At 37.1% G+C, this 68,147-nt stretch overlaps 1 protein-coding gene across 1 annotated transcript; it reads left to right on the top strand.

The window, feature by feature from the left end:
* Window positions 1-17,426: 17,426 nt before the first annotated feature.
* LOC149795033 (glycine N-acyltransferase-like protein Keg1) lies at window positions 17,427-57,877 on the top strand. Its single transcript, XM_089964701.1, has 5 exons — window positions 17,427-18,067; window positions 32,112-32,225; window positions 37,248-37,362; window positions 48,855-48,978; window positions 50,880-57,877. Exons 1-5 carry the CDS (start codon window positions 17,987-17,989, stop codon window positions 51,445-51,447), a joined length of 1,002 nt encoding a protein of 333 aa, XP_089820827.1. The 5' UTR covers window positions 17,427-17,986; the 3' UTR covers window positions 51,448-57,877.
* The last annotated feature ends 10,270 nt before the right edge of the window (window positions 57,878-68,147 follow it).

Raw genomic sequence — 68,147 nt, 5'->3', positions numbered from 1 at the left:
CATAGATTGCACCATATACATTTGGAAGATTTTTTATGAAGTACGTTATTTCTGATGTTATTAATTATTGGTCCATTATAGTTGACACTCAACACAATATACTAACATGAATGCCTGAAACCAAAAAAGCAATAAATGCTTTGCAGTGAAATTTGAAGGGATCATATTATTAAATATTATAAAATTATTTTGAATTATTATAGATTTATAAGATTCTCCACCTGCACATTTAAGAATAGACTGAAATACAGAATTTACTAATGTAAGCCAAAGATTTTACAAGGGGACAAGATAAACGAAACATTCATGAAGATAACGCATGTTCAATATATTTCACAATTTAAAATTGTTTGGCATTAGAAACGCACTTACAGTTGTCAGTGATGAATACTGTCTGAAACGATGCCAAAATAAAATTTCACAATATATCATCCCTGATTGCCTTCAACGTTCATTATGTAACATGAAAATAGAAGTGATACCAGACAGCCTGAAAAAATAATTTTGACATAAGTGAATGAGCAGGTTTATATTTACACTTTGACTTGAAATCCTTAAAAAAAATTGTCCAACAATGATTTCTACAAGAAGCAAATTGTTGTTATTGTGAAAGTTGCATATTTATTCATTAGTCTGTCAGTTTCTAATGTTAAAGCTGTGGCACTTTTTACCGAAGTGATTAAACGATAAATTGGTCAGAGATAAAAAAAAACATGTTCATTAAACAACCGCTCTTGATAAACAACCAGTCTCAATAAACGATCATTCTTGATTAGCAACCACTCTCAATCAACAATCACAGCACATACTGCAAGCAAAGCTATATCTTAGAGCACCTGCTTGCTGGAATTTGACTTTGTGAGGTGAAGAAGGGGTAGAGGGAGAGCATTTTATTATTTGCACATATTGAGAGCACCATACGCACATGTGGAGTTTACTATTTAATTCAGGGGTGGGGAAGAGGAATTGTTCAACTAAAGATATATATTTTCATTTACATCAAGAAATTGTTGCTTTGTTGATTTTTTCTTTTTAATGAATATGTCCTTTTTCCACAGTAAATCTTGACAAGGCCTTTTTTCAAGCTTTTTGAGGGCTGAAAATTCTTCCATGTTTGATACTCCCTCATAGTAATGCACGTACATAGAGATTATTTTCTATGCCGAAAAAAAGTTCAACAAGATTTTGAACTGCATCACCATCCAGTCTATGATGAGTGCAAAGAATAACAGGGTTTGGCAACCTATTTTACATAGCGAGCCACTTTTCTTCTGGATTAATTGCAAAATGAATGAGCCACCAGCAAAATGGTGAAAATCAAGATTTTTGGATGCCCTTCGTGTGACACACAAAATCTCTTTATGTGGCATGTGTGCCATAGGTTGCCTACCACCGAGTTATAATGACATTTGCATCATCTTTAAATCCCCCACTGAACTGTTTAGAGTAGAATGCATCTTGTTAAGAGCACATTCCACTGTCCAGTGTGCTTTTTGAAGACAGAAACTTGGTATAAATTTAATTTGATATTAGTGTGGATGTGATGATGTGTTTGTGTTTTGGGTGATATTTGACAATGCTATATGAACCAACTATTTTTTGTTTGAAAGTTGATTAAAATAATTATCACAACATATTTTATTTTCTCTTACTTGAATTTTGAATTGCCAATAATTTTCTTAAATGGCTAACATTTGCAGACAACTTGTACACCATACAACATAGCTTTTTCGGGTCATGAACTACCATCACAAAACACTTTTGATTCCCCCACACCCACACCCGAATATAAGGTTGGCAAGGTCATTGGCATAGGCCAATTTGTAATTGCTGTAGATGTATATAATATAAGATATAACAGTGATGAGGAAAGAAACAATATAAAAATAAGGGAAATATTTAGAGCTGGAATTAGACATTATAGATGCAACACATAATTGCACACGTGTTTATGGTTTCACACTGATCAGAGACGTCTATTGCAAGTTTCAGCTGAGAACATTAAACCGGTGAGTAACAATTATTTAGACATTTTATAACTTGCAGGCACTTTTAACCAAATATGTTAAAGTTTGATTCAGAGAGAGAAGACCAACAAGAATCATCAATAGCCACGGGCAAAATTCCGTTTTCGCCTCCTGCTCTGAAATTCTGCAATAAAATTTCCACATTTCCTATGAAGATCTTGCAATGATGACACACAATCATCTATTATTCATTGTCCCCACCTTTCTTTAAGGTCAATATCACAACTCTATATGTTATATTTTCATCACACATTTCTTTCTGCTCGATAACTTTCAAGCCATTTGAGATTAGGGAATGAAATTGTTATCATCATTACAAGGTGTGTTGCCTTGCACATTATATATCATCTCATTAAATTCAAAACAACAACTTAATAATATTTTATGTTTTCTGTTCCACTTTCCATTCCAGTTTATAACTTGTGAGCTGTTTGACATTAAGAGATGAAAAATTATATGCTTGCATTGCATATTATCATTCAAGGTGTGTTATGTAGTATGTTGGTGGTTCTACCTTCAAGGTCAGATTCACAGGTAAATATTTTTTGTTTTCCATCGCACTTTCCTTTCTATAAGAGCTGTTTGAAATTAAGAGAGTTGTAAACATGATATACTTGTACAAAATCATTAGCAGGTGTGTCATTTGCCACACTGAGTGTCCTATTATCAAAGAAAAGGTAACTGGTCCATAACTTTTGTTCTGCGGCATTCTTTCTTTCCAATTCAATATCCGTGGAACAATTTGAGATTGTGATATAAAACTTGCTATATTTGTAATGTACTGCATTTGTGCTCATATGTCCAAGGTCATCATACATTGTATATTGTCTTGAAAAGATGTGATACGTTCCACGTTTTGGGTTCTGTCTTGAATGTCAAGGTCACGTGCGTATTTCTTGGTTGCTTTTGCTTCTGTTTGATATCTTACAAGCTTTCCTCTCTAGGCTCTGGTATGTAGAAACACCGTCCTGCATGTCCTAAGAGACAATTATTAATAGAGGTAACTTTTCCCCAGGAATGCATCCCATAATGATGTTCAGGACGATAAAGTTTTGATTTTTGTAAAGTCCAGCTTATATTTTTTTTAAAAGCCAATGAGCATTGTGATTTAAGGATATTACCCTTTTTTATAGTTGAAATATGTCCTCTGTTTCCCAGACAAATCGGTCCTTATATCTATACAGGCACTGATACTAATGTATACACTCCAGGTGTGTCCTCTTTTCTGGAAGTTAACGATATGGTAGCCCAATCCTATTTTGCCTTTATCTTCATTTTGTATGACTTTTTGGGGAGGATGTCTAAGCTTACTCGGCACTATATAGCAAAGATTGTGCAGATATGCCATTAAACTACACACACACACACACACTATATATATATATATATATATATATATATATATATATATATATATATATATATATATATATATATATATACATACATACATACATACATACATACATACATACACATGTACTGCCATGGGAACGGCTTTTCCATTTTTGCGTGTTCCCTTTCTTTTTTGTGGTCGCCATTGTCCCCCCACACACACATTTGAGTAACATGGGTTCCCTGACTTCTTGAATACGTTCTCTCACTTCTTTATTTAGCATTACACAATTACATACATACATACATACATACATACATACATACATACATACATACATACATACATACATACATACACACACACATACATACATACATACGTACGTACATACAAGGTTCAGGGATGAAATATGGTACAGAGGCATCTCATCTCACAGTGAATGTTTTATCTTCAAGGTGTGGATCATTGATTAAATTCTTCCTCCACTTTTCTGCACTAGTACAGAGACATGAAATTTCATTCCGTACCATGTCCGCCTAGCAAATAAGCAACTTTGACAAAAAGGGTCATAGCCAGATTTCATCACTGAGTATGTACGAGGAGTTGACATCAGTAGGTTGGGAACAAAGAAATCAATTAATTTGCTTGTTATGTCACTAAGGAGCCTTGTTTGTTGCTGCCATTTCTCCGTGCACCTTCCTTCCGCTGTGCTACCATTATTTCACTATCTACATTTTTCCATTTATTTTGGTCATTAATGTTTATCATATTATAATTTCATGTAGTGCATACATCACTGCCTATATATACGAAGTGTCAATTTGTAATTTAAAAGGGAATAAAACAATCAGCAATTTACACGTTGCTACAGCTAACATTTTTTATGTCCTTTGCCAACATTTATGTGAACGTGAATAACTTTGAAAATTTCATCTGAAAAAAAGAAGTTCCATGTGGTGTCCGTGGGCAATTGCCCTCCTCCCCACCTCACACAGCCATTGACAGGGGAGTTTTATCCATGCCACCTCAATAAACAAACAGGACTGATAGTTTAACATATGTACATGTGTATACAGTGTAATGGCAGAGTTGTGCTTAATGGCACAGGTGAAAAAGGACTAAACACTAAAAGTGTTTTGGTCTCAACATGGATACACAGTCGGTTATAAACAGTCCCATTGAATTGTATTACGCTATTTGATGGGGTGGGGGAGTTGGAGACGAATGGTCTAAGGCACTCGCCTTTACAGATTATTCACACATCCTACCTGTCCCCATGAGTTCAAGTCTCAGCTCGACAAAAGGGGATATGTTAGTCCTGCAATGTAAGACATAGCACATGTTGTTTTGTTTAAATGCCATCACCCCCAAAAACTAAAAATATCGGGTGATGTTGTCTTATGACTATGTTGTAGGACTAGGGGTATGTGAGAAAGCTTACCAGTCTCATTCCATGGATGGGTGGTTCTTCACTTTGTCTTTCCCTGGCTCTTCGTCAACCAAATATACTGAGGTTAGTAAAATTCAAATATTATCTGGTTAGACAGTGATATCACTCTAAATCCACTGTAAATTGGTTTAATTAAATATCCTCTTTGTTTTAAGACTAACTGAAAGTATAGATCTCATCTAAGACTTGCATACAATTAATCCTACACTAGGAGAATGAATTGCTTGAGGAATCATCCAAGGAGGTAAGAAGGCGATGATTGTTTTAGATGGGCCCATACCCAAACGTCCACTCCTTGGAGGTAACAAAAAATTTTATACAAATTTGACTTTATCCACAATATATATTATAGTCCTCGCGGTTACTGGAAAGGACAGGCGGCTGTTGAAAAATTAGCAACCGCGATAAAAGTGACCCATGGGGCTGCTCGAACATGGTTGGCTAGACAAGGGTTGGTGGCAAATTTACCTACCGATGCCAAGAAAAAATTCACGTGGTTGTTTTGATGTCAAGACACCTTACAAGGTTCATGAGGTTGATCTTTTATATGATCCACATCATTCTGTAGGCAGATGCACATACAAGTATGCATTCATCGTTGTAGAAACTGCAGACAGGGACAACGAAACTGAGCCATTAACGTTTAAAGATTCAGGAAGTGTCACTGATGCACTTATACATAGTTATGCACATGGATCGATAACGTTGTTGTTGTTGTTGTGGGGTTTAATGCCTTTTTTCAGCACATGATAGGCTATACATGGTGGCCAGTATTAATGGTGGAGGAAGAACCCGGAAATAACCACCAACCCACGAGAAGCTACTGGCAAGTTTTCTCACATACCCACATTGGCCGAATCCTAGACTCAAACCCACGCAGGCAGAGGTGAGATGACAGTGTTCCATAACGGAGAGCGCCTTAGACCACTCAGGGGATCGATAACGTGGTATATATATATATATATATATATATATATATATATATATATATATATATATATATATATATATATATATATACAGTGGAGCCTCGTTAATCCGGACATATTCGTTCCCAGCAAATATGTCCGGATTAACGAGTTTTCCGGATAATTGAATTATGCACATTTTTTATTTTACGATATCATCACACCTTATATATGTACATGTATATGCTAGCTTTAAATGTAATGTACTGTATATTCAATAATGGTTGAAATAAATTAATGAATACATCTATTAATTTGTGCTTATTTCACATTATTATAACATGTGCTTGTACGTACATATACAGTAAATAGAAGTTTAGACAATTAACACATCGAACACATCACACTATGTTCATGTACATGTATGTACTGTACATACATTTATTATGTCAATTTCCTGAAGAAGTCTGTAACCTTTGTTTGCCTGGATTCTTTGAAGCCCTATACTGTCCACAGCTTAAAAATGTCAACTGTATTTGCACAGCAAACAATAAACTGTGATTGTTACATACAATTGGAAACAACAAAGAGACTTAATGACACTTTTAATTTATTTACCATATGTTATGTCAAAAAGCGTGGACGATTTGATCCCAGTGTGTTTATTTAATTATTAACACCCCCGTCGGCGACTAGCTAAAACAGACATTGTTTATACAATCGCTGGTTACAATATGGTCACGCTACTTAGTTATTGGTGGTGGCCATAGATTCTCAAGGGCTTCACTACTGTGTTTTATGTATTATTTTTTGATTGTATTTTCAGATACGATTTTTCGAATTTTCTTATTTTTGGACAGATTATTTCCGGATTATCGAGACAAGTTTTAATGTAATTTTACACTTTGGTCCCCGATTTTGATTTCCGGATCCGGAACGCGGATTTCTTGATTAACGGAGCAAATTAACGTTTAGGAATTCCGTTCCCGTTGAATTATGTCCGGATAGCGAGATTTCCGGATAAACGGAGTCCGGATTAACGAGGCTCCACTGTATATATAATTAGTGTTCTTGACTATAAATTGTAATGATTGTCAATAAAGAAGATATTTAATAGCCAATTTTTGTACTCGGGTAAAAAAAATATTTTTATTTTAAGATATCAATAGTGCCTATATATTGCATAGGACCCCTTCACTAATTGTTTCCGTATGTATGTATGTATGTACGATCATTGATACCTGTTTACCTGTTTGGGTTCATTTATGCTGGATATGTTGATCAGGTGGGTTTTTGGAAGAATTAAGTTTATTTCCCATTGGATGGGTCGATCAGGTAGCTCTTTTACGATGTGGGGTATTTGCAAAATGTCACGTTTTGAGTAGGAGACATCTGCATTTAGGACTGTGCTTCTATACGAGGAGAGAACTGAGCAATTGATTTCATTCATATTTTTGATTCTTATTTCATATGTTCTTGTGTTAATGTTAGTCTGCAAATGTATTTAATGTTGTGTTCAGATAATCAGAGATTAGACATTTATTTGGATAATTCATTGGAGTTATAAAATGCTTATTGGACAACAATAATATTCTGAGACTATTGTAAATTATTCAAAGCGGTTCTGGACAATGCCATAGTGATACGTCAGCACTGTTGGCAGTCCAGTACATTCAAGAATCTGAAATTAATTCGGAACAGTCAATTCTTCTGAACTTAAATAGAAGTTTTCAGGATTATTTTGGATCCAGTTTATAATACTGGAAGGTCCTCTAAATTTTGTATTTTATAACTTTGATAATTAAATTACTAGTTAAGTTTTACAAAACTTGGTGGTTTTCCTTCTTGCTGTTATATAGTTTACGACCATAGAGTCATAACAACGGCTACTGTTCTTACACGTCGATCAGTTAAAGAACTTCTCGCATATGTTGCTATGTTGTTGGCAAACCATATATTATAGGTTTGTGTTGGACAAATTAAGATAATGGTTACCAAACTATTGTGGAACGATGTCAGTGGACACTTGTGGAACGATTATTTGAACATCAGCACTCGCAAGACTTAATAATGAGTCTCTAACCCAGAGTGCTCGACCTCATGAATGGATAACACGACTGCCATTAGTCACAAATGCATTATATAATGAAATCACACGAAGAACTGGTTTAAAACCAGATGATGTGATGCGATAAAAGATTGTAACCGTTACTTATAAAGTAGTTCGCCATGGTTACCACCACGTAGAAATAACTTTGGTTGGTATTTGTATCCACAATGGGAGGTAGAATCCGGGCAACGTTGCGTGACTGACCCAGTTAGGTCCATTCATGTATTTGCAGTCTTGGATTGGATTGATAAAAGACTGTCACCTTTACTTATAAAATGGTTCACCACGGTTACAACCATGTAGAAATAACGTTGGTCAGTATTTTTATCCACAAGGGGGGAGGGATTTAGAAGACAGGCAATGTTGCGTTACTGACCCAGTATGGTCCATTGATGTATTTGCAGTCTTGGATCAGATTGAATTTCCAAGACTTCCAACACGTTATCATTTTGTTCCCTGTGGTCCAGCAATGGAAGGTAAAACAGTGGATCTCGGCAACCAGACAGCATTTGTAAGTTAGTATATACCTCGATCCGCGGAACGGCTAGTATGGGGAAATATGCTCTTCAAATTGCACACATCTATCCTGATTCTACACTGTTGCATTTTTCAAACGTTTCGAGGCGGTTTTTAGTTCCGTTGTCGATTCATCTTTGAAATCCTACTTATCTTTGCGGTTCGGGATTATATGAGCATCGCTGTGAATGCACGGTGTCGATATCTTAAACCTATTATTGTCACGGTTAATCGAGATAATTAAACGTGATTGAACAACAATATCATCTTTAACTCCCAAGGTACCAGAACATTCAAACACCGATACGAAAGTTGTCTAGTGTCTTTTCCGGGTTTGTATGCGTATAGAATGATTGACACATAATTCGAATGTCACGAATGTGCTTGTCAAACTTAAATTCGTGTGCTTGCAAATGTTGTCCTTTGGTGTCCGCCTCTATAACAATGAAATGTGTGATACGACGACGTTCTTGTTCTTTTTTTTCTTCTTCTCACGAACATACTCAGTAAATGATTGTGAAGGGATTTCATAATACATAATAATACAAGTAAGGCAGCTTTTCTTGCACCGCTTCCTACTCGTATATTACGTTCACGCGCGAATTGTTTCAGTTGTTGTACAGTTACAACCGATTATGGATTTTCCGGAAGGCAGTTGTTGCACACTATAGGTCCTAATATCACAAGTATGTTGGCTTTTCGCATACGGCTCGACATTGTATTCCACGCTGCTGCGTGCTTGTCTTAGTTAAATCACATTCCGCACTAACAACTGCCTCGCTTGGAGCTCAACATTAAGAAGTTAGTGTTACACACACACAAGCACGCACACACAGCGAGTCCGAACCCTTATATAAGGGAAAAACTTACTCTAACTGCAAATTAATTCACTACATTCCTTTAATTGTTTTATTCTTCCATGACACTGCAATTCTAGTTATTATCTCCATTTACTTATTTTTCTCTTTCCCCAATTTACTTAATTTATTGATATGTTCAAGATGTATGTTACAATAGTCACATGGCATATTTTTGGCTCTTAGACAAAATCAGTATGACACACTCAACGAAACAGCTATTGAATCTTTTCTGTAACTTTGCGCACACTCCACTGCTTTGAGAAAATAATGCCACGATTAGATATTTCCACACACTAAGAAGTTAGTGTTACACACATACACACACGCACATACAGCGAGTTCGAACCCTTATATAAGGGAAAAACTTACTCTAACTGCAAATTAATTCACAACATTCCATTAATTGTTTTATTCTTCCATGACAATGCAGTTCTAGTTATTATATCCATTTACTTATGTTTATCTTTCCGCAATTTATTTAATTTATTGATATATTCGAGATGTATGTTACAACAGTCATATGGCATATTTTTGGCTCTTAGACAAAATCAATATGACACATTCAATGAAACAGCGATTAAATCTTTTCTGTAACTGTGTACACACTCCACTGATTTGAGAAAATAATGCCACGGTTATATATTTCCATACACTCTTTCCAAATACTACAGGCCATTTATATATCTATATGTGAATGTTTCGCCATTTATATACCCACTTATTCTTTGATATAAAAGTTTTGTATTCCACGTCCGCGCCGGTAGCCTAAGTGGTTAGAGCGTCCGCCTCGGATGCTGGAGTTCGGAGTTCGAAACCCGTCTGAGTCATACAAAAGACTTATAATATTAGTACTAGCAGCTGCCTCGCTTGGCGCTCAGCATTAATATATTAGTGCTAGGACTGGTCGGCCTGATGTCAGGACACTGTGACTGGATGGGACATGATGGTGCATGTCTGCAGAATGATGCCCCAGTGCTAGACATCACAATAAACTGCCACACTGCCGACATCGTAGATATATGACTAAAGATTGTTTAAAGCTACGTTAAAATCTCTCTCTCTTTCTCTCTCTCTCACCCCCCACCCACCCACACACATACACACACACACACAAACATTTTATGCGAGTGTCTACCATACTATTGTAAGAATAGTGATTTTGTCGGTTGCTGATGTAAGTCATCGCCTTCTATATCCAATGACTTTGTGGTCATATATATATATATATATATATATATATATATATATATATATATATATATATATATATATATATATATATATATATATATATATATATATATATATAACCTCTATTCTCGCACTGCTGGAGTATATTCCTGTCGCTCGTATATCTAAAACCTCTGTACCTCTGTTTACACACTACTGGAGTATAATCTTTCTCCTACTTACTGCGGTGGTTAGTTCTAAATTGATAATTGCACCACCTGTCGGTCATTTATAGCAGTAGTTATTTTTAATAGAGGTGTTTAATCCAAACTAATAACAAATTCTTTCAACAATTTTCCTTTTCTCTAAATGTATAAGAAAATAATTAATTAGTAGAAAAAATATTTTTGTTCCTTTTACCCACCATCCAAAATACACGCCTCCTACATCTCATACAGAAAGCAAAATCACGTCCCGTTTTGGCTGAATAAGGTCATGCACTTGATTGTTTACACTCGTACAAGCAAAGTCACATGACTGACCTTGTCTGCGTGTCGCTAATCGCCAAAAACTTGTGGAGACTAGGGTCGGTTTATGAAAACGTTGACGTGAAAACCTTGACGTGGTGTATAATTATATATATAGAAATAATTGATGATACGTGTGTATATATATATATATATATATATATATATATATATATATATATATATATATATATATATATATCAAACATAAATCCTGCTGATGATTGAAAATTATGACAAAAGTGATCGACTCCGTGTGCTTAAAAGTCGAGTACTGAGGAGTGAACGTGATTTCAGATGTCGGCACTATTTCTTCGAAAATAACTGAATATATAATTTATCGACTAATACTTGTAAATAATTAATATCATAAAAGTGTTAATTTTAATTCTGGCAACGAGCGGCAATGTGGTGTGTTATTACTGACTTGGTGTACAGTTCATGTCCTATTTGTGCCCCCCCCCCCCCGTACATTGTTTGCCGTGAAAATATGAGAATCTTGTTTTATATTGCAGTACACATAGCATATTGTACTTGACGGTGATTGTTGTAAAAGTGGCATTATTTTAAATTTTAAATATTTCCTGAATAAAGCAAACAAGTACGACAATTTACATTAGCGGTCAAAATATTCTCTTTTATTGGTGATTTGTTTCTTGTTTAGTACCGCGAGAATACGGTACGTCAGTACACAGTAAACGTTGCACTAACAAAAGTGAGTGTGTGTTGCTTCAAAATGTAGTTCTGTACATATTCCAGCTATTCACAATCCTATTTGGAAATTGATAATTTACCTATTTTCTTGTTTGAGCATCATTTTTTTGCATTCATACTGATTCAATAAATAAAAGACACGCTTATAATTTAAACATGAAAGTTGGTTTAAATTTAGAAAGTAGAGTACTACAAACACAGCATGTTTAGCTACACTGCTGTCCGGCATTTCTGCGCACCTAAGGTTTTCGTTTCCAATATTGAAGCAAAACGCATACCGAATTCGAGTGATTGACAAAAATAAAATACAGCAATGCTTACCATTTGAAAAGATGAAATTGTCACCAGAATATTCTGTTCAAAATAATATTAATTTGGATACAGAGGATACCACCCCCCTGTTTTCCTGACTCGCGATATGTCGGCCTATTCTGCGCACAGCTATGAAAAGATGTAATATTTATATATCGTGCTATAGAAATGAAATGTTTTACTTTGGCCTGTCTTTGTCAGCAGTTCAGTCGAGTAATTAGGTCAGGTTTATAGCTTAGTTTTACAAAATTCAACGTACAAATGCCAATAAATGGCAAGATATATTAAGGTAACTAAACCGATCTTGTAAAAATGTTAGGAAAGTTCAACATTTTATGAAAAATAAGCTATTACGTGGAAGAGAAACAACAATGAATAGGATGTAATGTGTTTGCAACGTCTTGTTGATGGGAAAAATTACTACAGAATTTAGAAACAGATGGTGAATTTGTTGAGATTTTATGTTCTAGCGGCAAGTAGACACGTTGGGTAGCAGATAATTTTGTACGTGTGGGACAACTTCTTGAAAAATTGGAAACATGGATTAAAATGCAGTTTTTTTAAGGTACACATTCGCATCTTTTATATAATGTATTTATTTGTATGATTCTAAAAGATGCATACTGAATCGAATTTTCCGGGTTACAGGTTCAAGAAGGTCATGGAGTGGGTCTTCAGGTTGCCATTTGGAAATCACATTTTTATGTGCATTTCGAGTCTAAATGTGGGATATTTTTGTACACTTTATGAATATCACTTTCCTTAATTAAAGTACGATCGTTCTTTCTTGATACAAGATGGATTTTTGTACCAAAATAACACGTGATCCAATGTTTACAGAAATGACGTATCATTGCGCAGAATTACCCGACGCGCAGAATTGGCCGACATAGCGATATTTGAACACTGAACACGCAGTCTTTCGTTCGCCGGCGAGTACGTGGAAACGAGTGGGCAACAAAGACCAAGTGAAATGACGGTTTGATAAGAGGTAATCGAACCAATTAAATTTATTTATAGTTGATCTAAGTCATTATTATGTTTTAATTAACGTTACTATCGACCATAAAAATTGTTTTCATTATCAATTTCACTCGTTCCACATTACGTCGGTCGATTTGTTTGTAAATGGGCGCATGAAACAGTCGAGAATCCGCAGATGTGTTTTTCTTTTTCAGAGAGAAAACTTCAGACATTTGGTTTCAATATTTTTACCAAAATTCTTATATAACTTGATTATTTAGGCTTAAAACAAAACTAAACAAACAATGCATTCAATACATTACAACAGGTGTGTTCCTCCTAACCCAGAAATTTACCATACAATATTGACAGGCTACTTCAACTTTGTATCTTTGGTATTGTGAACACTAAATAAATCCCATGGAAAGTGTAAACATGTCATTACTATTACCTTGTAGGTTGCTACGTGTAAGTTCATGTTCAATGGTTTCGTCCAGCTCAAATTCTTTTTCTCTCTCTCACTTCACAGGTAACGACATAACTTTGTAAGTTATGCATGAGAGAGAGGAAGAGAGAAGAGGGGGTGCGTGGAGGGAAAGCAGAGGGATTTCGATGACATTTTGTATTTGTTTTATCCAGTTTAGAATGGATACAGCAATGACTGAAACAGCCAGCAATAACTCGGTAGACATCACTCAGTCAAGAAACCCTGGATCACAGCTGAGGTTCTGAACTTGTGTGACAAGAGGAGGGAACTGAAACAGAAAAGGAACGATACAAAAGGTGCAGAGCAGTACAAGGCAGTCAACCGGGAAGTCAAGGAAAGCTTAAACAAAGCAAAAAGAAATGGATAGAAGAAATGTCCAAAGACAGTGAGGGAAACTTGAAAAGGAACAACAACAGGAAAGCATACCAACTGGTCCATGTTCTAACAAGCACAAAACAACGGCGGGTTACCTCCTTACAGGACAAAGCCGGAAACTGCCTCACAGAAGAAAAAGATATTTGGAAAAGATGGACAGATTACTGCGCAGAACTTTACAACCACCGAGCCACAATAGATCCAGAGGTACTGAACGTCCCTGCAGCAACTAACAACGACAACCACCCTATCATACGCGAAGAAGTAAAAGCCGCAGTGAGATCACTGGAAAAGTGTAAGTCAGCAGGAGTGGACAACATCCCAGCAGAACTAATCCAAGCTGGGGTCGAAGCAATGATTAGCGCCCTCACGAACATCTGCAACAAGATCTGGCAAACAGGAGTGCCATACTCGCCATGGAACCAATCACTGATCATCACCCTCCCCAAGAAAGGCAACTTTCAACAGTGTCAAACCACCGTACAATCAGTCTTATTAGCCATCCAAGCAAAGTCATGTTAAGGATACTGCTGAACAGACTAAAACCACAGGCTGAAAAGATCATTGCCGAGGAGCAGGCAGGCATCCAGAGCAAGGCGCATCACAATAAAGCAGATCTTCAACCTCAGGATATTGTGTGAGAAGTACCTCCACCACCAGCATGTGCTGTACCACGTCTTCGTGGATTTGAAGAAGGCATTTGACAGGGTAGGGCATGCAGCCTTGTGGGCCACCATGAGACTGTACAATATCAATGCCAACTTCATCACAGTAATAGAGCACCTCTATGACAAGCCACCAGTGCAGTGTACTTCAATGGCAGCATAGGGGCCTGGTTCAGAACGACAGCCAGAGTCAGACAAGGCTGTCTGCCCTCTCCCACACTATTCAACATCTTTCTGGAGAGAATTATGGCAGACGCGCCTGATAAGCATACCGGGACAGTCGGCATCGGAAGCAGAACAATTACCAACCTACGTTTTGCTGATGTCATTGATGGACTAGCAGGAAATGAGCAAGAATTAGCTAGCTTAGTAGAGAGCCTTGACAAAACCTGTGCAGCCTATGGCATGGAAATTAGTGCAGAGAAGACCAAAATGATCAACAACATCAAGGGCATCAGCACTGACATCAGGGTCTAAGGTACAAAGCTAGAAACAGTCCATAGCTTCAAGTATTTGAGGGTAACTGTAACAGATGAAGGATCGAAGCCTGAAATACTCTCCAGGATTGCAAAGACAACAGAAGAGCTGACAAAACTGAAGCCCACCTGGAAGGTCAAGAACAGTGCACTCAGCTCAAAAGTCAGACTGATGCACTCACTGGTGATCTCCATATTTCCCTATGCCTACGAATCATGGACCATAAAAGAGGACTTAGAGAAAAGGATACAGGCTACAGAGATTAGATGTTTCCGAAAGATCCTCGGCGTCACATACAAAGACCATATCACCAATGAAGAAATACGGCAGAGGATAAGACAACCCATTGGGCCTCACGATGACTTCCTGATCATAGTGAAAAAAACGGAAACTGCAGTGGCATGGGCATGTCTCACGATCATCAGGACTTGCCAAGACAATCCTACAAGGCATTGTACAAGGAAGAAGAAAGAGAGGCAGGCAAAGAAAGAGGTGGGAATATAACATTCGAAAGTGGACAGGCTTGACACTGAGCGAATCAATGAGGAAGACTGAAAATCGAGAGGAATGGAGGAAGCTGGTTGTTATGTCTTGTGCGGTGCCCCAACGGTCTTCCAGACTACGGGAATGATGATGATGATGATGATGATGATTTAGAAAACAGAGATTATTTTATTTTTTATTATTGTTGTTTCTTATTTCAATAATAAATAATTTCAGTCACTGGTCAAAGGAGTATGGAAGACCGTTGGAACCATATTTATATACACCTCTAGTTAAGATATCATATTTTTGGTACCACACCATGAAATATATCCGGTATTAACGTAGAAGAAGAAAATGTCATATATATATATATATATATATATATATATATATATATATATATATATATATATATATATACACTTACGTGTGTATGTGTGCGTGCATGTGTGTGTGTTACATTTTAGTATATCACTTAATGTGATTCTGATTGGTTCAAATAAGTCCATAACATTCTTTCACATTCTGCTTACGGATTGGCTGCGACCGTTAGAATTGTCCTTACCCTGCCTTCTGGAACGTTTTGCTTTTTTTCTTTTATTATCAAGATTTGGTTGGCCTCTTTCCAACACGACTGTCCTAAGGGCTCCGAGAAACAAGTTCACGTCTGTTGGAATATGGCCAATTCAACCCAAAGGGGTTCGTTAAAAACAAACAAACAAACAAAAAAAAAAAAAACAAGAAAAACAAAAACAAACAAAACAAAAGGTATCCAGCCTATGACAAGCGTATTTAAAATGTTAACTTACATGAGTAAATAAGCACTTTCGTTTAGAGATGTCGTTCTGCCAACTGAGAGAAAATTATCCAGCTACATGAAGTTAACGCAGTAAAATATCTCTGCCTAGCAAATGTTTGATGAGATGCAATTCTGACTCGAAACAAAATTTGTGCATGTCTACTGTTCGGTTCCAAATCAATAATGTTGTTGTTGTAGGGTTTAACGCCATTTTTCAACACAAGATATGTTATACACGGCGTCCAGTATCAATGGTGGAGGAAGAACCCGGGAAAATCCCAGAAAGAACCACCGAACCACGAGAAGCTACTGGCAAGCTTTCTCACATACCCACATTGACCGAACCTAAGACTCGAACCCACGCAGACAGAGGTGAGATGGCAGTGTTCCGTAACGGTGACCACTCGGCCACTCAGTGCCCTCCAAATCAATAATGTAAAAATTCTGTCGCAAATACATTACAGTATCTGTGTAATTTTTGCATCCTTAAGCATCCCTTCACATGAATATCTTAATTTGAAGGAGAAAAAAAAATCTTTTGAATCGTTACCTAACCACGCACACCGCTCCGATGACCTAGTGTTAGAGCGTCCGCCTAGGATGGGGGATATCGTGGGTTCGATCCCCGGTCGTATCATACCAAAGACTTACAAAAATGGTACTAACAGGTGCCTCGCTTGGCGCTCAGCATTAAGAGGCTAGTGTTGGGACTGGTCAGCCTGGTGTCAGGATATTGTGACTGGGTGGGACATCATGCTACATGCCTGCGGTATGATGCCCCAGTGCAAGACATCACTATAAACTGCCACACTGCAGACGTAGCGATATGACTTAAAAATTGTTAAAGCTACGTTAAAATCCAAACCACACACACACACACACACCTAACCGCGCACGGATAAATCTAGTAGAAGTGATGCATGATAATTACAGTGACGTATGAGAGCTTCGCGAAGGGTGGGGTGCAGTTACTTGGAATGAAACTTTTTTGTCTGTATCAGTTTCATAATGTGTGTGTGCACACTCGTTATTTTAATTTTCCCAGCCATACACAATAGCAACCACCCACGCTGACATTGCACAAGTTTTTTTCGTACATCGACTATGTAACTTTCCGATTACGTGGCAGACTAACAAGTGTAGTTTCAAGACGTGTGTAGCTATGCGGAGTGATGGAAGTGTGTTTCAAGTATCAATACCTATTTTCTCGCAGCACTTCAGAGGGTGTATTTACCCGACTACGTTACGACGATAAGCTATTTTTCACGGCATACAACACGTCTCGCGGTGTTTACTTGCAGTGGTAAAATCTATTCTACCATTAGTGGGGTATTTAAATAGCAGACACTTGCATTGCTTGTTAAATGATCGAGGGTAATGGATGAGCACGTTAACATGTTGTTAATGTTTGTTTCATTCATACATTATTACATAGTGCTAGATACATTCAACTTCTTTTCTTGCATTAAGTTATATATTCTTCTGGCAATATCAACGTCCTCCCCTTTAAGTATTAATCGACTCGACTTTCTGGGTCAACTCGGGATCATTCTTCGAGGCCTGTCCATGGCACGTCACGTGATATACGTATGCAGTTATATACCTTGTCGCATGCAGATATAACTGGATAACAAGTGAACCGGAATTGTCAGTACATGTCCAATCGAAAACATTAGTTGATTTTAATGGTTGATAAGGTCGATCATTGAACCAAGGTTGCTGTTTACTGGTGGGTGATAGGAGTCCGCTAATTGGAATATATAGTAGTTTCAGTTTGTATGTGTACAGAAAGAAAGGGAAAATGATATACAAGGTACTAAAAGAAGAGGAGGTTACGTGTCTGAAAAAGGATCTAAAAGAACAACTACCCGGAACAGCGAAGGTACTTATCTTTTTATATTTATATACTCTGCGACTCAGATTGGCATATTGGTGTTATATACAGTTTCTGATATATTTAGCTTATTGTACCAAAACATCTTTCACGAGGCAGAATAAATGAAAACGATACAATAAGGTGAATGCATATGTTTCTTTTCTGTAAAATTATTTATAAATGCCATATTTAAAATAATAATTTGTGTTATATATTAGTATCGACAATTATAGAAAAAACAAATTTTTTTTTCATTGTATATCTATGGTACAGAAAAAAATTAAGGCGTGTTTATATTTACACAAGACGTGTACCTCCAGACGAATTTTGGTCTAACCGAGAAATATACCATGAATTTATGAATGGCAGTGAAACCATAAAGGTGATATATGACAGCCACGATTCCAACAAAACGTTTGGTCCATGAAATTTAAATTTAAACCATTACGCTGAGGAATCGAGAATAAGTAAATATATATCAAAGTCCGACTCACTACCCTAGATATGCAGGTGTTGGGATATTCAAAGTCGGTGTTCTTACTTGGCAGAAACCTTAGCCCTATAATGAATGTAAGACGCCTCACATAATATTTAGTTTTTTGGGTGTGATCCAAAACCAGGTGAGGCGTCTTAATTGTAGGATTCGCAGACAAAAGGGCACCCATCCCCGACTTATTTTCGGGGTGGGGAACACGTTTTACGGATGAAGACCAAAACATGTTTAGAGGTGAAATCGTTCCAGTGTGCGGGCGCCCATGAGAAGGAAGCCAAGATGATAAAAAAAATGCTCATTCTCTCAACTTCCTCGTGCTGACATCATTCTGCGTCAAGCGCTTGATCAGTACTATTTGTTTCCAGTCCGTAAATTTGACACTCTTCAAAGTAATCCTTGATGTTTTATTTCATCCTATTGAATATAACGATGCCATTTTAATATTCATGTGAACCTTGCCTGACCTCGGTCATTAAATCACTAAATAGACTCACGCCTTTGTTGATTGTATTTGACTGAACGATCTTTCTTTGATCCGACGATGCGAAAACTAGCGACCGCATGTTAAGAAATCCATACTGTAAATGAAGGAAAGTTTTATTTACCAAATAAGCCAATATGTGATACATTTTTTTTGGTTAATTGATACTTATCTGTCTTTTATTACACTTGTAATCATATTTGCCTTCCAGAACACAATTCATCACACCCATTTAGGTCGAGGGATATTTTTTTTATTATATAGAAACAAATGCAGTTCAGTTGTAATTTTTAAGCGCCTGTAAACACTTGAAACCAGTTGTGATTCCAATTTGGGATTTTGAGATGGGAGAAAATTATTCACATTAAAGTACTGCAGGTTATGAACATCCCTTCCCCCCCCCCTCGGATATCCAAAGATGAATTTTTAAATTAAAAAAAAACACGAAGAAATAAACGAAAGAACAGTACTGTAAACTTTATATTTGCATACTTGGTTTGTGATTACAGAATTTACCGTTCTCTCATATATTCGTATTTTCATGGCCATAAATGTGGGGTGGGGTGGGGGTGGGGTGATGAAAAGGTTTAAATAAAAAATTACGGCCCATCAAATTTATAGAATCCTGACATTTATTTTTCCAATTTATTTGTAGACACGTGTTTTATTTTTAATTTAATAACATAGTAGTAACTATCAGCAATCGTGGAACTGAGCCAAACGTCGCATGACTTGTCACCGAGATTGTTACATTTCATTAAATAAAAAAAATTAAGTTAAATCTAATAAAAGAGCAGCCTATATTTTGGAAGTATTGTCAATGGATTAAACATTTATCAACATTCGCTGTTATGTGTGCAGTCATATTTGGCACTCTACCAAGTCTCCATTTACTCACGAAAGTTACATATTTGTGAAATATATTTATTCAAATTTTTAATATACTTTTGGAATCAAACATTTACTTGTCTTGCAAGAGGCCATCTTTGTTTAGATTTAAAGACATGCAAAAAGACAGCTAGAAATAGACACGTGTCAGACACGACGACAATGACGAAAGTAGAAACGACGGTGTGGGTTTGTGAATGATTTCACTGTTTATTTATTTATTTATTTATTTATTATTAAGACTATTCTTGCCAACCTACAAACCAGTCGGAAACTTCTTCTTCCATTTTCTTCTGTCGTTTGCTTCTCTTCCTAGCTTTTCCCATGTGTTCCAGCCCATTTCTTTCCTCTGGTTCTTCGCCAACTTCTGCCAGGTCAACTTTACGTATTCCTCGTTTCCTTTACCCTTCTGGTTTCGATACGATAGCAGTATATACGACAGCGGTAGTGATTAGATTGTTTTTGTGTTTTTTTTATCAGGACAATCATGCTGCTGGTGCTAATAATTCCACATTTCAAAAGACTAACCATTTGACCCTTAGTTTCTGTTATTACTCCAAGGGTTAACCTTAATACTTATGAAAGTATGATAACCGCGCCGTGAAAATGAAAATTTTCGAAAATATTTTCACTTTTCGGGGCATTAGTTCAGGACTAGTTATTCAACACAATCCGATTAGTTTTGGAAGTTAGTAGATTTAAATTTAAATTGTTTTATGGATGCTATTTGATTACAACGTAATGTGTTGTTTTTTTTTTTAAAAACACGGCTCGAACGATGCTCGCACTATGCTTTTGAAAACAAAATACTTACTCCAGAAATTAAAAATACGCACGATATTCTATTTCTATATTCTCAGATAATAAGTGTAGCCCATGCAAAGAACGATTTTTTAAATATTATTTTTTAATAATAATAATAATAATAATAACAATAATAATAGACCAGTCCAGTGGCGTCGCTAGGGGGGTGCGGGGGGTGCGGACCGCACCGGGTGACTCCATCTCAGAGGGGTGACACCAAAATGAAAAATTGCAAATTTTACAGAGCACACACTGCTCGGTCTAGTCGGATTTCATAGGCGGATAACCGATCATAGTTAAATACATGACTAGCGGGCACAGCAGTGGCGCCGCTAGGGGGATGCGGGGGGTGCGGACTGCACCGGGTGACACCATCAGAGGGAGTGACACCAAAATGACATTACTAAGGATTCTGTATGGTCTGTTACGGAAGGAGGACCATGGGGGTGACACCATGAGCTACCGCACCGGGTGACACCAACCCGAGTGACGCCACTGGACCAGTTAATACATATGTACAATACATAAAATACATACTGGTAAAAATCTAATAAGATAGTTCATTTCAACGATCAATGTGAGATGAGCCACGCCTACATGCACGAAAATAAAAGGTGTCTAAAATTCGAATTTGAAGAGATTATGACATTTTCTTAATAATACCCTGTCGCTTATGTTCTTAGCATTGTAATGGATAAACATGCCCGAAGAACAAAGGCCTATATGAATGTAACACTCGTTCAGATGCATCATTGTAATGTGTGCGTGTGTGATGTGGATTTTAAACATAGCTTTAGCACTGTTCCAGTCATATCGCTACGATGTCTGCAGTGTTGCAGTTTATAGTGATGTTGAGCACTGATGCATCGTGCCGCAGACCTGTAGCATGATGTCCCCACAGTCATATTATCCTGACACCAGTCCTACCAGTCCTAACACTAGCCTCTTAATGCTGAGCGCCTGTTACTTAATTTCGGTTTGCAGCACTGATCAGCGCCCGATTTATCTGTCGTTTTCAAAAACGATTTTGGTGTGAAATAAAATCACTACTTAAAAAAATATTACTTTATTTAATCACGATCTTTATTCTTCTTATAAATGTGTACGGTTCCTCTTAAAATATTACAGGTATACAATACTGTATGGGTGACAAATATAAACAGGTCATGTAAGGTCAGTCGTTGACAGCTTCCATGATCCATGTAGAAAGAAATAATATAAAAAGGTAATGTGTGTGTGTGTGTGTGTGTGTGTGTGTGATTTATATTTTTAACGTAGCCTTAAACAATTTTCAGTCATATTGCTACGATTTCTGTAGTGTGGCAGTCTATAGTGCTGTCTAGCACTGGGGCATCATGCCCCAGCCATGTAGCACGTCTTACGTTGTAGGGCTATTCGTGATGGCACCTCATCCATTACATTCATAAATACCAGAGGGAACAGAGCTGACACATTTTAAAAAATGTACATTTTTACGGAGAGAATGATAGGGAGGGAAGGAGAGAAGGAGCAAAAGAAATAGGCTTAAATATTGAAATACAGGGCTGAAAAACATACATAAGAGCAAATATAATTCTTAAATAAGGAAATAGTGGTTGCAAAAGTGATAGCCGCATTGTCGATATCAGTTTTCTCTAATACATTTCAATATCTCATATATATATATATATATATATATATATATATATATATATATATATATATATATATAGAGAGAGAGAGAGAGAGAGAGAGAGAGAGAGACAGACAGACAGACAGACAGACATTGGGCGAGTTACAGAGATTTAACTTTCCCAGCAGAATTGCCGACTTGTCAAGGGCTGTATGACAACTGATTTTTTTTTCTCCACTGCAAGTGCATTCGGGGACGAAGGGTCAAACTGATGTTGAAATAATTGCTGTATGAACTATCAGTTGTATAAACCTGTCTGTCACGTATTCAGTTTCAGTGGAGAAAAAAAAATCGATCTTGATGCATCCTTGGGCAAGTTGACAATTCTGAAGATGGTTAATTCATTACCGAATTGGGGGGTGGGTGGCGGTCTCGGGAGGACATGTGGTCCAATTCGCTCGCCTTTACAGACTACTGACATCTCGCTTTAGTCCGGGTGTATTCGATTCTCATCTCAGTCAACCTGAGTATGTGAGAAACTTGCCAGTTGCTTCCCGTGTGTCGGTGGTTCTTCCCTGGGTTTTCCCCAAGTTATTCCTCCACCAAATATACTGGCCGCCATTTATAACATGCCATCCTCCAAAAAATGGCGTTAAATCCAAAAACAAACAATCATGACCTTATCATTGGCCAAGTTAGTGTTGGTCCTCAGTTCTAACCCAAATTGAACAGTAGTAACACGTGGTCTTACTAACCAGTCTTGACCTTAACCTGCAACTAACGCCAAAACATTAAATACTTACCAAGTTAGTTTTGGGAAAGATATGTGTGTCATGGTAATGGAAAAAGCAAACACTATACATTGTAAAGAATTATGTGTTTGTGGGGGTTTTTTTTTTGGTGTGTTGTTGTTTTAATCAGTGACGTAGCGTTAACAATTGTAGTCATATAGCTATAACGTCTGCAGTGTGACAGTTTATAGTGACGGGGCATCATGCCGCAGACAATAAAGTATCACGTCCCACCCATCCACATTATCCTTATTCCAGGCCGACCAGTCTTACACTAACCTCTCAATGCTGAGCGCCAAGCGAGGCAGCTGCTAATACCATTTTTAAAAAAAATAAAAAGTTCTCTGGTATGACTCGGCTGGGGTTCGAATCCGTGATCTCCAGCATCTGAGGCGGAGACTAACCAATCAGGTCATCGGAGTGGTGTAAATAATTATAACCGCATGTCTGGTAGCGTCTAGATTACATTTCATATAGGTTAACACATTTAATAAATTCTCACTTAAACAAACAATCTGTATTTTAGTAGTTTCTAAAACTTCTTAAAAATCGACAAAGTCCATGACGAACCTTAAATCAATGTAATTTAGCTATCTCTTAAGATATATCAGGATTATAAAATACATGTATACCTAATACACACACGTGCGCGCGCACACGTACACACATATCCAAGTATGTAATAGAGTATCGTAATATAGTCAGTTATATACTGAGTAGACCAAACAGTAACCCAGCTAAAAGGGATAACACAATAGCTCGTGGATTAACTGCTATTATAAGTCTTTGGTATGATTCGGCTTTAAACACAGCAGAATGTAAAATAGAGAGAGATATGTAATTCCTTTCACAATACAATATAATCCTTCATTACCTAATATAGGTCGTATAATTAATAAATATTATAGTCTCCTAAATTTATCCAATAAAACCAGCGTCAAATCACTTTTCAAAATTAAACCAATTCTCGCTTATAGAAGACCCAAGAATTTGCAAAAAATTTTAATTAGAACTAAACAGACAGAAAATAAAAAAATACCGTTTTCGTCATCTAAATGTAACAGACACCGGTGCAAACTTAAGAGAAAGTACTTCTTTCAGTAGTGCCAATACAAACGAGGTATTTTCTCTACGCGATAACACTAACTGCATATCAACTGATGTGATTTGTTTAATAGTCTGTAAAAAATGTAGCATGCAATACGTTGGATAAACACTACAACAAGTTTCTAAGAGAATGAATAATCATCGCTTTCATATAAAACAATTTATAGAGATCCTCAGTTTTCCTCTAATATTTCAACACACTTTAACACCAATAATCACTCTCTACTTGATTTTTCTTTCATGCCAATATATATTGTGCATGGTGACATGAATAGACTCATAGAAGAAACTTATTGGATTCTTAAGTTAGATACTCTGTATCCTAATGGACTTAATGCCGATGCACTATATAAAATTGTATAATTTAAATTGATATACTGTATATCCTTTATAACAATATAATTATAGGTATGACAGTGTTTGACTCTTTTATTTTATTATTTTACTAATCCGTTTTTGCGCCATCTTGGTATATAATCTTACGTCATCACGGTCATCGATAAGTTCTATTAAGTGACATTTGCACTTATTAATAAGGTGATTTTGCATCACGCTGGCCGAGCTTGTTACCTCTAAAGTTTCAAAACTTCTCATCCGGTACATTTATTTTAGTATATGTATGTTAGATGTATCGAGTTATGAGTAGAGATGGGTACCATCATCGTCGTGCTCGACAAAGGGGGCGGGGGGGGGGGGGGCAACCGGTGATTACGGACAACACTTTTTAATTTTAGAAAAGAAAAATTTTGTTTGAACAAGTACTACGAGAGGCCAGTTGTGTTTCTTACCCCAGTGCCCTTGATCGCTTTCTACAGCCCTGATCATCGTGCAGCAAATCTGCACATTGTAATGATTATCGGACAAATTTTATTTGTCATCGTCGAATTATAGTATATGTACCATTTAAAAACAAGTAACTTAAGAATCATTGTCTAAGAAACACGAACGAGATAAGCCCGTGTCATGCATGTGCTTATACTTCAAACTGAGCCACAGTGTTATCGCGTTTTGACAAGAGTCACGTGTCAAAAGGTAGCATATTTAATTACAACAGTACAGGTATATGAATAAGTTGAGCAGTTTTTAAATTCATTGTTCTAGATTGGCATGCACTTATCGCTAGAACATGATACCGTAATATTTAAAAATCGGTTATGAGCTTAACATATCAGTGGATAAAACGCCCCTGGTTGCCAGTTTGAATCCGGAGCATACAAGTTCAGCAAGTGGTACTCTGCCAACATCATTATCAGTTAAAGTAGAATGGTCGCTAATATTCCATTCATAAAAATGTGTTAGGCGTGACTGAACCATACTATTCTCTCTCTCTCTCTCTCTCTCCGTAACAATGAGAGGTAGGTGGAAGTCACATACAAATGAAAAGGCGTGATAGAATGAATAGCTGCAGAACAGTAGAAAGAATACTCGTAGTCTGCTTTATAACCGCCCTCATTCTATTGTGATCCATAATATCGTTCAATTAAAAGTACGTTTGTTTACAATTGTATAGAACATGTAAAATGTGTTCCTTTGTATGATCATGGATCAACGTTCCAGCTGCTGTAAAACAAAAGTAGATAAGTAATGGATTTAGCACTCGTCTTGAGCGGATCTTGTTGTATTTCTGTCGAATCATCACTGAGATCGATGGTGAACGTGCTCGGTAACACCTGATTACCATTAGGACTGTTCTGTACGTATTCACTTTTCAACAGTATTTATTGATGTTTATGAGATCATTATATATTATTTCATTTCCTTATGCTAGGAAATTGTACCAACTCGGGCCAGTTGACTTATTAAACATGAGAGAGAGAGAGAGAGAGAGCAGTTTTCTTCGCATCTGTTCATGCGACCTCTAATATCCTTGGTATGCTGATAGATCACTGGAGCCAATAAAACGCTAGTTTTAGGATGGGCATGTTACATTCGGAATGCCTTAGTATATTTGAACTATTAAACATTCGTTTTAAACAAGATAAACAAGACCCCAGAATTTGGAGAAAAAAAAGGTTCTCGAGAAGGAAGAATGAATGGGAAAAAAATCAAGATGATGCTATGTTAAGATGAAATAACTTTTCATGAATAATACAATATCAGATGCCTTCAAAATTCACGTATCTTGAATTGCAGTATTAGCACACACACACACACACACACACACACACACACACACACATATACACAGTTCTGATTTGCTTTCAAATGGTAACATAACTTAAAATAATTTTCACAAGTTTTATTTTTGTCTTGGTTTTTTAACGCATCAGTACGCTGGCATTCTGCATTTCTTTTATACATGATATCGATGTTAAGAATCCGTACATGTAGCAACACTGTTAACTGTGATAGCCCCATGAGTATATTTACGTAATAGATTACCGTTTTAAAAAAAAGTGATTAACACACAAGACCCTCGAATCATGATTAAATTAAGTAATTAAGGCAGACGAGGTACTAAACTAGTTTGTCAGCAACTATTGGAAGTCAATAATTCAGCTAGTAAGTCAACAAATGATCAAGTCGGTCAGTAGGTCAGCCAGATAAACCAGGCAGTTGGCATATCATTAGTTTAAAGACAGGACAGTTAGGCGGATAGATACCGTTGGGGGGGGGGGAGAAGGAATTAAGTGTAATGTGACAGCACACACGTAAGCAAAGAAGAAAACAAGACTTTCACGTGCCTGTCTTGCAAATCATTTACACTTTAAAACAAATTAATCCCGGTTCCGTTGGTGAGATATTGTTTGTAGATACTGAAATGAAAACCTTTTAGTCGGAGACACATCCGGGAATTCGTGTAGCTTCAAAGTTTTCCGACCAATCAATGTGTCGTTATTTATAACATAATGATTTTTTCTTCAGTCTTAAACTACCTTTTAATGAAAAAGCAGCCCGTATGTGTGACAGAGAGTGCCTTTATAAGTTTCTTTTAGGAAATGAACAAAGCAAGTGACGTTATCACGCTACGAAATACTACTATGTAACATTTCGAAATTTAAGCTTTGCTTCTTTTAGTTAATAATATGTCTTCGTTTTGGGTATTAGTGGAGTAGCGACCACCCCACCCCACCCACACCCAAAAAGACAAAAACAAAACAAAAACTGCGGGATCATATGCTGCCTACTAATTACTTACGCGCCTACTAATTACTTGCGTAAGATGTTTGTACTGTTCGTTCTTGTTTTTTTGTTTTTTTTTGTGTGTGTGTTTTTATTTGTTTTTTGGTTTTTTTTGTTATAAGGTCTACGTCAATCCGCTTTATAAGTCCTATGTATTTGCGGGCTTGACAGAAAGGGCAGAGGCTGTTCCGATTGACGATTTTCGCATTATAATCTGGTTCCGATGCTTCACAAACACTATGCATTATAAATAAACCCATAACAAACTGTATTGTTCCGAAAATGAACTCCACTTATTTGGGATGGGGGTGGAGGAAGTGTTCCCTTCACATCACACTGGATATTGTGCCCTTATCATATTAGTAGGTTCACAAAATTCTTGTAAATTGGCCAAATATAATGAAAATGAGGAAGTCTTTCAGGATACTGATGAACCATTTTAAAGGGAGAAAACTGTATTATTTCATTTTTTTAATATTATATTGTGAGAAGAAATGTAGACTTCAGAGATTCAAAATTTCAGCAACGGGGTACTTTCGTCTCGTCTGTCAGCGGATTAAAGACATAACGAATGCTATGATCGCAATTTCTGAGAAAATAAATCATATTCCTATCGATATCATGCAGGTATATCTGGAAGAAAGGTCGTTCAAATTTACTGGGCCGGCTAGTAAGCGGCTAACCCATGTCGACATCAAATAGTGTCGGTGAATTCCAGCTTTTCGATAATGTTTGCTCACTTTTATCCATTTTTGAAATTGCACACCGCATCTGAAGAAGGTCCATATTACAAGGAATTTTAAATTTAGATGTTTAATTAGGATAAGTTTGACGAATGGGAAAGAAATAAGAAAGACGTGTTACATATGCACGTACTTTATGAGCCTTTTTCGGAAAAATAAAGTGGAATAACTGGCTAGAAATGCTACAAACACTCATGAATCAAACGCCGATACGTCTCCTTCAGATCGGATTCAATGTTGCCAGATTGATTGAAAACTTCATTCATTTCAAAGCCCGCTAATGATCACGTGATGTCCTACCAGCAGAATTTGGTAATTTTGCTACATGTGTTTTGTGTGGCTATTAAATAGAACTGATACTAGCCACCCGAAGCGGCTTAATGTCGCGCAAAATTAATTACGTTAAGAGAAAGAAAGGTTGCGGAAAATTAGTTAAATTTGGCTAATAGCGTTGCATTGTCATGTTGCATAAAAAGGCTGTAGCCTTTCTTGTTTCATTTTTTTTTTTAAATAAGAAAAATAATGAAAACGTCCACGTCAAAAAACTAAGACGTACGTGGAATGACTGAAACGCCATGCTTGGTTGTGAATTAGAGTTTTCCGCTTAATAGTTTCTAGAGTCTTGCAATTTATCTTCTTGAAGTTTACATAAAGTTTACATGAATGTACAATGAATATATATATATATATATATATATATATATATATATATATATATATATATATATATATATATATATATATATATATATATATATATTGCACTCAGTCTTACAGGGACTAAACTACGGCCAATTATAGCATAATTGTCTCTGTTAAGTCTTTAGTTAACATTACACACATCCAAGATAAAGAAACTAACGTTAAACTTTATTCCCACCCCAATTATTTTCCTCTTTGGCCTTATAACACTCACGGTACTAATTCAGCTGCCATGGTAAAGCTATAGAAAGATTATGACGTTGAAAATTCAATAATTTTACATTTCTGAATGCTCATGATCAAGGCTATATACACGTTTTCATTTCCGCACGAAAGAGCCAGGTACTATTTTCAGTAATGAGTTTTTCCAACTCAAGCCCGTAAAAAGACTGAAATTCCATTAATAAAACATTGATAAATATAAACGAGACATACATATGTGTATTTTAAATACTTTTTTTTGTAATCGCCTGTCAGATATTAAATGAACAATAATCTTTATACTCTGCAGGTAATATTTATTAACTCTCCTGTTCATATACCAGAAAAGAATGTGGTATGGTTTGTTGTCCGTCGTTCGTCCGTTCGCTTGTTATAGCTACTCCTCCTTGTACTACTTGGGAGGATTGCCATGGAACTTTATTTTATCGCACACGCGCGTGCGCACGCGCACATTTATTCAGTGGTCTAGTTGGTCCTAGATGAACATGACGTTGTTCTCACATCGAATATGCAGCCACAGCGGCCATCTATAAAATTCCGTTTCGCTACTCCCCCTAAATGGATGGTCATTTCAACATTTTTAAATTTTTTTTAACCAAAAGACTTCTATGGCGTCTGTTTAGTATTCAGTGAAAACGGTGCCAAACTGAAGTCCAATATGGCCTCTAGGGCAGCCATTTTTAAATGTTGATATCGTTACTACTCCTACATGGAAGGGACCACGCGTGACCGAGTGGTTTAAGCCGCTCGCCTATACCGATCACTGCCATCTCTCATCTGTCCACGTGGGTTCGAGTCAGGATCGGCCTTAGGCCGATTGGAGCGCCGCGCTCACGGGGGCCCCGCGCGTTAGTAATTATATATATATATATATATATATATATATATATATATATATATATATATATATATATATATATATATATATATATAAAGTAATTTTAAAGCGATGGAAGAAACTTTTAAGTTAAATGTCACATAAACTTGTTTACAGATTTATTTCCAAAATGCCGTTCTCACAGGGGAACCCGCGCGTAAATTCAGGGGGATTGCCAAAATGATCCAAATCGGGCCCCGCGTTTGCTAAGGCCGTTCTTCCCGCACCAGCTATACGGCGGCCATGTGTGGCCTATATTGCGTTGGGAAATGGCGTTAAACCCAAAACAATACCAACAACAACTCCTTCATGGATGATCATATCAACGTAGGTTGACACTAGAAGAGTTCATGTGAAGTCTAGTTGGTCCAAAATTAAAATGGAGCCAGTCGTACATCCAATATGGCTGCCACATTGGCTCTCTTGGAAATCTTGTCACTACTCTCCCGAAATGGATGATCATCACGACAAGGGATTTTCAGCAAAAGACTTCCAGTGATGTCTGCTTTGTCTTAAATGAAAATGTTGCCAATCTGACGTCTGATATATCCATCATGGCAGCATTTTAAAAATCTTGTTATCCCTGAAGAATGTCAGAGATGGTTTAGATACTAAGAAGTTAAAAGAAAGAAATGATCTTATCTTGATTTCCTGTGGGGGAAAAAATCACTAAATAGAGCGTCATTCCCTTCGAGGGACTCTTGTTTTATTTCCTGTAATTATTATAGAACCCAAACAAAAAATTCTCAGTATTGCAGAAAATAGTGGGCCACGACTCCATTCGGAATATCAACTAAAGAATGATTGACAAAGATACATTTAAGTATTTTAATTTTTGACAAAATCGTATTGTTACATACGTACTAGTCCAGTATATCGAAAATAACCTAAAAACATACAGGTTGGTATGCATTTTCTTGTTTTACTCTTGGTTTAATATCTGTCCTATTTTAAGGGTAATTTCATAGAAAAAGTTGTGAAAACGTACCGCGTCACCAATTTTCCGTAACATAACAGCTGAATAATTACAACAGCAGCAAAGAAATTGATAAAGTATGTAGATGTTGAAGATCATCGATTCATCATGTCATATGCACACAAAAATAAGAGCGTATGCTGGTGGGCGAAGTTTGTTTTACAATAACAATGACGCAATTATTAACGTAACGTCGATTTTCCACAACAGAGAGGCAGCTGATTTACGGCAGGTCTTAAAGCGTAAAACATTTCCCACGGTCTTGTTTTCACTTTGCTGACATCATCATTTTCTTTCACTGATCTGTTATAGACAATTATTTTTGGTTTTCATTTTCCAAAATGTGACCAAAGTCTTGGCCACCTCATGTTAGGTCCATTCTCTTTACGAGCTCTTAGTGCCACGATATACTTTGGTGACCGTACTATATCCAGGTTGCGCTCTAGCTTTCTTGAGGGGCCAATGCTACCACAAAGAGTCTGCGCAGTAGTCGTTAAATAAGCGACTCTATCTGTACTATCTAATTTTGAATATTATACCTACGCAGGCCAGCTCCCAGATTAGAAATGGAAAATGGCAGCCAGTCTTCCATCTCAAATGAAAACAAATACATTTAAGTAGATACTTCATGACAATATTTCCAACCCGATTTACAGGACAGCTAGCACAAGACGGTGGCGCATTAATACGTTTGATTTTTACAAAAAGAAAACTTTAACTAAACATAAAGTGGACGGACTATTTGATTTGACTCTTGAGTGTTGTAAATACATTTGGACAACAACAAAAGTGGGAAGTAGTGAGGGACGATTTTTTTCTTCTTCGAGTTTTCGGTAATTTAGAGTTTTTCGAGGTTACAAACAACATAATGCTCTACACATCGATTGAGCGAGTCCATCGAGTAATGCCGGATATTCGAGTTAATGGATGTTCGAGTTACAATACATTATACTTAGATAAATTATCGGTAAGATAAAACCTGTTATTAGGAAGTTTTGAATCCAGGGAAGCATTTATTCAATTGTGCACTGTGACCGATGAAAGTGTACACAAAGTACATGTTGGAACTAAAAACAAGTTTTCAACATATATAAGTCTCCTTGCGTGAAATCATATGTTATGTTGATGGAACTAAAAACAATTTTTCAACATGGATAAGTCTCTTGCGTGAAATCATATGTTATGTTGTTTTTATCACATATAGTGTCATATTTATTTTACTTACTCATAGATCTACTATTTGGTGCGAAATCTGCTGAAGGGCCTTATACCAGGATTGGAAATCATCGTCGACAAATGGCCAGACTGGACCTGCATCGTCATTCGACCAAGGTCACAAGACGTGGTAAGATCCGATCTGTCTATCCATTCATCCATCTACTCTCTATCTTACTATCCATTTCCTATTTGTCTATCATACTTTATTTTTGAATCTTGCTTTGGTTTCCTTTTGATTCACATTTTTCTTTCTCCTCGTCCTCTTTTTCTTCTTCATCTTCATCACCACCACCATCAGCATCATCATCATATTATTATTGTTGTTGTTGTTGTTATTATTATTATTATTATTGACGTCGTCGTCGTCATCATTTCCACTAAAATGGACCCATCAATTAAAATCAGATTTAATATATGTGTTCTTAGTTCTTAGTAAAACAGGGACGATGACTCGATTTAATGCTGAAGGAAAATGGTGAAAAGTCAAATCTGATATAGGTAGTTTTAATGTAAATCTTTATATTAAATCTACTATATTAAATCGCTCCGGTGGCATAGTTATTAGAGCGTCCGCCTTAGATGCGGAAGGTCACGGGTTCGAAGCCCGACCGACTCATACCAAAGACTTTTAAAAATGGTACCAAGCTGCCTCGCCAGGCGCTCAGTATTAAGAGGTTAGTGTTAGGACTGTAAGCAGTGGGACATAATGCTACATGCCTGCAGCATAATGCCTCAGTGGTAGACGTCACTATAAACTGCTGTACTGCAGACACCGTTAAAGCTACGTTAAAAACCCGAATCACACACACACACACAGAGAGAGTTGTTGAAGCAGTATTTCTGATTAAATTGTGATGAGACATGGTATGTCAGGTTTATCTTCAGAAACTTTCCAATTCTGTATATTTACATTTTTAGAACTTTTCTTGTAGCGGCACCATTTAACCCAGTATTTGAGGTGACGTGTATTAGACATGCCTACGTACATACACGAATCACATCGTCAGGATGTCGGACCATTATGACTGTTAGCGGGAATTACACCAATTAATAAATCATTTTGGGATTTGATTTGCTCAGCTTGCTACAACTATATGGGCTGTATACCTAATTGTGATAAAATATTAGCATAATCACTTGCCTAGTCTAGATCTCAGATGAGCTGACTAATCAACAATATGTCATCAGGACCTTAAATGAATCTGATTTAAAGCGACACCTACATATCGTGAGAATGAAATCATTCCCACAAGGACCTCTATTTCTGTTGTAGAGATCTAACTTCATCTGTCAATGTATTCGTAATCCGAGCCACATAAAAGTACATGTTACACTCTGCGTGACATCTGGGACAAACGTGTACATTTACTAGGAAATATTTTAGTTTCGTAATAAGCCTTCCAACTTAGAACGATCAACAGTAGCTGACCTAAGGAGTTTTGTTAGTATGAAATAACCGTTAGATTTATTGAACTTTTTTAATGTTTTTAGCCTCACCTTTAAAAGACCTCTCCACCCCCACCCCTACGCACAAGCATTAAGAAAAAATATAGTTCATAGTGTACGAAATGTGACAGAGTACAGTTATATTTGGATCTAAATACAGCGGGTTTATCTTATCAGCTTTACTCTTCCGATGTATTTCATGTAGGGCATATGTACTTGTAAATAACTGGAGACGGTGGTGTCACATCACACGATTACAATTGAAATGCTCATGTGATTCACATTCATCTGATGTTTTATCAAGAGAATACGACGGAAATTTGTGGCAGCATGGAGTAACATTATCTGCATTTATAGTACTATAAAATTATAGTACATGTAAGGTTATTCTGTGTTGTCAAAAACTTTGTCGTATTTTATTAAGAAAATATCAGACTGTGTGTAACATTACTGCTGGTCAGAGAGAGAGAGAGAGAGAGAGAGAGAATTTCAGTATGATCTGGTTTATTTCATATTAACACGCGCACATATATAGAGCCAATATAAATATTTGGAGAACAAAATATTAAGTCATAGTCACCATTTTCATTCACCCGGGTTCTAAAGTCTCCTTTATTTAATTTGGCATTATCGGTCCATATATCTCAACGTATCTTAAATTTTAAGTCCAAACTTCCAACATCTGAAGGAAGTTTCGGTGGCGCTTTGGTTAGCATGGCGGTCACGCTTATAAAATGGTTCAAGTTCGACTGGCCAGCACAGTCGCCCTGGCTGTGCCTTGAGGCGAGGAATTATAATCCAGTTTCCTTGGTTCACCACAACCTTTCGTGCGCTGATGTGCCGCGAAACATCAGATAAAGAATGGACTGGTCAAATTGAAATAATACTCTAAACATCATGCTTAAATTGCGTCTAATCAAATTGCTTTGGACTAGACTTGACGTTGTTTACTTAAGTTCAGGAAGATATTCTAATTGCGAAATCCGGGCCACTTTTGCAGTTTTACTAGATATAACATTCCATGTTGTCTAAACACAAACATCTTGGTAGACGCGCAGGTACTAAGATCAGTTTTTTTGGAGTGTGTGACAATGATCAACGGCGACCCTTTTAAATCCACCACGTTTTGTTATTGTGCAAGCATATTTGAAGCACGATAATTAGGCTACAACTCAAAGAACATAAAATTTAAAGTTTTATTAGGAGAACGTTTTGAGAAAACAACACCCTGGATATATAAAGTTGATTGTAAAGAAAAGTAGCGCAAAATTGATGTAATCTTCAATAGATTGACGACCAATTTAGAATATTTAGTAAAGATCCTTTGGTGGCCCCGAGTGGTACAAAGCGCTCACCGTTACGGATCACTGCCATCTCATCTCTGTCTACGTGGGTCCGAGTCTCAGGTTTGGCCAATGTAGGTATGCGAGAAAGCTTGCCAGTAGCTTCTCGTGGGTCGGTGGTTCTTTCTGAGGTTTTCTCGGGTATTTCCTCCACCATTTATACTGGCCGCCATGCGTAGCCTATCTTGTGCTGAAAAATGGCGTTAAACCCTACAACAATAACAACAACAACAACAAATCCTTTGACTAGGTGCAGATTGATGTGGCAAGAAAACAGTCAGGAGTTCCCTATTAATGTGTCGGTGTCACTATAAAAGTGGATTGGTTTAAAGAATTACATTGAAAGGCACCATAGTCCTGCAAAAAATCAGAAACTTTTCACAGTCATAAAAGCTGTTACAGGAAGTTATTTGTAGAAAGAAAAGGTCGTTTTGAAACCATACTGCAAATTAGGATGACTTCTGCTTTTAAAAATAAAGATTCTTCAGCGTTTTTAGAATTTACATAGATCAAGATAATGTCATGGCAAACAACAGATTTCCATCCCTAGATGGATTAAATATTTTTAGGGTGTATTACTTAGTCCTCATGGTGATACGCCATATTCTTTGAATAATACAACATGCGATAATCTTATCACTTTTATTACTGAAGATGTGGCAAGGAAAGCAATAACTGATATCAGTCAAATTCGGGGAAAGCGCCAGGATATAATGGCACAATTTGTGATTTTAAAAAAATGTCATTGGAAAAAAAGAACATGGTTTTATTAGTTACATATGTATTTAATGGAATGTTTAATGTCTCGTGTTTTCCAAAAGACTGGTGTACGGATTATACTCCTTACAAAAGGCAACCAAACTGACCAGAATAATCAAAGAGGAACAAGCCCGGTGTCATTTATGGGTTAGGTTCTGGCTATTATTCTGAATAAAAGGATTGTACTGTTGGTAAAGGAAAACGATATAATAGGTGAAGACACGGTCCGGATTCGAAGAGGTTGAAATTCTGTTGATATGTGTACTGATTACACTTATTGGCAAATACTCGAGGGCAGATTTTATTGTACATGCGGTTGTGAGGGCCTTTGATATATTTAATAGGAAACTTGTATGGCATAAGCTGAATGTGTGTAACCTGAGTACATAAGTGCCGAAGAATTAACTTTAAAAGGGAGACTACTTAAGAGGTTAAGAAAAATGGGTGGGGGTGGGGGTTTGGTACGTCCGTCCGTCCGTTAGCAAAAGTCTATTAGCGCTGCTTCTACTATACTATTTGACAGCTATGTTGAACATTTTGTTATCGCTACTCCTCCTCAGTGGATGGTGTTGTCAACATGTGGTTTTCATTAAAACACTTCTCACGATGTCTCGTTGGTCTTACCTAACTTAAAATGGTTCCGATCTGACATCCAATAAAGCCGCTACAGTAGCCATCTTGAAAATCATGTCATCGCTACTCCTCCTCAATGGATGGTCACATCAACACTGAGATTTTACTAAAAGACCGTATATCATATTGAGTTGTTTCCTAAATAAACATGGTGCCGATGCAATGTCCAATATGGCCGCCATGGCAGCCGTTATATATAGCTGACCCTAAATGAAAATAGTACTGATTTGACCTCCAATATGGCCGCGATGGCAGCCATGTCGGAAATCTTATTTATATCGATATTCTTCAATGAATGGTCACATCAACATGAGGTCTTTACTAAAAGACTTCTTAAGATGTCTAGTTGGTCATACATGCAAATAGTGCCGATCTGAAGTCCAATATGGCAGTATGATTGGTCATGTTGAAAATGGTTGTTATCACTTCTCGTCCTGAATGGATGGTCAAATCAGGATTGGGTTCTCACTGAAAGACTTATCTTAATTTATTGCTGCTACTTCAGATATGCATCTATTGAAAAGGGTCAAGAAGACGTTTATTAAAATGTTAAAGACGAGATGTGTGTGTATATATATATATATATATATATATATATATATATATATATATATATATATATATATATATATATATATAGTGTGTGTGTGTGTTTGTATGTGACGTTTGAAGAGAGTCTTTGTCCATACTGTGATCTTAACATTGTGGAAGCATTTTTTTATTTTTTATTTATTTATTATTTTTTTGCAAAGAAAAAAGAAAATTAATCTGAAAATGTGAATATAAAAAAAATCCATGCGTTTATCTTTCACGATGCATTTTGAATAGATTGCATTCATTCCAGATTTTATTGGTTCCATTAGCGGCTTACAAATGACAAAAATAGTGAAAGCTTTATACACTATAATAAGTCCATCACCGTTTATGGCATCGTATCCAAAATAATTAAAATAATATGTGTTCTCCAGGTGCCAAAATACTTCCGACACTCCTACATCTGTCATGCGAAGAACGTCACTCCATTAAAGTATTTTATACAACGACCCGGCATTATTGACTGGAGCAAACCGGCTACTTTCACTGGTAGGATTTTCTCTTTTCATCTTGTAAGACAGCTTTCATATTAACATTGGAAATTCCATGTAAATTTTGTAAAAAAAAATGTTATATGAAATCAGTATATTATCATTTTAATCGTATTGATATTTATTTATTGTTTTTGTTGTTTACGTCGAGTGCCTGCTTAAGTGACCGATTCGTTTCTTCCATCTACATCCACTCAGCGACTGCATGATCCATTACTTGTCACAAGTCACGCCCAGGGCGTCTTCACGGCGATTGTAAAACACTTAACCAAGCGGAGAACGAAATTCGTCACTTGCCGTCGATAAAAGTTTATATTCTATGTTGAGTCACTTGTGCGAAGCGTGATATTCAGTGACCTGTTCCACATTTGGCCCAGAAAAGTGAAAGAAAACGCGGTGCACTTTAATGTCACTATGTATAAACGTGATTATTTTTGTAATGGGGGTTTCACTTGGACAGAAATTCGTTGTATACCTCCTTTATAGTTGATATTCATTTATTCTGTTGTGATCAGCTAAAATGTGTGCATGTTTTGTTGATTGTTTCCATTATCTTTCAATACACTCTTGGTCAGTATTTGCTCAGGCTATGCACTGTGTAATAAATAATCTACTCCAACCCAAAAGCAGACTATTCACTTTGTAAGAAATAATCTATATCAACCCAAACTCAGACCGTGCTCTATGTAATAAATAAATAATACGCCAAACCAATCTCAGACTATACACCGTTTAATAAATAATATGTACCAACCCAAACGCAGACCATACTCTGTTTAATAAATAATATATACCAATCCAAACTCAAATCCTGCTCTGTGTAGTAAATAATCAATACCAACCGAAAATCAGACTCTGTACTGCGTAGTAAATAATTTATATCAACCCAAATTCAGACCACTGTGTAATAAGTAATCTGTAACAACCCAAACTCAGACTATGCACTGTGTAATAAATAATCTGTAACAACCCAAACTCAGACTATGCACTGTGTAATAAATAATCTGTACCAACCCAAACTCAGACTATGCATTGTTTAATAAATAATCTATGCCAACCCAAACTCAGACTATACACAATGTAATAAATAATCTATACCGACCCAAGCTCAGTCTCTTCACTGAGTAATAAATACTCTATACCAATCCAAACTCAATCTCTGCACTGAGTAATAAATAATCTATACCAACCCAATCTCAAGTTATGTTTATGTGTATTAAAAAAGCTATACCAACCCGAAACCAGTAAGGCGTCACTCTTTTAAAATCTCAATTTTTGATTATTACTTTTAAACAAATAATTGCAAATGAAATATTTTGTCATTTGCAAGTCTTTCTGAACGAGTTTTTAATTGTCACTCTTGGAGGTAGGCAGGTTATGGCAACATTTACAGTTTGTTTAAGAACATTTCATTTTGGTCGCAGTTCTAAACCGATCCGTGTTTGTTTTTGGGACAGCATATACAACATATTGATATGCTTATGAAGAGCTCGAACGTGCAATTGCATGAGTATTAAAATTCACAGTTGTAAATTGGGTTCCAGATCGTATGTAAAATGACATATTGTATGTACTATATTGCTATAATTTTGTATTTTAGTCTTGTATAAAGCTTTGGTATATATATATATATATATATATATATATATATATATATATATATATATATATATATATATATATATATATATATATAAAATTTCCATAAATCTGCACGGTAATACGTTTTTAGTTGACAGTAGTTGTATGCTTCTATTGCATCCAAGTTATTTCTGGAATCTTACCAAAGAAATAAAACTTTGATTCGTGAAAAAAAAAAAAAACTTGCATATGTAATTTGACTGTATACATTTAGATTATCCATATACTTGTTCATGTGCTGTATCGTTTTCATATGCTTATCGTGTTCATATGCTGTATCGTTTTCATATGCTATATCGTGGTCATAGGTATATCGTTTTCATATGCTTATCGTGTTCATATGCTGTATCGTTTTCATATGCTGTATCGTGTTCATATGCTATATCGTGTTCATATGCAGTATCGTTTTCATATGCTGTATCGTGTTCATATGCTGTATCGTTGTATCGTGTTCATATGCTGTATCGTGTTCATATGCTGTATCGTATTCATATGCTGAATCGTGTATATGTGCTGTATCGTGCTCCTATGATGCATCGTGTTCCTATGGTTTATCATGTTCATATGCTCTATCGTGGTCATAGGTTTATCGTGTTCATATGCTATATCGTGTTCATATGGCATATCGTGGTCATATGGTATATCGTATTCATATGCTGCAACGTGTTCATATGCTTGTAATGTGTTCACGTGCTATGTCGTGTTCATATGCTGCAGCGTGTTCATATTCTGTTTCGTGTTCATATGCTGTATCGTGTCACTCGCCTGAATGTAATTTCTTATATATTTGTCACTCTTTGGCATTGTTTGGTACGTGCACAGAACAGTTTGCTTGAACATTTATGACTCCGAACTGAGATGCTGGAGCCCTTTATTTTAGTAACATTTTCTGTTCGTTTGTCGATTCGTTCACATTTTGTAACCACCAAAGCGTTTATACGTAACTGGATAGCATTTGATAAGCAAACTGCCTAATACACTTAGGTGTGTCATTTCAAAATTTCGTTAGTTTCAGGTCCAATTTGGACAGGATCGCTGCCTTTTTCATCGATTTTAAAATTTCTCTACACCATATGCTTGTTGTCAGCATCTCTCCAGAACTATGAAACCTATTCTGATGCGATTCGGTGTGTGCATTGTGTTAGAGACCCAAATGCAACTTTTATAGGTTTTGTCTAGTCAGCTCCAATTTTGACAGAGTTATTGCACTTGTCAGTCAGCCTCATATGTTTGCACGAGATGTTGCTTATTATTTCTTTAAGTAGTTGGATTTCAAGCATCCACGTTATCATTTCGAGGAGTTGTGGCCCCTGGATGTTCGTCTTCTTAGATTTCTCAAGGCAAGTTTCTTTATTTAAGGCAGTAAGGAAAATGTTAGCAAACGGGGGACATTTGAGATCCACATATCTGTAATAACACTAGTCCGACATCGACCGATATTTTAATTATTTTGTGACAACCTGTTTTCAAAAGCATTTACATGTTTTTCTTTGCAATCAGGAAATTTGCTCCATTTTAACATGAGACAATTTGTCATTCTGAGATTAAGATGGTGAATAAAACTGAAGGCAGTCCGAGTAAACTCCTCTGTACTGGTAAGAAATGCATATATCTTGGCGGACCGCTCCGGTGGCCTAGTGGTTTGAGCGTCTGCCTCGAAAGCAAAAGGTGGTGGGTTCGATCCCCGGCCGAGTCATACCAAAGACTTACAAAAATGGTACTAACAGCTGCCTCGCTTGGCGCTCAGCTTTAAGAGGTTAGTGTTAGGACTGGTCTGCCTGTTGTCAGGATAATGTGACTGGGTGGGACATCATGCTACATGTCTGCGGTATGATGCCCCAGTGCTAGACATCACTATAAACTGTCACATTGCAGACATCGTAGCAATATGACTGAAAAATTGTTAAAGCTACGTTAAAAATCCAAATCACACACACACACACACACACACACACACACACACACACACACCTTGGCTTTCATTTCAGTAATAAAATTACATTTAGACGTCAATATATTTAAATTTTATTTTAAAAGATAACATTTTATTGCTGTAGTGAAATGACGCTAGAGTCTGCTTTAGATATTAGGCAAAAGCCGAGTGATTGCATTAGATTTGGAAAAAAATCGTCTGCCACATGAAAGGCTCAGCAAATAATTGTCTATAGGGCATGAGAGAGATTCGGACACATTTCACAAGAATTTCCTTATATTAACTGGTTTTAAGTAAAATGACTTTTATCATTATCGTCTGCAGAATGCTACAATAATTATTTTTTTTTTGTATACGTGTTTTTCCAATAATAGCAGGCACTGAGCGAATACTATTAACACTAAATACTCTCAAGAAGGTTTCATTCTTTGTTGGTACATTGAAGATGCAATAGTAGCGAGATGTCGTGATGAATTCACACTGGAAGAAAAACAAAAGAGATAGTTTGTCATGATGGATGCTATCGTACATAACAAGACACAAATGCAGATGCTTATTTGATTTATTTATTGTGAGATTTATAGAAAGTACACTGTAAGTGCACATTCTTTTATTTAAAAACCCACCTCCCGTGTAATCTCGCGTGAACATCACGTGTCGCGGATTCATCTCAGTGTAGGACGGCGATATTTTCCTTCATTTTAAACACTTATTTACGGTAGGAAATTACACAAAGCACGTTCTATCACTTGAAATCCAGATATAATTGTCACTAGAACTATTAAACCTAGAAAGATACGAGCTTTTATCAAAATGTCGCTTCAGCAAAGTTCTAATGACTTGATAGAATTAACATATAAGACCTAAATTTGTCGCTCCCAACCCAAAGTACTCCTTTTATGAATCCGTAGTTTAACCGTTGGGTCAAAACACAATTTTAAAATTATGAACTGAATAAATTCTTATTTATTTGAAATAAAATGTTATACCTCTTATGAAAGAATTTCTCCAAGAACAAAAGCCAGCGCAGTTTGAAATTTATACAAATCATTGTCGCTAGAAGGGTTTAGGTGATAAATAGCGAGACAGTTTCTTCAGGTTCAGTAACATTTAATTAAGATTACTTAATTCCACAAATGTTGTCAAGGATAACATTATGGATAAATTAAATGCGGCGTATTTATGAATATTGGTGTTTTCTACCGCTCTGGTGGCCTAAGTGGTTAGAGCGTCCGCCTCAGATGCGGGAGGTCGCGAGTTCGATTCGCGGTCGAATCATACCAAACGCATAAAAATGGTACTTGCAACTGCCACGCTTGGCGCACAGCATTAAGAGGTTAGTGTTAGGACAGGTGGGCCTGGTGTCAGGATAATGTGACTGGATAGGGTATGATGCTACACGTCTGCAGAATGATGCCCAGTGTGTTAGACATCATTATAAATCGCCGTGCTGTACATCGTAGGGGCATGACTAAAATTATGAAAGCTACGTTAAAAAATAAAAAGAAACATCCAGCATACACGAACACGATATAAGAGGTTAGTGTTAGGACTGGTCGGCCAGGTAGGTGTCAGGATAATGTGACTTGGTGGGACATCATGCCACATGTCTGCAGCATGATGCCCCATTGCTAGACATCACTATAAACGTCCACATTGTAACGATATGACTAAAATTGTTAAAGCTACGTTAAAAATCTAAATCATACACACATACACATACATACTCACGCACGTGCGCGTTTTCTAGTCAGTATCGACACCTATTCTTCTGGATTCTTTTGTTTTGCTCCTTTGTTTTGTTTTGTTTTGTTGTTGTTTTTTTGTTTCCTTTTTTTGGTTGCTCGACTGGTCATCGACCAGAAAAGTTTATTGGATGGCCTATTGTCCCTTGTCTGTCCGTTAGCACAAGTTTATTATTGGCGGATTGCCATGAAACAAAACAGACACGTTAATCCCAAAGTATAGTTGCTTCGTAACAAACTTCATATGTTCTGGTGTTTTCGAAACCGATCACTTATATATAGACAGTATGGGATTGCAGACCGCATTCAGTATTTACTTACCGGCGATATTGAAGAGTTTGACAACGTGCAAAAGTTAAGCACCGCTGAAACTGAAAATTTGACAACAGAAGTGAGCCAATTAGCATGGGCAATTTTACCTTCTGAAAAACCACGTTACAACATTTATAAGTCGAATTTTAGTTACAAGATATTACAGGCACAACGTATATATTAGACTGAATTTAAGATCATCTTCACAACAAAATATTTACTGAAGCCAGTTGTTTGGAACTATTTTGTCAGACGCCTTACACGAGTCCATCCAACATATCAGCGTAGGGATAAAATTGTCTAGTTGGTACTACTGCACCATTCAGACATTTAGTACGTCTGTCACAGTGGCCATCTGTATCGCTACTTCTTCACGATGTCTGATCATACCGACATTGTGCTTGTTCCAAACGACTTCTAATGACGTCTAGTTGGTACTAAATAGAAATGGTGCCAGTCTGATGGCCACAATGGCATCCAGTTTGAAAATAGTGTTATCGTTGCCTCTGCAAAACAGAAAGTCATATCAACATCGGGTTTCCTCTAGACGACTTGATATAGATCCTTGTTGACCTTAAATAAAAATTGCGCCAGGATGACATCAAATATGTCCATCGCAGCAGCAAATTATCTTGTTATCATTGAAGAATATCACAGATTGTTTCAACACTCAGCTGTTAAATTCTCGTCTTGAATTCTTGGATATTATTTTCAGCCGGTAGAATATCAATCCCTTCGAGGGACTTTGGATAAAATTTACAAATGAAATAAATCATAGCGACAAGAAGGACTGTCGCGACCGACACAGACATAAGCAATATTTAGCTCCCCTGACCATTAGGCCAAACGAGCTTATATGGTGTGGTTCTTCGTCCGCATTGCGCGGTGTGTCGTCCGTTCGTAATTTTTTTTAAAATTTTAGTTTATAAACAGAATTTAAACAGATTTTAGGAAGCATGAAACACTTTCAGATTTTTTCTAATCGTATACGTCCGTGATGAAAAATGGTTGTTATTACGGTCGTTATTACTTAACATTAAAAGCCTATAAAGCACTTGTTCCAAAACAATTCTGCTCAGTATAATTTCACCAAGTATGACATAAAGGATTCTGACATGATGATCTTTAAAATTTATTTCTTCAGTGCCGATCCACTATCAGATAAATAAATGAAGACCATGAAGAGGCTTCTTTTAAAACATCCGCTCAACCTAATTTGACGGAATTTGACGAAAACAATTTGGCGTTAAGTTCTTTAATTTTTATTAAAATGATGCCGGTATAATAGTATCCCATTCTTACTTAAGAAGAAAAATCACTAACTTACTTCTACAAACCATAGAAACATAAATGTAACAAGTCTTGACAGAAATTATCTAGGTATGAAGACCTTGTGTGTGCGTGTGTGTGTGTATATATATATATATATATATATATATATATATATATATATATATATATATATATATATACTTCAGTGCCAGCATTACTAAACGAAGAATATAAAAAAATATTAATAATCCGTTTTCCAAAACACACCGAATAGAATATGACCAAACTTGTCAGAAACAAACATCTTGGGATAAAAACCTGTCATATTTATACAAGTAATGCCGATTTGCCATTAAATATGCTATTTGTACTTAAACTAGAAAACTTTCAATAACTTCTATATAATCTCTTAACGGAATGAGACCTAACTTGATGAAGCCATGATATATCGAATGGTACAGCGTAGGACTCGTAATCCAAGAGTCGCGGGTTGGGTTCCCGCCCAGTCCAGCCAATGTCTACGTATTGGCGTGTCCCTGGGAAGTTCAGTATTCTCTCATTCTAAAACACTTCCTGATTTAATTACTAAAACCAAAGAAAACCATGACCTGGAATAATTCCTGAGAAATTTGGTATTCGATCAAGGGTGATCACTGGGTGCACATTTCAATGGTTTTAAGGTTACGAATACAGAAGGGTAATGACAGACCTAGGAATCTATGCTGACTGCAAGGTCACCTCGGACAGGGAAAAATGTAGTGGTCAATCCTGGTTATATTAATTAACTCTTCATTTTTATGCTGAGAAAGTTTTTGTATGTGTGTGTGTGCGCGTGCGCGCGCGCGTGTGTGTATGTGTGTGTGTTTATGAGATCTTGGGGGAAAATGATAAATGACACTAACATTAACTAACAGTGGACAATCTTGGTTATATGAATTAACTCTCATTTTTATGCCGAGAAAGTTCTTGTGTGTGTGTGTGTGTGTGTTTATGATATCTTGGGGGAAAATGATAAATGACACTAACATTAACTAACAGTGTTCAGTTATGCGACCCATATTTTTGTTTCCCCTCTACTGAAATATGCTTGTGTGCAGTTGTTTTCACAAGTTGACATGTATCGACAGTTCCGGTAAGCGATAATACCCACTTGGATCTCTTGTTTGTCGTCGGTTTTTCATTTTTCATCAAAAACAATAGCACATTGGAACAGTTGACTTTTAACTTTTCACTAATATTTCATTAAAACTTATATTTGACAGTTAAGATTTAAACTAAAATATCATTTATTTCTAACCCTGACATTTAAAAAAATTCTAATTTATTGTCTCGTCTGTCAAAACTTGTTCTAGAAAGTGACATATAAAAGATATACAGACAAATGTCAAAATCAGGAACTCTTCAACTGCACAACTGTACCTACATAGCGAGTCGTGTTTTGATGTAATGATATGAAACTTGATAAGCTCTACCCGACTTGTTAATAAACGTGACCTTGATTGTAGGTCACGGACTAGAAAGTGTTAAGAATATTCATTTGTTTCGGAAATTCCTGTATGACAATGTAACATTATAATATCAATATGAATACCGAAATAATACATTTAACAAAATCAAAAAATGGATAGTAATGTAATCATACGATTAATTGGTCTGCCTCATAAATCTGGGTATCTTATAGAGGTGCGCGGTATGTTTTTACGGTGATACGTATTGCGGTACTTTTTTGTACTGATTCTTCAGTAGTTTCGGTCAGTAGGGAATGGAAGGAAATTCCCGAGTTAACAGTATGTTTTCGTTTTACATGATACAGTATTTCACAAAATTATTACATTTTTTTTACAGAACAGTTCTATTTGTCACAAATTAATTTGGAATTTTACCAATATAACAATATTCATAATCATTTAATCACATTTTGACACGCGTCATATACGTCAGCGAGGTGGTCAAATGGGATGTTGTGATATTGGACTCCTTGAAAGAAATTCCGATTAAAAATAATATGAATGTCGCTTTGTTTTAGTTATTGTCTGGTTATGTTGATGTGTTAATATCGTGTATTCCTTAGTAAGATTAATCGTTTTAAGATTCAAAGGAGTTTTCTTTTTGAATTTTAAATAATTTCTCAAGTCTTCTGATATTTTCTCATTTGTTCAATGAATAAGTTTTATGCTTACTGACCCTCTCTGAGTTATTATCTTGCCCGGGTGTTGGCATCCCACTCAAAGTTTCCCTGCCTATTATATCAATAATACAGCTAGTAAATTGTAGACTTCCGTGTCAACGCTTCCTATTTTTGATGAACAAGCTTTGTAATATCAGTACAATGACTTTTAATTTAAGCTTGATCAACTCGCTTCAGTTATATTTTTAGATTATAACGTGTGCAACAATTAGCACACACATTGCAGATTTATCTACTGTATGTTACTGACCATTTAATTTATGGGGTGGCTGCGATTTCTCTTTGGTCTGAGATATTGTATTGTTAATCTCGAGATAATATTTTTCTTCTTCAAATAATATCATAAGGTGTTAATTTACTTGAAATCAAAGCAAGATATTTTCCCAGCCATTGACAGACGGAATTTCTTGTTGGAATAGTGTTACGGCACCAGATTCAAAGAAATTGTTGATCCCTAATACCATTGCGGTATACCGCGATGTTCCGAAAATAACGCCGTATACGGTACCAAACTCTTGCATCGTTGTATGTACAAATATACAACTGTGTTCTATTTATATTCTTCAACAGTCTAGCCTTGAAGTAATGTACTCAAATCTAGACTGGTAACAGTGTTTCTGTTATATTTTGATTCTTAAGATTATGTTTTACTCTGAGCTGTGGCTTTATTTCACTGTAAAGAACGACGGTTCCACGAAGGCCGTCGTGTCTCTCCTGTGAACCGATCATTAATATACATTTTGCAGGAGAAATAAAAATACACATAATGTTCTCGTTTCTCACGCTAATACCGCCGTTGCTCAATACGTGTTTCTATTAATTCATTGTCTTCTGACGCAGCTGGAGAAGAAAGTGGGGCTATTCATGTTGTCATCGCTGAGAAAAGAAGTAATAAATTAAAACCAATATAGACGTATGGGTTCATTCCTTCAGTTTAGTCGCAACTTTATTAAACTGAGTGACGTGCTAGGTCAAGAACTAGTTCGTTTTTCACGCAATAAATTGGCCATTTCATTAAATCGACTCGCGCAAAGCTTTCGGAACGAAGCAATAAACACTATATTCTACACCATGTTTATAACGGGCCGTAAAAATTAAACATGATGTTGCCTGGTTAGTTTTCAAATGTACTTTCATCACATTATTGGCTGTAGCATGCCTAAGAAATGGGAGTGAAGTGCCTTTTCCAAGGATATATTGAGGCTTCCGACCCAGGCTAACCAGGATGGATGTCGAACCCGCTACCTTTGGATTACGAGTCTCATGCTGAATCAACTGAACTATTGTGGCTTCCAAAATATAATAGACACTTTTTAATCAGTGTTTTATTTTGTTAATTATGCGGGAGGTCGCGGAATCGAACCCCGGCCAAGTCATATCAAAGATGTATAAGAATGGTGCTAGTAGCTGCCTCGCTTGGTGCTCAGCATTAAGAGGTTAGTGTTAGGACTGGTCGGCTTGGTGTCAAGATAATGTGACTGGGTGGAACATGACGCTGCATGTCTGCGGCATGATGCCGCAGTGCTATGAAGTCGTCCATTAATTATGTCAACAAAATAGGGGGGAGGGGGTTTGAAGAAGTTTGACAATTGTTGACATGGGGGAGGGGTGAGTTCAAGATAAATTGACGTCAACAATGTTATTTTTTACAATAAATTTAATAAATCAAAAAAATAGGAAATTAGTCGGTGCGTTGGTATGGCACACACTCGCTCGCCCGTCAACAGCCCACCAGTTTAATCCTAAACCGGTTGAGCTCTTGCCAAGGAAGTCACAGTCTTGCATCATCATATTTTGTTTTTATTCAATGTAGATTGTAGACTGTAGATAGATTAACCACATATGGTATTAATCTGAAGAAATTAATGAATCAGCCACTATGCCCATTATAACAATTGAGGAACATTTGGCTTCCCCATGGGAAGATGATAGAAGCTAGAATATAAAGTCTCGATTTTTTCATGAATTCAAAGTGTTATAGTCAATTTGAAATTTGTTAACAAGTTAAAAAAATGTATTAAAATTTATTTGTAGACCTTTTAATTTCCATAATTCTATTTTTAGCATAAAAGCCAGCCGTATAAAATATTGTTAGTTTGGGGGGGGGGGTAAACAAATTTTATTGGGGGGTCACTGAAAGTTTGACAGTTGTTGACAAGGGGGGGGGGAATTGCCTAAAAATTGTTGACATAATTAATGGACGTCCCCTATACATCACTATAAACTGACAAACTGCGGACATCGTAGCGATATGACTGAATTTTTTTTTGAAGCTACGTTAAAAATCCAAATCTCTCCCTCTCTCTCTCTCTCTCTCTCTCTCTCTCTCTCACACACACACACACACACACATATCTTGTTAATTATCATTTACGGTTTACTTTTTGCTTTATTTACAGGAGTGCCACCAGACTTAGCCCCTCTCTTGACGGATATGTCCCGAAAACACTTGGGGAAACTGTCTTCAAAGGAAGTGAGACTCATGTACGCATGGAACAAGAAAGAACCACCCGAGCAGCCTGTGTAAGTATTTTGTTTCTCAATATTCCTGCTGTAGCATGAAAGCGTTTCATTGTGCACAATATTATGAATACTACATGGATTGAAATAAAATTCTGTTTATGATTTTATATTTGGAAGAACTATGCCAAATTTGATTTTCACCGTTTTCCGGCTTTTTTGACAAGGAGTTATACCCTGTGTTTGACTTAGAACTTTACACTTCCGTGTCGTTTCCGCTCGGTAATGCTTCAAGGACTTCATAAATTTAAATCAGATTTGATATGACTCTTTACATTTAAGAGATCTAAGTTACGGAGTTGTGGTCCTTGTTTCGTTATGAACTTTGCCCTTCCATTTCGTTTCCGTTTAGTAGCTTTTGAAGGATTTTATTGATTGGAATCAAATCGATCTCGGGTTTTACGTAAGAAAAACAGTCCTTGGTTGGGTTTTCTTTTCAGTATTTTCCAGCAAATCTTATAAGTGTTTTGGTCCAAGTTTGACTGAGAACTTTGCCCTTCAATGTCGTGCAACACGTGTGAAGGGTTTGATGAATTAAAACGAAATTTGGCAAGAATGCTTGCATTAGGAAGACGTATGGGAAAGCTTGATTTTTATTCTTATGTATACAATTTGAATGAGTTACGCCCTCAATCGCGTTAAAAAATTGCCCATCAATTGCATCATATGGGGGTGGGGGTGGAGAATCCATTACATATGGACACATTTCAAGTATCAAAGGTTATTATTTGTTATTTCCTTGGTTAAAGTTTTTGCATATGCAAATTCGCTTTTTCAGTACATTATACAAGCTATTCAGAACCATTGCAAAGTACAAATATGTTAACACAGCTACTGAACCTCTTTTTCTGGTGTTCTTCCTATCGCAGTTTCTATCAGATAGTTTTGCATGTGCTCTTATTTTTAGCTCAGTTGGTCATGGTCTAGAAAAGCTTATGGGATGGTCTTTTCTCACTAGTCCGTGGTCCGTACGTCCGTTCGTTGATACGAATTTGATATTGATTCTCTTCCTAAACTATATTGGGAACTTCCACGAAACTTGCACATACATTCAGTCCTTGGTCTATTTGTTCAAACGTCCCGTTTGACCGCCATCTTGATAATCTTGTTCTTGCTACTATTCCTGAACGGAAAATGATATCGACTTGGCGTTTTCGTCTGAAGACTTCTTATGACGTTTAGTTGGTCTTAATGAAAATGGTGCTGATCTGACGTCTGGTATTGCATCTCAACATCTATCTTGAAGAGCTTGTTGTTTCGCTATTCCTCCTGAATTGAAAGTATTATCAGAGTGGGAAAGGATTATGTTGATTAGATGACCAATATGGCCGCAACAATGGCCATCTTGAAAATTACCTAACTGAAAATCATATCAAATGGAGTTTTCGTTGGCAGGCTGATTATAATTTCTAGTTTATTCTGAATAAAAGTGGTGTTATTTCTGACCTCACATATGACTGCAATCTTGAAATTTTTTTGCCACAACTCCTATATGTTAAGTGATATGAAAATGGTTTTTTTTGCCAGAAGACATCTGATGGTGTCTGGTTGGTCCTAAATGAAACTGATGCCTATCTGACATCCAATATGGTCGCCGTGGTGGTCATCCTGAAAATCTTATCGCTACAGAACTAAATGCCATGTCAACATGGGGTTTTCACCGAAAGACTTCTTATGATGTCTGGTTGGTCCTGCATGAAAATGGTGCCCCGCAGACGACAAATATGGCTGTCACAATGACTATTTTAAAAATCCTGTCACAATTTTGCCTGAATGAATGATCATATTGACATGGAGTTTTCACCTGAAGAAGTCTCCCAGTAGAGACCTAAATGAAACTTCTATCAATTTTACATCCGATATGGCCGCTACAAAAACTAATTTGAAAATCTTGTTGCTCACAGGGTTCCAGAGGGCCTTCACCTTGGCAAGCTGCGTCCTGAACATGCCGCCGTGTTGAGGCAGGACTGGGAAGATAGTCGAGGGAGGGAGGACTTAGAGGGTTATTTCAGCAGCGTCATCGAGAACTTTGAGAGTAGCTGCCTCTCTGATGCTAAGGGAGAGCTTTTGGCATACACATGCATGCAGTATAATGGTTCTATAGCCATGATTTATGTTAGACCAGAGCACAGGGACAAGGACTATTACAAAATCATCTTCAACGATCTCACCCGAAAACTGTTAACGAAAGGGTACATTGTATACGGGTTTATCCCCTCCCATGACACCAGCCTAGTTACCATGCTACGAGAGCTGGGATTTGAATGGGTGCCAACGGGCGACATCCTATGGGTGCATTATGAGCCGGTCCAAATCAACCATGGATCCAGGACAAATACCGGATTTGAATCACAGACTGCTGAGCATTCTTACAGACAAGAATGTGAAACAAACAAAATGGGAACAACAGCGAAATTTATAGGCATTAACGCTATTCCTCTCGCCATCCAAAAATCCAACTGGAAGTTATGACAAGGAAAGTATATTAGAGATCAAAATTATGTTTCTAAAAATATATTAAGATATTTAAACTTTTCTCCGTTATGCAGTGTTGTTTAAAAACGTATTACGATGATGAGGACATCGTTGTGAATGCACTTGTTTTTTTATATAAAAAAAGACTACTTTGGTTGTTATTTTTAATCAGTGAACCTTATTTTAAGTTAGTGAATGACAAAGTTTTCAGTATTGTCTGTAACTTAAGTTGGACAGCAAACAGACCTTGGTTACGATGAAATTAAAAGTGATCCGCTGGAGTACTTATCTTTCCACATAGGTGTGAACAGGACTTCATCCAGAATGGGTATTTGTCCCATTCATGCAGTGATCCTGTGTAAATTGCATCCATTGTTAAAATCCCAATTCATACTTGCCAATGTAAAACGTGCTAGTCTCAGATGTCAGAATAAAAGAAATATGTAACCTGTTGGCAGCTACTCTTAAAGAGAAAACATGGGAAAACACGGGAAAACTGAATTTCAGAATCAAATGCTTTATTGCTTATGCAGGCCTGTAATAGCTTGTGAAGTTTATTTTACAGTTTTTTTAGGCTGAGGACATCCCATATACCAACCTCGTCATTTACAATGTTCTATCTATAAAAAATTTGAGAATTAAAATGAATGTAATAGTTTTGAAGAGATTTCAACATTACATTCTTACTATTAGATAGTCTGGTCATCATTGAAAACACACTTTTTCAATATTCTTTGAAATTAAAATGCATTATTGTTTGAAAAAACATAACATATATACTGTTCCATCCATTCCATTATTCCCAATGACTTATGAGATGGCACACGGATAGACGGAGTGTATTACCATATTTTGTGTCATTATACCCAATGATTTAGGAGATGGGACATGGATAGACAGAGTGTATTACCATATTTTGTGTAATTATACCCAATAATGCAGGAGATGGCACATGGATAGACAGAGTGTATTACCATATTTTGTGTCCTTATACCCAATGATGCAGGAGATGGCACATGGATAGACAGAGTGTATTACCATATTTTGTGTCATTATACCCAATGATTCAGGAGATGGGACATGGATAGACAGAGTGTATTACCATATTTTGTGTAATTATACCCAATAATGCAGGAGATGGCACATGGATAGACAGAGTGTATTACCATATTTTGTGTCAGTATACCCAATGATGCAGGAGATGGCACATGGATAGACAGAGTGTATTAACTTATTTTGTGTTCTTATACCCAATGATGAAGGAGATGGCACATGGATAGACAGAGTGTATTACCATATTTTGTTTCATTATACCCAATGATTTAGGAGATGGGACACGGATAGACAGAGTGTGTTACCATATTTTGTGTAATTATACCCAATAATGCAGAAGATGGCACATGGATAGACAGAGTGTATTACCATATTTTGTGTTCTTATACCCAATGATGAAGGAGATGGCACATGGATAGACAGAGTGTATTACCATATTTTGTGTCATTATACCCAATGATGCAGGAGATGACACATGGATAGACAGAGTGTAATACCATATTTTGTGTCATTATACCCAATGATGCATGAGATGGCATATGGCTAGACAGAGTGTATTACCATATTTTGTGTCCTTATACCCAATGATGAAGGAGATGGCACATGGATAGACAGAGTGTATTACCATATTTTGTGTCATTATACCCAATGATGCAGGAGATGACACATGGATAGACAGAGTGTATTACCATATTTTGTGTCATTATACCCAATGATGAAGGAGATGACACATGGATGGACAGAGTGTATTACCATATTTTGTGTCATTATACCCAATGATGCATGAGATGGCATATGGCTAGACAGAGTGTATTACCATATTTTGTGTCATTATACCCAATGATGCAGGAGATGACACATGGATAGACAGAGTGTATTACCATATTTTGTGTCATTATACCCAATGATGAAGGAGATGACACATGGATGGACAGAGTGTATTACCATATTTTGTGTCATTATACCCAGTGAAGGAACATGGATAGAGAGAGTGACAAACATATACCGACGTGCACTAATGTGATAACCTAATTACTCAAAGCTGTCTCAGAGATACAACACAACAGAGCACACATACCCCAGGCAAAAGAAGGCAATCTGCCGAGTTATGTTACCTTGGATGGCCGAAGTCTTCCAGTATTTTGATGAAAAAAAATTATATTCGTGAATAGCTTGCATATGTGTGTGAGTTAACTTATAGTTGTGTATCCAAGTGTGAACGAAATTTAAGAAATACAAACGTCTGGATGGTGTAATCAGTATAGATGCTCCAGTCCCAATGCTGGACATTGATTTCACACAGAAATACGTTCTTTTAAGACGGGACGTTTATTATCACTTTCCATTCGATTCTTGTTAAATGGCGTTTGGGCTTATATCAGTTTTCAGATATATATGTCAAGATGTTGTTTATATTTTCTGTCATTCAGAATGTTTGAAGGCGACTGCAAATATTCCATACACCAAGAAGTGACAGTTATTCTGTTTTGGTAACATTGTTCATACATATGTGTATTTGTTTTAGTAACATTGTTCATACATATGTTTATTTGTTTTAGTAGCCTTGTTCATATATATGTGTATTTGTTTTAGTAACATTGTTCATACATGTGTATTTGTTTTAGTAACATTGTTCATTCATATGTGTATTTGTTTTAGTAGCATTTTTCATATATATATGTGTATTTGTTTTAGTAACATTGTTCACACATATGTGTATTTGTTTATATTTATCTTATGAGCGAATGTGTCTTGGTATGCACCTTTAAAGCAAAGTAATCAAATATGTCAAGTGAATATATATATATATATATATATATATATATATATATATATATATATATATATATATATATATATATATATATATATTCCGTCTCCTACGAAGTCCATGTGTTTTTATACGCATATCTCGCAGGGAAAAGCAAATCACTGTGATGTGCACTTTACCTTTATGTGATATATTGAAATGATCATTAAGGAATCCAACAGTTACAATCAAAGCTCCATTTAATGATGTTGTTGTGTATCGCCATCTTGATGCTTCTTCGGCGTGATCTGCGTATCGACGATATCGGCAGAACGAAGTATATAAAAAAAACCACGTAGATCGGTAATATCATATATTTAAAAACATCGCTCCCACCACTGGTCCGCATAATTTTTTTCCCAATTCACTGCTATATGGGGCACTAATACCGAGTAACACATTTGGAGCACTAATGCAGAGTAGCAGGTTATTGTAATTAACTGTGTCCTTCAATATTAGTACATTTAATTCGATTCGTAATATTTGTTAGATAAAAATAGCAACTGTATTTCAGTCATTGGTTAGCGGAATAGAAACTAGTGGATTTTTTTCATCGAACTGTAACCTTGATATTTGTACGGCCAGCACGTGATTCCTTGCTAATACTGGATGGACAGTATTTTAAGAAGTGGTGATATGGCTATGCAAATTTTGGCTTGTGTAGGATAGAGTCCATCATTGACAGTCTTTAACAGAGTATCTGTTGACACTATTTGTCGTAAACGTCACGTCGAAAATCAAAGTTGTAAGTAAAGCATTTCTTGATGTTGTTGCCATATTTCAGCGCCTTTCTGAAAATTCTCCAGTAGGTCTCTATGAATCACAAATTGTGACGGCGGTGGGCCCCCTGACCGTTGTGGGCCTCCGAAATTTTGTCCTTCTTGATATACTCTATCCGCGGCCCTGAATATATTTTAGAAAGATACACGGTGACTGTCATATTAGAACCATGACATGGTGGGACCGATATACCGTAGAATAAATGTGATGTTCCTTAATGGCCTTTACGTGTTTCAAATTAAGTACCTGACAGTGACACACGGAACACCATGGACGGTAATGGTGCAATCCTCCGATTCGGTGGCGTCACTAGGATTGGTGTCATCCAGTGCAATAACTGATGGTGTCACCCCTATTGAACCTCCTTCCTGCACAAAAATTCAAAAATTTGATAGTCATATGCGGTAACTCATGGTGTCACCCCTATGGACCCCCTTCATGCACAGAAATTCAAAAACTTTATAGACAGTCATGTGCGGGAACTCGTTGTGTCACCCCCATGGACATCCTTCATGCACAACTTTTTTATTTTTATAGACAGTCATTTTGGTGTCACCCCCCTCTGATGGTGTCACCCGGTGCGGTCCGCGCCCCCCGCACCCCGCTGGTGACGCCACTGCTCCGATTATGTCAGTGATTTAAACATATTTCACCTAATCGTAATCGTCCACTTTGCGACTGGTATTTTCTTGATTACGTGAAATAAAGTAGATACGGTGTCTTGGATGTTTGGTTGAGTGATGCTGTTGCTGATCAACTAGCAGTGAAATCATAATTAATTACTTTGATATGTTATTTGTATTTAAATCTTCTAGCAGTGAAATCATAATTAATTCATTTGATATATTGTTGTTTTTTTAATATATCTCCGCAGAGGTATTAAAATATTAATTTTCTATCAAGGTCATACTGCTATCCAAAACTTAAAACAATGTTCAGAAACATTTTAAATTTGGAGAGAGGCCGGATTATATCAGATCCAATATCATTTTCAAATTAATAAAAAAAAAATGCTTTTCATTTAGGACACATGTTGGAGACCAGCGCTTCTTGATTGTACAAAAGGGGCCAAATATATAAACTAGTATGTTCGCTTTTATTTGTCTTTATTTTTTTCTTTAACTATTTCAGTAAATGTATATTTTTTTTTAGTAATTGTTACAAGAAGTATCCAGATATTTTCTTTGTTCGGTAATAGTTCCTTATTGTTCTGGTGTGTATGTTCCATGGTTTCATATTTTGTACATAAATATATTCACTCTAAGCATGAGATGATTGATCAATAATAAAAAGAGCAGATTCGAAAGGACTGTGTATTTAGCTGTTGTGCACAATTTTCTGTGTAAGCAAACCTTTTCCGGAGCACATAGAAAGAGCCGGACCTGAGGGGCTCAGCGTCTTTTCCGGATGCTTCAGCAAACGTTTGCACACAGAAGATTGTTTTGTAATCGTTGCTATGACAAAATCACTCGCTAATGACACAATCACTCGCTAAAGACAAAATCACTCGCTAATTACATATATTAGATACCAAATACCAATGTCTTCAAGTTTTCAAACTCGAAACTAATCTGTACATTTCCGGTGCTTGATTACGGCTGACCTCATTTTCACTAAACATCTCCAGATATCTTCCAGTAATTTAGATTCTCCAGTGTATTTAATATTTCTTTGGTTAGTAACAATGATTTGTTTGACAGCACATTCAGCACCGAATCCGTCAGGGTTTGTAATAGCTATACAATCTCGAAGTAGTAGAGTAGACAAACATTATTTTATGCAAGGCCGTTAATTATTGGAGAATTCGCTGGATTAACCCCCGAAATGTTTCTAACTGCAATGTATATCGATAACATTCTAATCAAGAAGTTTGATCGGCCATTTTGACATTGGCTTGGTATGTAATTAAGTATGGCCAGCTATCGTGCAGTCGATTACAGCTGAAATATCACAATGTGCTTTTTTTCAAGCTCTTGTTTTTATTAATGGGCTGTTTTTTTTTAAACCTGGAAATTAGAAGCATACTGATGTTACTGTTAATATTTTCTCTGCGAATATTTATAAAACAGCAGAACATAACCTGTAAACAGTTGACATTATCTCGTGGGATACCGCACGAAATATGCTTCTTCAGTGTTCTGCATATTGATAACCACTATTTTTGAGTATATATATACGTACTTTTTAATACGGAGTTTTTCATCCACATGATTTTATTTAATATATATATATATATATATATATATATATATATATATATATATATATATATATATAATCATGTGGATGAAAAACTCCGTATTAAAAAGTATATATATATATGATTAACTCGATACAAGCAAATATATCGTCTCTGCATTTGTTTACATTATTGGCGATGGTCGTGACCGTTACAAACAGAAACAAGGTCACATTGTTTTGTATGGTTGCTTGTATACATTTCATGGACGTATAAACAGCTGCTTCGGCAGAATTGAGATGCCCCAGGAGGGACGTTATTTTATAAGACAAACAATACTGGTGTGATCGTACAGACATTAATATAGCGGTTAACGCTTTTTTATATGCATGTTTTCGTTTGTAGAAGGAAAGGTAGAAAATAAATTTGTCTTTTCCGTTTTTCTTTTGATATGTCATAATTTCATTCAGTGTTTTACAACACACTGATACATTCATGTCATTCAGTCTTGCTTCAAGAAACACTTGACATATTTTCTGGTTGATAATATAATTATGCTTTTGTTATATCCAGTCTTTCTTATTTCATTAAATCATTACCGAATCTTTTATTTTATATCTGTTGATTGCAGTACGCATATTAATTATCTATATTGATTATAGACTAGATAGCTTACGATGCGTCGTCCGTCTGCAGACACTTTTTTTATAACTACTTCTCAACTATTTTGAGAAATGCTACGAAAGGTTTTACACACACACACACACACACACACTCCATATTATAGCAGTTGAAAATGTTGCCAGTCGGACATCCAGTAAAGTCTTGTTAGTGCTACTGCTTGTGATTAACTGGTCTTATTAACATGGGATTTTCACTAAAATATTTCTTATCATGCCTAGTTGCTCCTAAATGAAAATGGTGCCGATACGATGTCCAATATGGCCGTCAAAGCAGCCATCTTGACAATTTCATATCTCAGTACTATTAATACTAAACAGAAAGTCACACTGCCATGGAGTTTTCACAAAACCGTTTTTATAGCGTCTAGTTGATTATATATAAAAACTGAGCCCATCTTATATCTTGTTGATCCTGTATTTTAAAATAAATTGTGCCGAAAATGATGCTATCTTTTCCTAAAGGAAAAGTCAGATTGACATGGGGTTTTCACCAGACGTTTTTATATGATTATTACTTTTCTCTCAATGAAAATGTTGCTGCTCGGGCATCCAATATGGCCGACACAGCATCCATGCATTTTGAAAATATTGTTATCACTGTTCCTCCTGAATTTATGGTGATCTGATATCCAATAGGGCTACCAATGTGGCCATGTTCAAAATATTATCTCTTCCCACCTAAATGGATAGTCATATCAGCATGAACATTTTACAAAAGGCCTTTTTTGTAATGCCAAGTGGGTTCCAAATGAAAATGGTTCCAACAGTACATTCAGCGTGTCGTGTTGGCAACGACGACCGTCCCCTGAATGGTTGGTTATATTAACATGGGCAGTTTCACGAAAAGGCGTCTAATGATATATGTTTGGTCCACTGGTGCCAGTCTGACATCCATTATGTCCGCCACATCAGCTAATTTGAAAATCTTTTTATCACTGAATATCATGCATGGTTTCAAAACTTGCCAGTTAAAAGTAAGAAATGCTATGAATTCCTGTGAATTATTTTCGGCCAGTAGAGCATCAGTCCCTTCGATGGCTCTTGTTTTATGTCTTTATATATTCTACTGTCAATTTTTCCAGTGCGTACTTCAGTTTGTAGACTTCAAGTTAGTATCTGCCGATAACGTGTTCTACTTCCCAAATCGGGGGCCTAGAGTGGTCGAGTGGTCTAAACAACAACAACAACTTCCCAAATCAGTGGAAAGGCTGAAGAAGCAGATCAAGACTTAAATTTTACGAGACAAAGACATTAAAATGTCTAAAAAGTGATACACCTGTAAAACCGCCCTGCACTTACCATTGACTAAAGGATTGTTAGAACTCCGATACTGACAAATCTCTTTTTTTTTCAAGATGTGTGGATACATGATTGAAAATACACTCACTTCGTTACCAATGCCACGTAAACTTTTCACAGCGTGACACTAAAATGTGGTGATAACGGTATTATTTTGGAAGAATTTTTAGACGTTACTGTAGGTATAACTGTCGCAAATTGCGATTTACCAGCACGCCTAAGGACGGATGGTAAAACCATCGTTCATATACTACTGTAAAACACTAATGGCATCTCATTCCTTTTTTTATTTTAAAAACTGTCCTCTGAATTCCAACACGCATGTTTTGAAGTTTTGTGGAAAAGCAGGAGAAACTTTTAATTCTTCGTGAAATGACGTCCGAGGGAGAATCTTGATAACATAATCGAATTACCAACAGTACAAGGTAGATTTTACTGCGCTAGATTTTGACGCTTACCAATCGCAAAGCGCGTTGCATTCTCATGTGTATTAGAATATACTGTTTGCTCCGAAAAAGATATGTATAGGACAAATAATCTATACAGGTCATTGTGGTATGAAATCGGTAGTGAACAAAATATATGGACTTTGAACAATGTCAAAACCGAATGTGGTATGTTTCTATCTCAACAATACAAGACTGCCTGAAAATAAACAATTCAGTGGCAGGTAAACATAATAAAATGATTTCGCGAAATCGTCGTAAAATCGAGCAAAATCAAAACTTTATCTGCAAAAACAATAGCATGATAAATATAACTCTCTCAAACGCACGGACACATACACATACATACGTACACCCACACCACAAACCCACACCCACACTTCCTAGCAGCGATTCAAAAACAATGATAAGGATTACGTGGACGAGATGCCCCTGCAGACGAAGGTTATAATAATAATAATAATAATAATAATAATAATAAATGATGATACTTCTACTACTACTACTACTAATAATAATAATAATAATAAAAATAATGTGGACTTAGTATAGCACCTAATCTTTAGAAGTTCTAAGCGCTTTGTAATATTAGATAACACATAAAAACACACACAACGACAAGGTACGCAAAAGAACGCTGTCCGAATTACTTCGTTTTAACAGTGGGAACAATGAGAATGTTGGTGTGGGAAGAAGAGCGTAAGTTTCTAGATGGGGATACACATGGGTGAGGCCAGACAGGTATATTGGACTGGAGCCAGTCAACAAAACGTAGCATAGTGAACAGATTCTATGATTGATTCTGGATCGACCGGGTAGCTACTGAAGCTTACCTGTCAGGGGGATGTGCTGTCAGTTCTTTGTACTCTAAGGATGATCACAGCAGACGTGTTTTGAACGTTTTGAAATTTCTTTAAGTTACTGACATGAATCAGATAGAAATTAATTACAATATTTTAGTTTTGAAAATACTAATGAGCACAAGCTTAAATGTTGGCATCAAGCAAAAGAAAATCGCTAATGCACCTGGACGTCTCAGCTCCAGATAGGGGACGCCCATTTAGTACGTACGCATGGAAGGGGAGGGGGTAACCCAAATGCATAGGCTTGCGTATGGGGGTGGGCTGGTATACTGATAATGTACCTACGCATAAGAAAAAGAAGGGGGTGAAACCTCGATAAAAATTTGTCTAATACGTAACCTCTTTAAAGTTACGCAGCTTATTTGTTTGATGCAGCCTGACATTCAAAAGACATCATACTAATTCAGATCTTTATGTAAAGAATAGTAAATTTTATATCAGTCCTGAAGAATGTTGTTAGAACAATTTACTTGTCTAGCGAGCAGCAGAGGGGCTGTACAGACCGAAACTTTTTGCACAATAAACCCCTCCAGGAAACTATTCCTCGATAGAGGGCTTATTTCGACGAAATAAACCCTTCTATTCAGAATACAGGACAAAAAAAAATGTCCCCAGAAAACTCGAAGAGTTTCCAGGGACAAACTCGTTGAGTTTGCACTGACAACTTGGGTTACTTCAATAAATCTGAAACAGTTTCCGTGGCGGGGTCGTTATTGAAAAATCCATGGGTCGGGTCCATCCCCTCTGCTGCTCTGGGAAATGAGTTTCCAAGGAAAAACATTTTTATGTTAGCGGAATTAAATCATTGACAAATAAATAATGGCAAATATTGGAGAAGCACATACGACTAGATTAGCTCGAGAACGTCTCGAAGCAATTCAGAAATTTCTTCCTGTCCGTGATAGTGTCAGACAAAAATTACAACTAAGACAGCAAGCACGGGAAGGCTTTGCAGAGACTACGGAGGAATTATTTAAACCCGTGACCAAAGCTACTGAAAAATCCGCAGCTGTTACCAAAGAGGCTTTAATAGAGCAAAGGAAAATTTTACAGGATATTTCAGGTGGACTTAAACCCCCGCCTCCACCCGATGAAGTTGTTGTGTCAGTACCTGCTGGTAAGCGAGTAACAGGGAGAATTACTGACCCCGCCAAAAGATTTACGCCGGATTATATTGAACTTCTTAAAAATGTACCAGAAGAGAAATTACCTGAGACAATACTGTTAGGATTGATTAGAAGAGATGTGTCTTTAAACCCAGAACACGGTTCTATGACAGATGATAATTTTATCAAATATTCGTATCGTATACGTGAAAATAAAAAACAAATCAGCAGGGACGATACAAAATACGATAGACTTGTAGATGCTATACGTAAACTTGAAATTCCACCATCGCAACCTCAAGAAGAAAAATCACCGTTGCAACACACAGAACGACAACAATATCCTTCACGGCGAAGAGCAATAGATCCTGACCTAACTCCGTTAAGTGAATACGAGGCTGCATCTGAAGGAAGTCCGCGGGGCCAAAAATTCAAACAAACTAGGTCGCCGATAATTAGCTTAACAACATCTGATGAAAGTTTGCCTCAAGACATTTTATCCCCAAGAATTGTACCATCAACAGGGGAGGGTTTAGGATCCGGTTTTATTGCCTGCCCTAATAATATCATCGATGATGTATCACGGTTGGAAGTTCTCATCGGAGGAAGACGTGCCGGAAACAATTCTCCGGAAATTATAAATGAAGCCGCAGATATCTGTCAGAGACTATTTCAGCGTGGCATCATGGATATCAGCATCTACCGGGGGCTCATTGATGAACTCGCAGACGGTTACCACAGCGACTAATAATTAAATTTGCTAGCAAATTCAGTTAGATAAACAATAATTAAATAAAATGATACTACACGATTCTTTTCGCAGACCAAGAAGTGTCAGAGTAGTAAACTCACGATTACCAGTATACGAGGTTGTTTACGGAGATGGAGTCGGTGATGTTGTTAGGGATTTAGTCACAAGAATCGCTCCGAAAGCTGGACCGTTAGCAAAACAATTCGCGATGAAAGCCGCTGATGTTGTCAAGGATAAAGCCATTGGCACTGTTGGTAGTCTTGCCGGGAAAGCATTTCAATCAATCAAGGATCGACTAGCACAGCTGATACGAAAAAAAAACCCAGTCGAGAGGTTGGTGCCAGTAAAACTACCATCCACTGAAGCTATGCCGGCAAATGTTAGTAGCGTAGTAAATAAGGCCGTAAATCAGAAATTAGCTGAGATCGCAACAGCAGGAATTACCTCCAAAGCGTTGCAAGATAGTGTAACTGCTAATTTGATAGCTGGTAGTGGTTTCCGGTGACGATAACATTTTAATTAGATCATCACAAATAATAATAATGTTTGCACGAAAATCCAATGACGCGTTTGATATGTCCAAACCAGTACTTAAAGATGATTCTGTACGTGATTTTCAATATTATTCTTATGAAGCACGTGATCCTAACCAACGCGGAAGAATTGAACTACAGGTCCAGGATACAAGTAGATACTTCTTGCCCGCTGAGGCCTTCATCGAAGTTGAAGGTAGGCTTTTAAAGAATGATAACACTAACTACGGAATCGGCGACCGAGTTGGATTTGTTAACAACGGCATCATGGCGTTATTTAAATCCGCTATTTACATGATAGATGGAAAAGAAATTGAAACAATTCATGATAACGTCGACGTTGCCACAACAATTCTCGGGTTGGCGAGATACTCGGATGATTACACCAGATCAGCCGGACCATCAATGATGTTTGCAAAGGATATAACCGACAGCCCCGAGAACAGGAATGTAACAATGAATAATGCCGGTGACGCAGTTGCATCGATGAACGAAAATTTTAATTTGGGTTTTGCAACACGTAGATCGATGTTAAGTGGAGATGAAGAGTTCTCAGGTGTGATTCCATTGTCTCACATCTTTGGATTCTGCAGAGATGTCCACAAGGTCATATTCGGTGCCAAACACACAGTTGTACTTGTGCGAAAACCTGATGATAATGACGCTATCTGGCGAGATGCTGCTGTTGCCCCTGGTCAGGTAATACTAACTAAACTGTGGTTGTGGATGCCAGTGTTGTCTCCGTCAATCACCGAAGAACAACGACTGTTGTCTTTCATGGACACGGGCGGTAAATCACTGCTATCCTGGAAAACAACAACCACAGACGTTATTCAGGGTGATAATGGTGGGTTGTTTACATGGCATATATCATCGCAACAAGGAGTATCAGCACCACGACATATTTTCATTGCATTTCAATACCGTGCTAGAACAGATAGCCAGGAAAGAAATCCAATGGTATTTGATACACTTGGAGTTTCTGAAGTTTCGTTGAGAATAAATGGGCATCAGGAGCCATCTGAGGATATATTAATAGATTTCGAACATCATCGTGTCGCACGCGCGTATCATCGTCTGATGTCATTTATGGGGCGCGACCTTAATGTAGACACTGGCCTGCAAATATCACAGCGAGACTTTATGAGTTTATATCCGATTTATTACTTTTCGCTGGAACATCTTGATCTGGTTAAACAATCTGTTGTCGACCTACATTTCCGAGCTCGTGTAGGTGTTCCTGCTGGTGGTTACAGAGCGATTGCTGTCATACTCTCCGATAAAGCAATGCTGCTTGAAGGTGTTGGCGGACGAATGAGGGTCATCGACGCTCCAATCGAGAATATGTAACGCAATTAAAATCAAACTTAGGATATAATGTCATACAGTCATGTTAATGTCACCTTGACTTCCGGTCAAACGAAGAAATTGCAATCAAAGAACGCAAGCACGTGCGGGACATCAATAACACTAAAACGAGATCAGATTACTGGTGGTCCAAACAAATTGTCGTTGACTAATACTCAGCTTAAACATTTTAATAAGGCACTAACAGCAGAAACCGGTGTCCGACTTGATTTCTCTGCTGCAGCTATCAAGGACATGACTAAAACCGGTGGAATATTTCCTCTTCTCGCAGCAATACCGGCGTTGATTGCCGCGGCAGCACCAGCCGTAGCAAAAGCCGCAGCACTCGGTGCAGTTGGAACTGCAGCTGGAATGGCACTAAAAAAGGCAACGGGAAAAGGATACAAGAAAAAAAAGGGACGCGGTCTAAGACTACCAGGAACTCCACCATCATGGTATCCAAAAAAATTCTAACGCCGTTGAGCAATTTTGATTTACTCGATGCTGTTAAAAAATTGCGTGTAAAACATTTCAGAGGCGTATTTATGCGAGATCAATTACCGCAACGACCGAATAATCCAGAAACTGGCATTATCAATCTCGACAACAAAGATGGTCCGGGAACTCACTGGGTTGCTTACGCGATCGATCCACGTGGAATTATCTATTTTGATTCGTACGGTTTAGCACCGCCAGTTGAGTTTCTCAAGTATGTCAGCAGATTTTCTAATGTTCCAGTGTGGCAGTCGACGTTACCAACACAAACATTAATTGATCCGCCCATTTGTGGGAGGGAGGTTTTAAATGTTCTTGATGCAATCTCAAGAAATCCAGCAACTCCTCCTCATAAAGTAGTGTATGAATATACCGCATCGAGAAATGCTAGCATTTGAAAAACAGCAATAAGAATAATGGTGGATATTTACGGAAGACCTTTCACACGAGGAGGTAAACCAAGCACAGATGCTGATCTCTCAAAATATGCGACCAAAGATGAAGTCGATAATCTTTTGAATATAGCTGGAGTTGACCCAGATGAAGTTGCTATTTTCCAAGACAGGCAAGGAAAACTAAGAACGAGCAACATTAAGTGGAATGATATAATTCGCAGAGTTCTTGGAGCTACCAAGGATAACTTCGTTGCATTTAGTGATGGCGGCCGGATCAAGGACTCGAATATATCAATCGCAAGCATCAAAGACAGTATTGATAAAGGTGTTGATAAATGTGTGAAAAAAGCCGGTGACACGATGACAGGCGAACTCAGCATGAGCGGCAACAAAATAACCGCGTTAGCGAATCCCGAATCCGACCAGGATGCGTCAAACAAACAATACGTGGACATCGTCAACGGTAAACTAAATACGCTGCGTGCAGAGCATGATGTTCACGTGGGCGCGTTTACAAGATTTCGAAGAAACTTCGTAAAAACTGATGAGGTCGTGGATAAGTTCTTTGGGACTCCTCCAGTCGTCGATGTAAAACTCGCTGATGTAAAGACCGACATTAACACGATCAAACAAACACAGCAGGATATCGTATCGGGTATTCCTGATATCGTTAACAAAACCAGTTTGATTAAAGTTCCCACTGGAGTTACTCCGGGGCATATCACCAACATCGTATTCACGGTATCATCGGGATTCGCAACATAGTCACGACAAAATAACACTATCAAATATACAGCAACAGCCACCGGTGTTTACAGGTTGTCTGTGTTTTCAGCCGCTAAATTTGAAATCTTCACAACATATCCTTGGAGACATTCCACCGATAAGTATTCCGGGGTTTGCACTGTAATACTAAACAGCGGAACCGAGGAAACATTTATGCTTGAAGCCGAGGACGATAGTTTAACAGCAACATCTTACTGGTTTTGTTTGGAATTCGTCGCTGCAACGCCTCAATTGGTTACCGCGTAATTGAATAATGTCAACGACGCCAGATGCTCAACAATATCGATACAATCAAGTCCGTGAGTGGCAATCTGAGTTAAAAACTGTCATCGAAGTAACTAGTCAAAAAGTAAAAAAATACAAGCGCCGCATAACAGTGCTGGATATTATGGTTTATTCAGTATCTGCCGTTGTTGCATCTGCCGGAGCAATACTATCAGCGGTCACTCCGGTAACTGCAGCAGTCGCCGCCACGATCTGTGTTTCCGCGGCCACAACAACAGCTGGAGTTTTCGGCATCATAGCAAAAAAAATATCATCATGTGCTAACACAAAATTACACGATTACACGACAAAATTAAATACAGCCACGACCGCATATCAGAAATTATCATCGCTGATATCATCATCGTTAGACGTGCAAAGTAGCGACGCTACGATATCAGATTCTGAATTCAAACTAATGTCAGATGCGTACAATGACTATTTGAAAACTAAACAAATAAATAATGTCAATAGAACTGCTTCAACAAATAGTCACAAACACAACACCGGTAAGGACCACAATGATCTCAGTGTCCTCGACGACACCAGAATTCGGTATTAATTTTCGAACTCCAATTCCAGTGAGTGAAATCGCGTTAGCAAAGCTCAGTGTGTATCACAGCTGGCCCAATGTTAGGTCGGCATCATTTGGTGGTCTGCAGCCAAATAATTCATTCGTGTTCGGGAAAAGCAAAGCCGACTCCGGCGAACAGGGTGAACTTGACTGGAATACAATTACACTTCCCACTGGGAGTTATCAGATCGAAGAAATCAATAATGAGATACAACGCCAAATAAAACAAATCACCGGCAAGGAAGCCAAAATATCTATAACAGCTCATGAACCAACGCTGTCTGCGGTCATTGAAATCTCAACGCCAGGATACGCCGTGGATATTTATAACAGCTCAATCCGAACATTATTAGGATGGCCAAAGGCCCCCGAGGTTAAACCTCGTCCACCAAAACCTGAAAAATCGGATTTTATGACCTATAAAGAAGCACTACACGACCTCGAGTACAATTATTATTTACTCCTTGCAGATCAATTACTAGCAAGAAAAAGTACTTTAATGCCCGATACTTGGAGTATAGAAGCTCCACGTGTTAAGGGGGGGCAGGAGCTCCGTGTTTACCGTCTAGATGATATAGAATCTGAATTATTTATTCCGATCAATCTAGTACATAAACAACAGCTACAACTCCTGCGAGTATATTTCCAAGATTATATTTCTGATTTAACAAGTCCGCGTGATAATATTATCACAACCATAGAAAAACTAAACAAACTCGCATCGGCCATGGAAACTATAAATCTAAGAATAATTCAGGCTTTACTGGATCTTAAAGACTATATCGATGATAATTATAGACAGATAGCCAGAGCAGATTTTGCAATTAAATATGGTATTCAAGTGAATGATATTTCAGATTTTAAATTTCCTGGATATAACGTGCCCGAGCTGAGAAAATCAGTCTCTGATCTCATCGATCAATCTTTCGAAGATATTCTTGCCGCGTACGAACGAATAAAACCACAACCTGTTATTCTCAAGCACGACAACAGTACAGCATCCGATGGCAGACACATCTCACCCGGGATCGTAAATATCACAGATGTTATTGCGGTCAATCTTGTATGTGACGTCATCGATGGCAGTTACAGCGCATCAGATACTACGACGGCACAACAGGGGTTTATCCTGTATACGTTCACACCAAGAGACCCCCCTGGTTTTCTGATTGTGCAAGAACCAATCAATCCGGTCTATCTACGGTGTCATAACCCGTGGTTGTCAACGATAAATTTCAAACTCACCGACCAGAGGGGGAATTTGTTGGACCTGCGTGACGAGACTGTTAGTATAAACTTACTGGTGAAGTCCTAAGTCAAGGGATCCATAATA

The sequence above is a fragment of the Sinohyriopsis cumingii genome, chromosome 7, assembly GCF_028554795.1.
Source record: "Sinohyriopsis cumingii isolate HCF-2022 chromosome 7, ASM2855479v2, whole genome shotgun sequence".
NCBI classification, from domain to species: domain Eukaryota; kingdom Metazoa; phylum Mollusca; class Bivalvia; order Unionida; family Unionidae; genus Sinohyriopsis; species Sinohyriopsis cumingii.
This window is presented reverse-complemented; position numbering and strand designations above follow the sequence as displayed.

Bases quoted from the DNA above. Each gene is read 5' to 3' on its own strand.
- LOC149795033 (XM_089964701.1), top strand. From the start codon at position 17,987: ATGATATACAAGGTACTAAAAGAAGAGGAGGTTACGTGTCTGAAAAAG. The intron at 18,068-32,111 runs GTACTTATCTTT...ACTTACTCATAG, and splicing joins AACTACCCGGAACAGCGAAG to ATCTACTATTTGGTGCGAAA. The intron at 32,226-37,247 runs GTAAGATCCGAT...TGTGTTCTCCAG, and splicing joins GACCAAGGTCACAAGACGTG to GTGCCAAAATACTTCCGACA.